Raw genomic sequence first — 72,089 nt, 5'->3', positions numbered from 1 at the left:
CAGAGCATCTTGAGAACAGCAGAAAGAAAGGTAATCTGTTCATAAGACAGAGGTTCTCACCAGTGTTTGACAGAGAGACATCATCTTAATCTGTCTGGTATGAAATTTGTCAAGTGACAGCAGTGCAGTGTAAGTGGTAATGAAGCCATCTGTCCTTGAGAAACACTTCTAGGTTTACCAAAATCTGGAGGTAATAGCAAATGCAAAGTTTTCCCAACTTAGACATTCTGATTTATTGTCATTCTATGTACAGAAACATAGAAAACCCAGTGAAACTCAAATGGTTTCCAACTATATATCTTCAGTTCATGATTATCCCTATTTTCCTTGACAGTTTCAGCTCAGTATTGCTCCACTTACTGGTTTAAAACTGGTGCAGCAAAGCAGTAAATCAGAGCCAAAGGTTTAATTAAAAATTCTGTGATGATCCAACTTTAAGAGCCCTCATGATCAATCAGAGCACAGGTTAGAACACAGAAGTCCATTCACCTATTCACCTTCCTACGCCTTGAGTTATTTTCAGTAGCCTACAATGACTAAAGAACACAACAACACATTGATACACACAGATGAGGTTTCAGCTAGCTTTGACATGTTCATATGGGATGCAGTCACACATTTGGATAGCTAATCTTTATGTCTAGGAAGGAAAGCGTTAAATCTGAAATTCTCTTGGCATAAAAGGGATATTGAGATGAAAGAATAATCAATCTTTCATAAATAATATACATGGGTGGATACATTATATATTCAAAGCTACAGTCAAATGGTTGGGGAGAATGATAATTTATTCTGTTGAATTTCTTCAGAATGAGTCCTAGAACAGATCAAACAAAAAAGTTATAAAATAGGAATTACAGGTAATGAAGGGCTCCTTGTTGCACAGGAGATCTGCTAGCTCTTATACATAATTAAAATATATGAGGTCAGGGGTAAGCTTAAAGGTGATTATGTCAGGAATCATTATTATTCTTTTATTAAACAATACTAGACCTATATTTATTTTAACAATAAATACACAATAAGCAATGATTAGGATTTAAAAGCATACTTTAAATTAATGTGTTTTGATTAAGCATAGAAGCAGCAGGGTGCTTTAATATTTGTACCTTGTGTCTGTAGCAGGCTTGTTCTAGATATCTAAATTATCTGCCTTATTGCAATTTGATTCCAGGAAGCAGCATTTCCAGTAGTAATCTTTTGGGGAATGTTGTGACAGATACTATCAAGTTTTCTTCCACCTCCCCATCCCTCTCCAAAGTTTTTTAGACATTCTACCTTGGTCTGCTGAGAATGTGATTAAGCAGAAGCTGTTCAGCTGAATAGTACTCACTATACAGCTGTATCACCACAACTACATAAACCAACATATATGTATAAATGTATGTAATATATAGTTCTGAGCCACCAGCATGCTCACAGTCTTGCAATTATGCACATGTTACTTTACCAAGATGAAAGCATAAACTTCTGTTTTTACAAAACCCGTTGATATCCTTTGGTTCTAGTAATTGGCTCAGAAGTTCTGATGAGGAAACCTGGTAGATAGAGACAGGTAGCTGGACAGTTGCTACTAACAGCATAAGCTTAATTTCCTTGTGAAAGGTAAATGAAAAGACCATAAAAACAGAGATAATTTTTGAAGAAACTTTTAAAAATATCTAGATGTGGGAGAATTCCACTTTTGTTGCTACCAAAGCAGTGAAAACAAAAAGCCTTGCAAAAGCTAGGATCTACACAGGCAGAAGTAGGAAAAAAGCTAGGAAGGCTGCATCATGGTAGCTGGACAACAGAGAAAGATAGGAACCTGTGGTAAGATGAGAACCTGAAGTATTATCCTCTTACAAATAGTAGCTGTCAGAGAAAAGTAGAGATTACTGTGTTGAAGTTCTACCAACACAGGTAAAAAGCCTGACAATCCTTATACTGTGGCAGATGTCTGATTGCATTTAAGAGAACAGTACTGTGGGGGTTTGTCCCATTCAATTTCTAAGAGAAAACAAAAGGAAGAAAAGTTTTAATATGCCTCCTCTTATGCTTTTGACCTCAATTATAGTCTCTTTGAAGACATACACTCAGTTTTCCAAATAGGTTTAAATATATAAACTGAATTTTTAGGATTTGATTTGTTCTATATGACAGACTGTCAGAAAATTCAAGTAGCAAATTTAAGAAAGATTTTATCTTTGTTTTCTGGTTCTTTTCTTCTTGGTATTCAGTGAGAAAAGTATAAACAATTCTCTTTGTACTGGCCACATAAGGGGTTGGGGGAGAAAAAAAGCAACATCCAGGGTGATGAGGAGCTCTTGGATGTCTTTCCAGCATGAAAAAAATACAATTTTGAGAAAGGGCTTCTGTGAGACAATCACCACCTTCTCAATGTTTACCTCTGCATAGAATTAAATTTCATATACAAATATTTTACACTGAAATGCCAACTGGGGGAAGGACCTGTCTGCATTTCAGACCTTGGTTATGTTCTTTTGAGAGTTAACTGTTTCTGTGTGAACAAAGAGAAGGAAAAGGAACACAAGTGGCTGCACCTTTGGAAGCTTTAAATTATTCCTGAAGTTTTTGGTGTTTCTTGAGTTCTGATGGGAAAGTATTGACTTCCAGCATATTGCTGACTGTCAGCATCAGTTCAGAGAAACAGACCAGGAGCAGAGTAACGGACATGTATAGTAACTAGGTGAGCAAAAGTGTAAGGTAAGGAAATGAATTTAAATGAAATAAATATTACCATTTATTTGTAACTACAAAAATGCTGTGGAGAATAGATTCTACAGTATTCAATGAGTTTTTATATTAAAAATTACAAAGCAATGGCAAGTTTTTGATGGTGTGTTCACACATCTCAGAGATCTATTTTCTTTCTGTTTTTCCATGTCTTAAACACACAGAAAAAAACTCATGGATGATCTAGTAAAATGAACAAATTAATTTACTGTTCAGGGGAGAAATAGATTTATTTTATTTCACAGATGAAAGTCAACAAAAAAAATTCAAAGAAAATTCTTACTTGGAGTAGAACAGGTTTTATGACACGTTTTTGAATTCAGATAAACCATGTTAGAAGTATTAGAAAATACTTCTGCTTTATATTATATTATTATATTCATGGATTCCCTTTCCAATCCTTTGGAATACAAGAATTAAAATGGGATCTTCAGCTTTCTTTTTAAAGCCTGTATTCAAGAACTGTGGTTCAACAATTCTGTACAGATAATTAATAATATCTTTGTTAATAAAACAATCCAATTAGGGAAAGAGGTGATATGAGAAGTTTTCAAGAATTCTGGATCTCATTCTAGCATTTGCATGACATTCACACATGAGATCACTATGAAAGTGTTTCATGGATCAAATTAAAAACCATACAAAACGTTGCATATTTCATTATGTAAATAATCACACTAATAAAGTTTTCTTTCAAGGAAATCAAATTACCACAATTTCCCATATAAGGGTTTGGTTGGTAAGATTATAATTGACATTTGATTCTGTTTTGGCACATAGTCTATGTATCTTGGGAGTCACAGAGAGTTCACAGTACAAAGCCCACCTTTGTATTCCTCCTTGTCTTTGATTCTGCTCTCACATGATACAGAGTTTTGTGAGAATTTTTCCACATGCTCTTTCAAAATAGTCTCCAGAAATGAGATATTATACACTAATCTTGCTTCACCATACTGGCTGGTTCAATTCATGTCATTTGGATTTTTATGATTTATGCCGATTCAGGGCTTGACCCAGTTCAGTAACAAATGCATTTGACCACTGAACTCAGAGAGAAAAAAATGTCAGTTTGATGCAACGATGCAGCCATTAGCTTACTGGATTTGTGGCTACCATGCTGTTACTCTCAATTCATTCCTAATTAAATTACAAGAGGAGAATCAGATGCCAAAAAGCTTGAAACTCAAATAAAAACCCCATGAGTTTGTCACTAAATAGCCAGGACCTAAAATCAGATAAGAGTAGAACACTTACATTCCAGAACTTCCTTAGGCTCTGCTGCTACTTTACCCCATTGCTTTCTACCACTTCTCCATATATTTATCAAATTGTTACCACTCACCAGCTGTCAGATAAAACTACAGAACTTAACAGAAAGCATAGCAATGAAGACTTCATGCTTTTTTTTCCCCTCCCCTAGACTCACTTGCAAAGGCATTGAAATGATCCCAGGATGCTACAAGATTTCACATGCAAAACTGACAATAGTCATGCTTCCAATGAATGCTCAGCTATAAATGCTACCCAAGAGGAACTTAAAGTTGATGTTGCATCACTGACAGCTGTAATAACTATTTTAATTAAAGAAATGTATCTTTTAAGAAAAATGATGACATTGGAGAATAAATTAAATGTATGAACTGTTGCAAGTTTGAAAGGGGACATTAAAAAGTAGGGATTAATGAAAACATTTTTGAATTTTTAGAACATCTGTTCAATGCTAAATTCGTGCATCTTCAGAAAATCTTTAAAAGAAAAAAATCAGTTTCTCAGTGATATCTTTACCAACTCTTAAACTGTTACTGGTCTCAGAAGCAAAGGAACTATACTGATCATCTGGTTTGATCTGAAGCAGTGGGAGAAAATGCTTCTGTGCAGAAATACAAGAAATGTGATGCCTATGTACACAATAGCTGAGAAAGCATCTGGTAATCATTAAATGAAATACTCATTTTCCCAGTAGTATTTTCCTGATACCATTTAAGAATTATTTGGAAGAATCAATACTTTTTTTTAATAGAATGGTAATGCAATGAGTCTTCAAGTAGTAAAATAATTTATTCAGAATTATTAATGAAAAGAAGGCTTCCCTTAGGGCTCCATTGGCCTACAGTTTTTGAAGTTGGTTATTGAAGTATATAAGCTTATTTTTTCCATTTTATATCCCTTGTTCTTAATAGAAATGCACACAATCAATACTTCATATACAAGAAGCCTGGAACTATTAACTGGCAGAGAGTTTGAAGAGAGAGATTTTCCTTAATTGTGCTGATCTCCTGATTTTGAAATGTTCCCTGAGTTTCAGTTACTGTAACTCCATGTTCAGATACTCAAATTTCCCCAAAATGTCTGAAGTGTATTTCCTTAGGGAAGAAAACAAGACATTTTTAATGGTTGTGTATTTTTTCCTTTGAGACATTTTCCTAATTACAATGGTTGTCCAGTATTTTTTGATACATATCATAATAAGTGTTTCATTTTAAGCATCATAATCCAAATAATCTAGGTAGAACAAAAATATATTGTAGAGCTATTGCCTTCCTTAAATAGCATTTGTGTTCACAATTGAAATGCAAAAAGATGTAACAGAATAGCATAAATCTGAAGTTATCTATAGACACAGGACCTGAATTTCTTACGTTTTTAAAACACGAGGCCAAAAAAGAATGCAAGGTGCATCTCATATAACAGCTGCAAGTCCTATTGAAAGTTTCTGTATCCTATATATTTAAGGTAAGTATTTCGGCATTCTTAAAATATCCTATAACCAGACAACATTATTGTTATTTAGACTCAATGGAAATAATAGATATGCTTTGCACTCTTTGAGCAGTCAAACTTCTTGGAAGATTAAGTTCAACAGTATTCCCAGTTCAGGATCAACATGAATTTATCTAGCACCTTGGCACAAGTTTCTCCTGTCACTCCTCACATGACTCTAGTCTGTACAATTTACATAAGTTTTAAATAAACTACCTGGACCACATGTGAGTCTAACCATGCAGTCAGATAGTTTCTTTCTTCAAGCTACAAGATCCTCAATCCCCTCCTCAAAAAACCTCATTCGCAAAGATTAAAAAAAGGTCACAATTTCATCATCTTCCGCAACAAGTATAAAGCTGTTTTTCTGAGAGCAAGTCACCCAAAAGTGTTCCCATGCTACTTGAACTCAATGCAGACTAGTCAGAATAAGTCCAATATATAACTTTAACAGATCAGTTGCCAGAACTACTACAGTTACATGGCTTGTGACATTAACAGAGATATTAGACTTGAGACATCTTTCCTTCTGTGACTCCAATCTAAATATTGTATAATACAAGAGTTTTTTTCATCTCCTTAAGTCTGCTGAAGTATTGAACAGCCTTTGAAAATTCTCAGCTCCAATCTACTGCCCTTTATAAAATCCCTACTACCATGAACTTAGTCCTACATTTTAAGTTTCTCTGAATAAAATCTGTACTCACACGTGCACATTTTGGTCCAAACAGTGTTCAAAAGTAGCATTTACAGGACTTTATGGCAATTAATAACAGGCTAATGAATTCAGCCATATTTGGGAAGGAAGCACTGCCAGACACAAAGTTTTTATGTGACTATCTTTGCTGCTTCAAGATAACTAGAAGGCATTTTTTAGCTAAATGATTCTGTGGCGCTCTCATTGATGATGTATAACTCCATTTACAGTTGTAATCTGGGTAACAAAATGAATAATCCATCATTGTACTATGAATAGTAAATTAACCCAGATAAAAGTGTTGAACAACCAATCAGAATCATTAAGTAACCAGAAGACTAAGATTGGTGAGGACACATTGGAAGCAATTATAACTAATGAATACATTAACTTCAGGCTTGAGAGCAGTGTGGCTGATATTCTAGTCCATCAAAATAAAATTAGATTGGGGCTGAGCAGAAAATATGGAATAGTCTCTGAAAACAAACAATTACCCATGAATATAATTATTTTGAAGAGAACACTTCCTAGCAGTGATATATATTACATCACAGTGGATTCACCGAAGGTGGTGCTGTGTAAACAACAGAATAAAGACATGTTAAAGAACATGCTGCAACAAGCAAACAAATCAACATCACAAGGGGGAGGGGAGAAGAAGACAGAACAAGTTACAAATACTTTTCCATATGTTCCCAAAATTGTTAATTAGTTGCATTGACAATCATAGCCTCTGCATTATGATAATTACATTAGTTAAACAATGTACCTAATGCATTGAAAAAGAGCATGACTGAGTTTATACTAAAAAAGTTACTCAAGCATAACCTTTTTATACATACATTATTGCTTTGCTGTCCTATGATAAATGCCTCTATTCATACCTACATCTACCTATTCACTGAGTCTCCTACTATAGTCTTGAGTCCACCAGCATAACTATTTCTACGAGAAATAAAGTAAAATCATCTTGCAAATGTACTTATTCAAACAAGTTGAGAAATCTGCATATCAGAGCTTTTCTTTGTATCGATGATAGTGCAATACTCATTGACAACCTTAAGTTAGCTCCAAATTTGATTCATCTGTTGTACCATATCTCCCTGCAGACCTCTCCTTCTTACTGCACAGTGCAAGCTGTGTAGGATAGAAAAAGTTACTTAACCATTGCATTAAATAAATCATCTCTCTATCCAGTTAAATGTCTGTCCCTTCCACACAAGTGTAAGCAACAGTTTGCTTACATAAAAACCACCAGATTAAGTTTTAAGCCATTTTGCGATCATAGTCCATTTTCCAGTGTTTAAGAAATGAGTTTGTTATTATTCTAGACACTATAAAAGACAACTCAAAGAACTCAGCAAGAATTAAAGCATAAGCTTCCAGTGCAAGAGACACACACTGGATCTTCATGCTTACAACAATTTAGCTATAAACTAATTTAGCTCCGTTTTTTAACAGCTTACAATTTAATAAGAGCTAAAAGTGAGACCTTAAGGCCTTCACAGTAAGTTCTATAGTCACATTATCTTCATCAAAAGTAGATGTCCAGCAGTATGAAGGCTGGAAATGTAATGAGTGACTACTGCAAATTTGAACTAAAGTCACTGATGTGTTTGTTGCACATCAGTGGTAGCTCGTTTACAGTCTCTATTTCTTTCAGAACCAAAGAAACCCACTCACACTCAACAGATTTTGGAAAGTTTTAGAATTTAGCAGCTCTCAGTCAGAAATCTACTCATGCAGCCAGATTTTCTAAAGGTTCTCTAAAAATGAGGCTCATACCTAGTTCCTAAACAAAATGGGAAGATTTTCAGAAATATTTGTCATCTGATGCCTCACATCTTATTATGAATGGCCTTAAACTATTAACTATTCAGTTGCAATATACTGTATACTACAGTAATATTGTTTCTTTTCCAAGGCTTAATTTTTATGAATTCTGAATGAGCTTTGCATAAGAGCCAAACTGGAATTACTTTCATTAAGAATAGCAGTGAAAGATTGATTTTACTTTGCTGAAACAACTTGACATCGTCTTCCTTGTAACTAGTTACCTGTCAGGTTTTAATGGGCTGGTAATTACTCATTTTATCTTAAGGCAAACAGCTCTAATGAAGTTTCAAAAACATTGTTACTGCAGAGCTATTATTTTTGTTGTAGGCCTAATCCACAAGTAATTATGTCATAAAACTGGAAAAACTCTCAACTTGATACATTAGCTTATTCTGGTTTTGACAATATGATTAAAATTGCTATGAATGTTTCTCCCCCAACAATTTACTCCAAAGTAAAAGTGCTGAGTATTGCTATTTATCTAAGGTTTCTGTGAACAAAAATGAACAGTTTATAATATGCAAGGTGGTAAAAATGTCTAGAACAAGACAGGGGAAGGAAGTATTACTGATTTGAAGATGATTACAATGAAGCTAGAGACCTTCAGGCTTCAGATCTCGTGAAAAAGCAAGACATCAAAATCCATAGGAATTGAGACTCTTAGTCTAACACTTGAAACTTCTGGGAGATTTTGCTTTGTTTTGGGGTTTTTTTGGTTGGATTTTTTGTGTCATGTATTCTCTTTTTGATAGATAATCTCCGAAAAAGTCAGACCTTTACCAGATATAGGTGTGAATCTGGTTATATCAATTGGACATATAGTTATTGTGGTGCTCCTGTGGGTCAGCTAAAGTCAGTGTTCTGGTCTCTTCTACCTGGTTGTTAGACTATGACCTGAATTCTAGTTTTAGAGATTACAAAAACGTTCTAGGTTTTTACAGGGTTTTTTTCCAACCTCTTGGTGACAAAAAGAAATAAAATCCATTCTTTCTACCACATCAAACTGGAAAACTGACACAAAGTACTTCTCACTTCGTCTCATCAATCCAAATACAAGCAGGAAAACACACATTAATTTTTGAGTTCATATTTCAGCTTGTACAACTGTCACAAAGACCTTCACTTGCAAATGCTATAGATCCAATATGGAGATCACTGTCAGAGAATGAATACAAGAGAGCAAGCTTTTCTAGTCACCTTTCTCTTTATTATCCTCCTTTAAAATTGACAATCCATTAATTCTCTAGCTACCACTGGAGATTTTTTTAATGCACAGTCTATGAATCTTTCCATTGGTCTTGGACAAGACTTTTCTTCCTCTCATCGACTAATAATTTGTAATTCCCTAGTTTTAGCAAGCTACTCTCAGTATTCTGGCTTTCTTAAAGTATGAGCTCACTATGACAGATCCACTGCTGAAGTCTAACTACTTGTATCTTTTCCTTTCAAAAGCCTTTCCCACATAAAGTGAGAAAATCAAACATTTTACAGCAGAGATCACATCAAATGAAAAGAAGCATGTTATCTCAAAAAGGTAAGAAAGCTCAGCAGCTGAGCCCATACATCACTCATGAACAACTGTCCCATAGTTACTAAGAAACACATTTGCTTTTGAACTAATCAGAACTAATGTTCTGATTATGTGCAAGAAAGAAGTCTTACATCATGAAGGGAACAAAACAATGTGAATCTCAACATTACCATTACTGTGAGTCATCTTCCTGATGCTAACATCATTTAACCAGGGCACTTTCCTTCCATTGTCTGCCTTCACAGCAGCTAATATTCTAGCCTTTAAATATGATTACTTCAAGTATACCAGGCATTCACTGCTTACTGAAGAAAAGTGTCACTCAGGTGAAGGTCTTTGTACACCAAGGTATGTTTACATTTCCATAGTGAGAGAAAACACATCCACTTCAGTTCAACACTCATATAAGCCTTACTGATGGGTAACAAACTGTTCAAGGCTGTTTGACTATTAAAGTGAGGGATGTAATAGACACGAACAATCCAAAGAGACATTATTATGGCATCAAATTTGTGAAAAGAAGCTCAAAAAAGCTTTTCTCTTGGAGTGGAAATGAGGAGGAGCAAGCAATGAATTTCTGTCTTGCTTGTAAAATATAGGAATCAGATACCTTTATTTTCAGCAGTGGTTGAGCCGCAGATGCTAGATTTATACAGGGAAAGTAAATTCAATGAAGGAAACAAGTACTCATCCAAATGATCATTAAGGAGAATTTTTTTTCTTGTTTAAAATGAGCTATTTTTTATTTTTCCTCCTTGAAATCACCTAAGTACTAAAATTAGTAAATTACAGATGAAACTGCTCCTTTTCTTACTTATTTTCAAAACACAGATGAAACATTAATGTGGCTAAAATACAGCTCCCAGTAGAAAAGAGACATACTAAAGACTGAGTCCAGGGGATATCACTTATTATTTACTGATGTAACGCCTAAGTTCAGGCAACAAGAATGGTCCCACTGTGAGTGGTATATCTATATCTATATATTAAATATATTTACCACCATCTGCTACCACTAGTTGAACAAGACACTCTCTCAGAATAGAAGAATAAGAAACATTTAAATACACCCTTTCTTGCCTTCCATAGGTCTTTCTATAAAGAATTGGTCACCTGTAGGTCTCTCTTCCTAACACTGCTCATTATGTTCATGTGTACAGGCAACAATTGCCAGTAGCTGACCTGTTAAGCCCGTTCTAAAAGATGGAGAAAGGTATCATTTCACAGCTTAAAGGACAAACACAGCTTATTTTTCATTCCTTTCAGTGCTGGAGTGGCTTGTTGGTTTTGGTTTGGTTTTTTTTTAGAGTTTTCAGACCTGAAATTTTTATATTCTTATACAGAATCCATAATCTAGTAAAGCACACGAGTCTCCCCTAGGGATTATGGGATGGACTGTCATTATCCTTTAAGTAAGAAACAGTCTCAAGCTTCTCACTATGTAGAGAAGACAGTTAAAATTTGAAAGAAAAGTTACTGTTTATCACTTGAGAGGAAATTGTAACCTCAAGATAATGTAAACAGAGTAAGTTTTACATCTGGAATTTGCTTCTCTCTTCCTATTTTAGAGAAAAATATTTTATGGCAAACTTATGTAGAGCTTAGGAAAATCTGAGATAATTGATTTTAAAAGTGTCCAAACATCTAAGTGTTAAACTCACACCTCTTCCTCTTAAATATGTAATCTTGATGTGGTTTTGCTATGCTTTTTCAGTAGAAGACACAATTTAACTCAAGCTTATTTCTTATTTAAAAGGAAATTCAACTTTGCAATTGCAGTTCCCAAACAAATAAAAATAGGTCTTCTCAGAGGTCCTCTCACATATGAATTAAGTACTGAAAACGTTCACAGCAGACACCTCAGTACAGGCTGCTTACATAAAAGTCTGTGTAAAGTCATTCCTTTACTTCAGCTTGTTTGAGATACATGATCATGTGCTTCACTACATGACAATCATCCCTAATTCTTTTGGTATCAATTGTAAGACTTTTATAGCTTTTAGTGAAAGCCAGTTTATCAAGACCTAAATATCATGTTCACACTATTTGGACTGTACAGGACCAGGAATACTGAAGGCTCAATCTATTTTGAATTCCAATTTGAATTTTTGATTGAGAGGCAATGACTTAGACAACTCATTACATGAACTGTGCAGCCCTATTCAGGTATCATTTTGAAATATTTCCATGACCTACCACAATTAAAATGTTACTACTTGCCAAACATCACAAAGATGTTCTACTCAGGAGGGCAATTTGAAACACATTTAAATTTCACTGTAGAAAGATCAAATGAAAATGTCTACATAGAAATAGCACTGTGTCTAGATTTTACTGCAGTCAGAAATGGACAAGAAAAAAAACATTCATCTTGTCTATACTCCTAATCATAAAAACAGTCTTGATATGAAGCATATACTTAACCTTTTTGTATTATTGCAATTTGCTGAAAATCAGAAACATTGAAACATGAAACTGAGCTTAAATACGTTCTTGCTTATCTAAAAGGAAATGGATCATGCAGCATCAGACATTTCATTATAGTAATAATTCCCTTTTTTTTCCTTTTTGGATCTTTGCCCTTCTGTAATTATATAACATTAATTTCTCTTCAAACAAAAAGCCAGATGTTTGCAAGGTCTGATCTCAGACTGATTTTCAGCTAAAAGCATCGAGTCCAGCATTAGCTGCTAATGGGTGTCTTTCTTCATTAACCTGAACACAGGTAGCATCCCTTCTGGAGGCTGTCAGTACTCAATTTCAAACTGGATTTTCCAGAAAGATCTGAAACTTGAGACCATGCTCAGGGTCTAGACACACAGATAAATATCAAATACATTCAAATAAGATTTGGGTAGGGTTTTATTTGTTACAAACCAATTCTGGAACAGATAAAAGGCTGCTTCTGTGAACTGGTTTATTTAATTATTCTACAGCAGATAATTTGTAAAAATTGTTTCTTCATCACTGCAGTGGTGTGGAAGGTTCAATTAAAACCATTTAGATTTTGGAATAATTATCTTCTGCAATTTTTTGTAGTCTACACTTCTGTATGTGTAGACCATACACAAAATCTGTACAATGCAAGTGAATCCAAGAGTGTTTTACATCCAAGACAAAGTCTGTTGTCGTTAGCACTAAACCAACTGATGACAAAAGAGTGCAGCCAACTAATTTTAGTGATCATGAAGTTCCTGACTGAATTATCAGAACGTGGAAAACCTGAAGAGATAAAGGATTTGTATACCATGATTTAAAGGAAACATCAGCAGTCTGCTTTAATAATTACATGAATCTGACAAGATTGTAGGAATCTGAATAGAAAATATCAAGACTTACTGCCTAAAAAATGTTGATCTTTTTGAAGCAATCACACACTGATAGAAAAATTCTTATTATGTTAACTAAGTTCATGTTGTTCCTCTATTCTGTGTCTTGTTTTATACTTAGCCTTTGGGTTTACATTTTATGCTTGGCAAGCAGACAATATCTTGCAATATTTCCTGAAAGAAGTTATCTGGAACTTCTTTCTGGGAATCTTACCCAGGAAGTTCAGTAAGGATTTTACTGGTTAATTTAGTTACTCCAAAAGCATGAAATCAGTGTCCTGAGGGCAACACTGGAATGAGATTATATCTAGCTGTAGCATACCACAGAGTGTTAGACCACAGAGTCTGTCAGACAATCAGTAGCCTACATTACACACGTATAGGACCACTTTCATTTGAAAAGGGAAAGTTACATTTCTGCTACCTGTTTTCTAGTGCTTTTTGATTTAGATAGAAAAAAAAATCAGGGTTTAGGAATAAAAAAATCCAAACACATTTAAAATAATCTACTGATCTATTTCTGGAAATTGTGATGTGCAAAACACTAGACAGACTGTTAATGGAAGCTTTTAAATGATATTCTAAGAGGCCATTTCTGAGGTACTAAGCTTGCATAAATACAAAGGAATTCTTCAGCAATAGATACATAAGGAAACGCTTAAATTTAAATTGTGGTGGATCAAGAAGAGTAGACTAGTGCTTCTATTCCCTTTGGATACATTTGTAACATTTAATCTAATCATCATTCAGCAGTAGATACAATTCGAGCCTACATCAAAGCAACTAAAATACTGCTTTGATGGTTTAATAGTAGCTGGCAGTGTAATGACAGGTGGCCACAACCGCAACTTAATTTGAAACAAGCTGCAATGTTGGCTGAAGACACAACTTTGAATTCTGTGAAGCATATTTCTCTGAACTAAGTCAGAAAGTCAATTGAGACCAGACTACAGTAAATTTTGAGTACTGTGCTTTATACACCTTCCCCATTGACACTGCCTGTAGCCGATGCTTCAGTGAGTTTATTATTCAACGATAGCACTAAAATTGTTTGTTTAGCAATTCATTTTGTGTTCATTCAAGAAGATGAAAAAAAATATTGTAAAAATTCTACAAGACTTCACAAAATCACATTAACAACTGGACATAGGCTCTTGTAAAGTGGAATTAGATTAGGCACAGAGCCGTTAGCTGCAAGGTCAGGACTTTCATTGCCATATCCTCATCACTGGGTACAGTGGATTGTCCTTGATGGATAGGAAAAAAAACACAAGCATCCACTGTGATGACAAATTCTGAAAACATTTTTTTCTGCCCTTCTCCTTTTTTTAAGTTGTCAATTTCGGAAATTCTTTATCAAAATCTTCTACTATAACTATAAGATTGCCAAAGCAGGCAATTAATTACACGAGCTAGAAGATAAAATTAAAAGGTGAAACAAAAATTGTTCTACTTCAAAGTTTTACAGTAGATGAGGCTTTCAAAATATTATGTCTTCATTATGTAAGGAAACACCTTTTTTCATGCAGTTTTACACTTCAGAAATAGCATACACTGTTTATAAGCTTAATCACAATGAAGACCAAAAGAATCACTCTGACAGCCAGAAGTTAAAACTCTGCTATGCAAAAGAGGCTCTGAACTCATGACAGGTCTTTCATGTTTCTCTGCTTCAGCTTTGTGATATGGAGACAATCCTTCTCTACATCGTAGATTTCAAAACAGCAGCAGCCACAGAAGCACTATCACATTCAGAGCAAAGGCAATGAAAAAAGGTATAATGTACAGGGCTGTTTAAGCTAACAGTCTGTACTGTGTAATTCAATAGGATATGCAAAATGTATCTCTTGAATATGGCTGGAATAAGGAGGTGAGTGAAGACATGTTCCTCTGCAGTCCAGCCTTTCTGATTGTACTTGCACAGGACCAGAGTTTTACTTAACTTCTCACAACCTGTTTGTAAAACCTTATTGCAACACTAAGAGCAGCATTTTGAATAGGAAGAAATATTCCCCCATCACTAATAGTAGCAAAATCTATTTACCTTTCAAAATATTATCTCTATGGCATTAAAACAGAGGTGCTTTGAAATTCAGTAGGTTTCTTCAGGGAAATAGTGTAAAACATAACAGATTAAAAGATCCTTTCATGAAGCAATGAATTAGAGCTACTTGTTATCAAAATTCTGTGAGCATTCATGTAGCAGAGAAAAAATATCAAAGATTAATTGATAGAGAGAAAAAAACCCTGTAAACTGAAGTGAATCAGGGAATCAATATCCTACATGTTTTATCCAAACAACAGGAGTATATTTGTAGAAATAAGTTGTAAGGAATATATTATCTTGGAGTGCTATGCTACATAGTTGGGCAATTTTTATGGATATAATCATCAACTTTGAGGGATATTTAAGAAAAATAACTGCCTAGCAATACACTGATAATTACTATAGCAGAAAATTTAGTAAGTCTTGACACTAGAATTAAGATAAGATTCAGTTGTCTCTGTAGCTGTTTAATGCATGGATATTCTCTGCCCTTTTGAAGCTTTTATCTTCCTAAAATTTTGTGAAAACCATGACAAAACAGACAACTTACAAGATAAGAATCTTCACTTTTTCTATATACCATACTTTATAAAGCCATCCTCTTAATCAGATGTTTTTGCATTGTTAACAGTTAAGAGTTTTGTCATGTAGGTAAAAAAACCCACCATTATGTATTTTACCTTTAGTTTGATTAAGCAATAGTGTGTTTTGACATTTCAGAGAAACTTATATTGACCAGTCCAGACTTTTATATACACTGAAATCAGTTCAATATGTTTCCTAGTAAAACATGCTCTGTTTTGGAACCCATAGTGTCCTTTGCATTGCTACAAAGCAGAGACCACCTTGTAAGTAACATTTTAAAGTTTATTGCACTGTTCTATACAATACTAAAACAGAGTAATAATGGATTTGGATTTATTTAAAACTTTTTAAAATCCAAATAAATTACAAAAGTGCACAGAACACAAGACATTGTTATGCTATGAGTTACATTGCTTCAAAGATCAGGATTTTGTGACAAATTAAGAACACTTTAGAAATTTAGGAAGGCCCTTAACATTGCACAAGATAAAGAGATCAATTTTGCTTCTTTTCTACATAGTTTCAAGTTGTGGGCAATTAACAATCTCATTCTTCCAAGAAGCCTTCTAAATCACTTGGAAATGGTGCTATTCAACTGCTTTTTTGAAGAAGATAGCATGTGCCTTTCTAATACACAACTGGAAGACTGCACAATATTTTGGACAATCCTTACCTAGAAATTCTTCCCACTGGCTCCAAATGGCCATTCCTCATTTTAGTTCCAAAGAATTGGAGGACAGTAACAAAACTGACTCATCCAGACAAAGAACCACTCTAATCTAAACCAAAAAATTCTCTAACTATTAGAACCTAGTTAGGTTGGTACCATATTTTGGAAAGTTTTGAAACTAACAAGAAGTTATGATCTATACAGTCTTCAGGATCAAGAAGATAATGTACTATAAACCCATACAATATTTTAAAGGAAGTTTCAGGGTTTCTCCTTCAATTATTTTAAACATCTACTATACTTACCAGCAACAGAAACACTGAAGTATCTGCTTGGAGAATTTCTAGCATCACTGCTTTCTTGTAGATGGCAGAAATCATCATGTCATGTAATTTAAAGGAGTTAAGCTCTATCACAAATTGGGGTGTGTGGAAAAATGTTCAGACATTTTTGTTGTATTTTTTGGTTAAATACTAAAGCAGAAGACAACAAAGGCTTTGATAACCATCTATAATCTGGCCCCAGCAGAACACGAATGGTAATGTCTTCCCATAGCTGGTAACATAGTAGTCATCCCAACATATAAGAAGCTCTCAGACAATGAGAATGAAAGATGTGCAGACAAATCAACAATTTGTCCATCCTAGTCATCAAAACAAGTTAATCACACACAACAGAAATCTTTAAACCACAAACTCTCATGCCATTTTAAGTAGCTTTATGATACATAAGTCAAAAGACTACAACAGATCTTTGGAAGCCTCTGGCTTCAGTTAACTCTAGAGTATAGGATGAGTATTCAAGTTAAATTTTTGTACCTTATAAAACTGCTTTACTGAAGAACACTCTCAACTGAAGTTGAATCACAGAGGTTACAAAAAATTGGAAAAGTTTAATTGTTACTTAAAATGACTAATTAAAATAAAGCAGTTTCCTAAAGCCTTTTTCTTCTACTATATAGACATAATTAACTTTAATACTGTCACCTGTTTTCATTTTCAACCTGGGAACTGTAACCCAGATGTCAACCTATTATCTTCTTAGAGAGCTTATAACAGAAAACTTGTTCTTAAGTGATGCTATAAACTCAATTCTTAACATACATGTCAGGAAATTATGGTGTAAAATTTAGACATTCATGTTATTGTCAGGTTCTTAATACAAATCTTACACTCCAGAGAAACACCTCCAAACAAAACCCGGGAACCTTGAACACTTCGCGAGTTACCCTTTGTTTTGATTTTTCCCCTCCCTCCCCCAGTCTAATTATTCTATATATCTTTAATATTTTGTCTGATTTGCAACTGTATTTCTCATTATCATTTTGTGAGGATAAGCTGCTATTTCCTCTGGTTTCTTTCTCTTTTATGTTTCACTTGTACAAAATTAATTACATTGTACCTTCAAGCATAATTTTAACAGTGTCTCCATTGCACTGTGTCTGCCTTTAATTAATGCTCTTCTAATGTAGGTTTTAGAGCCAAATGGTGCAATATTCTGAGCATCAAAGAAACAAAAGATCTAACAAAGCTGAAATGAAAGAACCAGACAAAGCAGCAGACAATGTATTCTCATTTGAAAAATGTCACTTCAATTTTATTTTAGATAGTAGAACCAGAGAAGATTGTTTCTACTTTTTCCTCATTCATCAAACTTTGATTTGAGGCTCACTCCAATCTGGGAATAAATCTGTAATTTAAGAAATGAGATTAATTTCACAATTGTCTGCCTATCTGCTACAACCCTTTGGCAGATTTTATATGTTCTGGGTTTTATTGGGTTTTTTTAAGACCTGAAAAGTCATGGAGCTCTCTCATGGAACATAATGCACTTTCACAAAATAACCTCAAACACTGAGGCAAATAGCACCTCCTTGTCCATTCCAAGAGGCAACAGGAAAGGAATATTCCATGTGTTGACCCATTTACACATTTTTTGAAATGCAGTGTTCTCAAACCATTGATCCAATATATATTCAGCCAGGAATTTAAGCCTACCACAGACACTGAGGTATATAACTGAAGTTATATAGGACTCCAGATATTTTAGATTCATTCAGATCTTTGGGTTTCAGGGACTTCAAAGTGAAGCCTTGGGTGTTTCACGTTTCAATTAGGCCAAAAATATTGGGTTTTCTTCTTTTTACTGAGGTCAGAAATTTTCATATCACAAAGTTTCCAAAATTCATTTTCAACATACAGCATGCATGAACAAAACTCAGCTTTTACAACATTTTGTTCAGTAAAAAAGTGTCAGCTGTATAAAGGTATTTACTTAAACTAAGTACCACAATCTAAAATACACTTTCAGGTGACAATGAGATTGATTAAAAATAAGTGTCTTTCATAGTTGCAGAACCTTCTGAACAGTGCTTAGATATATAATACTGACTTTATTATGCACAAAGGTGGCACATGGCTTTCAATACATCCATTTTCTAGGCCATAACATACAGAGTACTTGTAAAAGAGATCATTATAGGTAATTAAAACATTAGGGATTTAGTTTTGTTGGATGGAGGCATTAGGGTTTGAAACAAAAGTATGTGTTTCAATTTTTATTTTTTTATTTGCATTTGTGATTTAAAGAGGTCAAATTAAAATTATTTTCACTAAAAAAGGAGGGAGGTTGCCTGAGAATTACTGTAATGGAATATATGTTTAATGGGGACAAAGCCTGTCCTGGGATTCACATGAATGGCTGTCATTGACTTTGATCAGCACTATATTCACACATCAAAAGACATAACTCGTTCCAAATCACTTCCACTCATTGCTTGATGAGCACCAGCCAGTTGAAATGAAGTTTGCACACTGCAATCACCTGCTTACATTGATCTGAATTATGTAGAAGCCACTTAGGTTTCAAAAAGTCTAGAAACCTAAGTTTCTAGACTTTTGTGTAATTTTATGAGGAAAATCAAGCTTTGAAACAAACATATGTAGAAAAGAATCAAATAAGTTTTGTAATAGAATAAGAGGTAAAGGAAATAAAATTAGGTGGGTCATATTTAGAGCTGAGTAAATTTGACAATGTCTCTTTAAGGTGAAGGAATAATACCCTTAGTCAAAGTTCTAACTTCCACGGCCTTGCAATGTCAAGAGAACAGTATTTCAAAGCATGACATTACAGACTCAGTCTTTTAAAGAACACAGAAAACTTTGATTTCAGAAACAAATGAAAGAAAAAAATATGACAGAAACAGCACTCCACACGTGTATTTTTAGTGCCATGTGTTCAGACTGAAGGGCCACATGCCCTCACTTTATTTAATGCAGGAAAAAAGGCACTTCCAAATCACCTTTGATATTTCAGTTCTTCTACAGTAAATTTGAAGCTGGCCAGTAGGCAGGGGCCAGAACTGCATTTTGAATCATTAAATATCTTAAAACACCTTTTGTATCTCAATTGTGCTTTCATCCTTGATTTTTTTTCTTTGAACATTTAACAATGGACTGTCCTTTTTTCCTCCTGCAGCTTCCTTCTCAACCCTAAAGACTAACTTTCCATATCGTGAAGGATATCATAGTTCCTTTTCATATGCCAAAAGATCAAACTGTTCAGAGAAGATTCCATTTAAATACCTAGCATACATTGTAGATGTGGTAGAACTATACTCTTCTCCCTTTAACCTCTGCTAATATTTGTTCTTCTAACAGGGAATAGTCACAGTAGTGTTACATCATTGTGAATCCAGAATATATTCTATTTGCCTCAATAGCAATGGGTATTTCCACACAAAATTATTTCTGCCTCAGTGACTTATTGTTTACAGGACAAATGTTAATAAATGCAACATTCCATAGATACAACAATGTTCTTTTAGTAGTACTAGAAAATCAAGTACTGTTTTTTTTACAAATATTTTACATGTTTCACAGCCTTATAGATATGCCTTTCAGTTACTACTCTGTGAAAAGAAAATGTTTTAACTAGTGTCCAGTTCTTAAATCCGTTTGTCTATTGCAGAAACACTTCAATTTTACTGCCTTTTTAGAATCAAGTATTACATGAAAAGATCTTTTTGACTATACCATTAGTGATATGAACTCTTCTATACACCAAAGCTTCAAAATGAGTGAACTAGCAAACTGAATATTTACTGCTGGATGACTTCAGCACAACCAAAAAAAGCTGTGGAATGTATACCAGTCTTTCCTGATGCAGTTAATGGTACAGTTGTGACTATGCTCTACATGCAACTAAGAGGACATCTTAAAATAACCTCTCAGCATGAATAACTCTCAGTTCAGAAAACTTACAGCACTTGGAAGTTAATGTCTAACTTTCTCACTTAGCATACACACATAAGTTCTGGAACGCTTTGATCTTATCCTTTACAAGTCAGTCTGATATTATACTGCACAATTTCTAAAAGAAAAATTAAAGGAAATTAAAGGCACCACTAAAACATGGATTTTTGGGTACTAAAAGCTCAAATAGGGATAAAACACTTCCTTGACTCAAAATGGTGCTGATCAATTGTTCAACATTTGGAATTCATGCAGTCTTATTTAATGATGTGCTCTAACAGCAGCCTTTTTATGCTTCATTTCCCAATGGCAATATATGATGACACAGAGGAAAAGATATGTAATGTACTGTAACAATATCATGGATTGATGCTAAGATTTAAGGCAAAGAAAATAGTTCTGAACTGTTCACATTTCTAAGGAAGCAGAGTGATGGATGGGTAGTCTGTGCAAACTAACCTCAAGTGGATACAGAATGCATTCTTCTGTAGCTGTGCAAACACATACACTTGCACTTGAAAGCAAATTAGCTTCAGCCATTGGGGGCTTGTTTTTCAAGAATGATACTGAAGTTTTACAGACATGGCTATTTACACATGATCATCATGTTCATAACTGTACACATCAAAGAAATTATGTTTCCACATTTGGATGTTCATCTAGAGTTACCTGACTTGCTAATTACTACAAAAATTTCAATATAACAGAAAACAAGTTTATTGCAAAAAGACAAGCTTCTGATACTTGTGAGGCATTCCTAGAAAGGTGAATTAACCAACAGGACAAAAAAAATTTTTAAATATGAGACACCTTAACTATTTTAGGAAGGATATAGAGAAAGATCCAAGTACTTCCAAATAAGGATGTGTATTTACTTTCCAAACCTACCCATAAAATCTAACACAAAGCTGTTGATAAGTTAAGCTAAGCTAAGTTAAAAAACTTGAGCATCAAAAGGAAAGATCCAAAGTATGATTCTTTTAAGTAGTAAAATGTATACTCAAGAATACTAGTTAACATAGTACTCAGATACAAAAAGACTTACTCGTACTCCTGTAGGTTCATACTCAACAGTTTGTAGGTTTGTATACTGAGAACTAGCAAAGACCCTGAAGTTGTATTACAATGACTAATAGCAATATCACATGGACAGTCTTAATTCACTTCTTTTTCATAAATCTGATGCTGTTATTCAAATGCTTTTCCCCTTGGAAATAGCATGCATCAATCACTACTGCATGTTGTATGGCATTTTGATCCCTTGAGAGTAGTCTGGCTCATACAGCCCTTTGCTCAGGACAATTATTTTGACTATGCAAAAAATTTGCTTTCTGACATTAGTTAAGTACATTTGCTTTCCTCTGAGGAAGTACATAAGGTCTTATAGTCCTTTTAGCATCTGTTTCTCCTTCAAGTCCACTGTTTTTTGTCCCTGACAGCTGAAGCCTTTTCATATCCTTGAATAAAGTAAAAATTCAACTTAACTGACTGTGTCTCTCTATAGAAATGAAATGTGGACACCTTCCTGAGCCCTTGAATTATACCTGTATGTTACATGTACTGTCTCTAAAGCACATCAATCTGTTGTAATGTATGTAAGTGAATAGTCCACACCAGCAATGAGTTTTCACTATGAAATTGCAAGATTAATTATCCCTTTGATAAAAAGTCATACTACCAAACTGTCTTACATTTTGTAAAGAAATGGGCTTTTTACTTTAATTTTTTTAAAATGTGACTCAATTTAATTGGCCATTAAGAGAAAGATGTATTCTCCTTTGTCAGTCTTAGATTTATATAACATGCCCCCATTTTAAATCTCTCTAAAGTTGTCTTCACTCAAAGTCACAGTACATTTAACTAACAGTTTCATTTCAGCCTAAGATCTAAGGAAACTAACATATTTATTAAAGCATTTTGATCCTTCAGAGACAGATTAATAAGAAGCTTGTGACAGTTCAGCATGATAAAATGAGTCAATAAACAGAGATGTGTGCTGATATTAGACATACTGATCCAGAAATAATACAATACATATTTGGTTTGTTTTGTCACAAAGAAAAATAACTTGAAAAATCCATGGCCATAATTAAACACTTTCTGCTATCTCACATTTCTGTACTCTATAGAAGTTTTCCTTACAAATTCCCTTGACAAACAAACCCAGCAAGTCTTTTCTATACATAAGGAAATCACAGCTTTGTACGATATCAATATGGAATAATGAGTCATCAAAATGTAGCATGAAAAGGCTTTAAATTTTGTATGGATTTCTGGGGTAAAAATAGAGAACTAGATACCAGAAATGTTCAGTGCTCATTTACTATAAAGCAGACATTCAGGCTAGCTGTCATACCTCTGTTATTTGTATTATCCATTTGTTTTACAGTGACACTTCAAAAATCCTAATTATTTAATATACTTTTTTTGTAACCATAGAGGCTCTAGATTTAGACTTGGAACATCTTTTCCTGTCCAACAACTTTATAAGAATTAGATTCTAAAAATATATCATTTTTACTTCTCAAATAATCTACAAGCAATAGTTGTCATGATCTAGAAGCAACTTCGTAACACAATTCAGTAATTTCTGTATCAATCAATACAGACATTATTTGAGCTATGAATACACTGTATAGACAAAACCAAAATACATGTGTACATAGGTGATTAGTGTCATTGTGACTAATTTTTACTCAAAGGACAAAGGCAAGAACCAGAATATAAATGTTTAAGGGTCACACAGGTGTAAATGCTGACCACTTCTTGTGAAGAGAATCACTCTTCCTTTGTCCCTGTTCTTGTCCATTGCTTCCTGTCATGTAAAGGTGAAGCTTGGAAAATACATACACATAAATGCTTCACACATTTCTGCTACTAAACATTGAATAATGGATTAAATTGTTTTCTCATTTTCACTGTTTTTATATGAGTGCTGCCAAATGACTTTCCTGATGTCCATTATGATTTATGATGTGAGAGAATACTAAAAGTAACTGTACCTAATAAATGTGAATGGCTCCATTAACATAGATACATATTTTAGTTTAAGCTAGCAAAGAATCCATACTGGCATACTTAGAGCAATTTCAGAGTATTGCCTAATGAAGATAAAAGGTCATTGTGGAAACTAGCACTGATGGAAAGTTTACAGTAGTCATCCCAGGTTCCAACTGCTGTACATAAAACTTAATGTAGTGTACTACTTTATACACTAATGCTTAAAATAATGGCTCCTGAGATTGTGGTTATAATGATCCTGTGAAAATAACTTAATGCATTTTTTCCTCCAGTCATTACTTCCTAATCTACTTTATCTCTCTCTATCCAACCCTTCAGACCGGTGGGACTTTATATATAGAAAAGATGAAATACCCTACAAGTTGCTCATCACTTCACACAATGATATTCATGCTTACTTTCTCTAGCATGTACCAGGATGTAACAGTATCAGTTAATCATATTACATGGAAATACCATGTTAAAAAAACAATATACAGCAAACAGTAAGAATTAAGAGAAGACTAAGTAGCAAGATAATAATATCATTTAAATCCCATAAAATAATTTTGGTTTTGTTCATTAATCACTGTTTTTGAACTCAGTATGAAACAAGTGACAAATTCATCATCTAAAACTTCACTGTTTTTTGTTTGTGGTTCATGTCTCACTCCAAGAATTCGGGAAAGAATAGACATCCTAGAAGGTGTTTACCTGCTGTTGATATACAAATCAAACCGCCTTAAGTGGCCACAAGTGCATCACTAGGAACAATTTTTGGCCCAAAGCAATGCCATTTAATTTGCAAAGCTCATTACTGTAATCTCTTTCTCAAGGTGATGGCAGGAAAAGGCAGAAAGCCCTTGCGACCTTACAAAAGATGCTTGCTCCATGCATATGCATTGCCAATTGTTACAAGTACCTTTGCTACCTATACGAAATTTCAGCTTAGATGCATCTCCTGTCTAGTCCATATCCTGTCTAGTCAGATGTAGAGCTTGAAGAAAGAAATAAAACTCTCACAATTTCAACAGAAATGTTACAGAATGAAAGTATTTTTTTTTCCTTTGGGTACAAAATGACAACAATAGTTTACAAAAGTAAAATTTAAGACTATTCTTCACTCAATCACTTCATCCCAGGAACCAGAGCTATGTCATGCAGTTAGCAATGTCAAAACCTTGTCAATAACAGTTAAGTGAATTTTACCTTTCAGAAGGTAGTAAAAGGTGAAATTTCTTGAAACCTACATTACCTGGGGACAAGTACAATTTACTGTTCACATTCTGCCCTCCTCCAAAAGTCATACAATGAGTTTCTTCAAATGTAAGTGTCCTAAGCATAGAAGGGAAAAGCTGCAAACCATGGAAACTCAAAAATGTCTTTTTGTATAGTAGAAACCAGATACTATCCTAAAGAACAAGAAGATGCACTGTAGAACTGTTTTCCTTGCTTGTTTTTTAAGTACTTGTTTTTTGCTAATGAAAAACTCTCTTCAAAACCTTCACTCCAATGACTAGAAATATGTGGATATATTTTGTTGTCTTCTCATAATGGCATGGAAAGTCAGGTATTTTAAAAATAAGAGATAGGATCTCATACTTTAGATACAACTTAAAGTGATGGAATTGTTACCCTAAAAACCTGAAATAAGAAAACAAGACAATAGTACCAATATTATGCTAATTTATTATAATAAATTTATTTAACTACTTACACAATTCCCTTCTGTATAGTATCTCAGCAATGCACCATGCTAATTAATACAGACTTCCAATATCCCAGTTGAGAGGCTGGTTTTCCATACACATAAATTTAGGAAAAAGACAGATAAAAGACTGATCCAAAACCTTCTCCAGGTAGTGCAAAAAGTCCTGCTAGTCCCATAAGCAATTCTTCAACTACCCTGTACTTATAATTAGCAGCAAATGGGTGCTGAAAAGTTAGCCTTGGTAACTAACACATAACCTAAGGTCACATAATGAACCTGGCTCAGACCTGAGGACAAACTCAAATCTACTGAATTTCTACCCAGGGATTTAATCACAAAACTACTATTCTTAATTTAAAATCAAGAGATTTTGAAAGAAATATTAGTAAGGTGCTAATTTTTCACTTCAGGGGAATATATGATTACTCAGCTAACCATCTTTTTTTATAATTTCAGACCAAATAAGAAACCAAAGTTCTTCACTATTGTGTTAATTAAGGATTTGTATTCATACCTCTAAGCAACACACTAATCTCTAAGTGAAATTCCATCTAGCCCAACTAGGAATAAAACTGAAGTACAATTTAGGCTTGCAGTTCTGCCTATACTTTCTAACTATAACCTTTCCACCTTGTTCTGTAATTAGTGAACCAGTTTGGAAGTTCTCCAGACATGGGCATTTGTGTAGAGTGCAAAGCTTCTTTGCAAATTCTCGAATGACCACTCCAAGAAAGTAAAGTAACTCTGAACCAAACAACAATACTACATACATCACTTGTCTACCTGTTTGCTATTTGTAGGATATCCGAGAAGGGTTTTTCCTCTCCTCTCCCTCATCAGGCCACAGCTTTTAAGAGGATAAAATACAGGGTTTCCTTATGTTACAAATTTCTCACAGACCAATTCTCATACATTTCTTTTTATTTTGTGTTCTAAACTCAATAGAATAAACTAGAGATGTGTTTCTTTTGAACATATGCAGACAAAAGCAGCTTCCCACACACCTCTACACCTTTAAAAAGCTAACTGAAACAAGGACCAATACTTTCCACAAGGATGTGAAGGTAGGACTTCCCTGAAAGTGTTACCAGCCACACATGGAACTGGACGTAGAACTGTTATCTATATTATTTCTCTGGATACCTATGAAACCAGGGCTTTTAAAGTCAAAATCCAAATTCCTTCAGATTCTGGAGAAATCAGAGGAACGGGAGACAGAGACTGATAAACTCCCACAGACCAGAGACTTACCAGAAGTTAGACAAGTACCTGATATAATGTTTGAAGCCTTTAACTGTCTACCTCTCCCTCAGCCACTAACAACTGATGACCCCTAGGACAACACGACCTCCCCATACATGCTGTAGCCATATTAACCAGGATTAGAGTACTTACAGTCTTCTAGGCTCAAAGTGATCCAAATCCAGGGCAATACCACTCAGAGACATAGCTGAAGGCTGAACAGAACCCAGTTGCATCAGCTTAGAAGCAGAAGGGACCTCTACTACTTCTTGGAAGCCCCACCCAATGACCACCTGAGCTTTATTACCTTCTCAGAGTCTGTGAAGTAATGGTGTAAGCAGCAACACCTGTTCAGACAAAAAACCCCACCCGTTTTCCCCCAAATTAGGGCCAGCTGGTGCAGAGCTAAGCTGAGGTTTGTGCCCTTAGCACTTCCTCAAAAGCCCCAGCTAACTCCCTTTCTCTAGCAGAGCAAGGCTAATGGAAGAGTCTTCTGTTGTGTCTCCAAATTTCTTTAAAATTTGAGTTCTCACATTACTAAGTCCTATTTCTTCATCATCAGCACCTCATCTCTCTACAAGTTCTACAACAAAAGAACAGACTGGTTCTTGTCTAGAAAATGAGAGCAACTGGTTGAGGTAAGTGAGAGGGGATTTTCCCCTCCGGGGAGAGAAAGGCTAGATATTATTTTGGTCAGTGTGTTGCTTAGAATGTAGTGATTAACCAAAAATTTATGTGATATTTTAGATATTATTGTAGAAATTAATTAGAAGCATTCTTTAGTAGAGCTGTGCTATTATAAAGCTAGCCCTGTCAAATAGGTTTACTATACCTAGAGTAAAGCAGTTGTTGTCCTGGCAATTAATTTTCTCTGATGGGAAATATGTGAGACAGCTTTGTCTGAAATAATATTTCTTGAAGAGTGTCTGTTAGTTTTATGAGGACAGTGGTATATGAAATCACCCCAAGGACAAAATGAAAATTCAAGGGTGATTTTGGTGGGGAACAGTATGTGAATAGTATTGCAAGATTCCAAAACTTGTGTGAGCCAGGAATCTATGTCTCTAGAACAAAATCTACCCTGTTTTGTCACCTTTTATATACTGTTGTTAAGAGAAAGTGATACAAGTGGGGTAACTTTATTGGATATTTAATATCAACCCTTGGCTCATCCTGACAGCCCCCCTCAGCAATACTTGGCCTGTTACTGCACCAGGTTTGTGACATTCATTAAAAGCATGTACTTATGATGAGGATATAGTACTTACACATAATTGCTTTATGAAACCCAGCAATTATAAAGCCTAGGTAATTCTTGGAATACTTAAAAAATGTATTCTCTGTTTTTTGTTTGGTTTAAAATAAACCTTTTCTTTGTCTTTCACATGGAGCTTTTAGAGTACACTTGAGTCATACTTTAATGCTGTTCTCCAGAACCTGAGAGCTGGTAATATAAGGATTTTTAAATTGAAGTTGGGATTCTCAAATAATCTTAAGAGCCTGAGAACAGGGATTGTAGAAGAAATAAACATCACAAATCTAAATATTGTGAGTGTTGAAAACATTGTACAGGGATAAACCAGAGATTTATAGGTGAATGGGATAAAAGAAGAAAGCTTAAGACGAATAAAAAATAAAATGTTCTGGTCCATTTAATTTTTCTTTTAAACTTATTGATTAGCTAAGAAGTTCATGTAGGAAGTTACTGATAAGACTGTGAAGGAGAAACTGAGGCAAACTTTTTATTTGGGGAGGTGTATGCTTACCTACTGAAAGTGGAACAGCTTATTACAGAATAGATGAGAAGTGGGTCACTTTTATAATCAAAAGACAGCTGGCTGTGCCAGACTTGCTGTTTACTTGCTACTGTAGTTTGACCACTTAAACTTTTGTCACCATGCTGGATATCTGCTTGTATAACAAGTTCCTTTAATACCTCTTTCTTTGCTGTCTTTAATTGGAAAGAGTATAATACAAATCAGATCAAAGTATGTCATGTTGACAATGTGCCTGCAATGTTAACAAAGGAATAAAAAGTCTGCTCAGATTTAGGAGAAAGTTGTTAAAAACACATATATTGTTACTTTTTTGGTATTATTTTGCTGGTTTTTTGGAAACAAAGATATGTTTGCTGAATGGGTGGCTTCATGCAAGCTGTTCTTTCAAACCTGTCAATATACCATGCAGATTTATGGTAACAACTGGAAAAGCAGGAGTACCCATTCCCCAAGTAGATGCAAAACAGATCTCTAGCAGGCTTCTGTATTCTGTGTGGCATCTACAACCAAGGTTTTATCATCAATCAGAGCTAGCAAAATAAGTTACAGATAAATGAGAAAACTTGTAAAATATTAATACAGCCATCATTGCATGAGGCTTTGATTTTACAAAACTGGCTCTTGATAATACTTCTTTCTGAGGAAACTGCTGTATATTCAGGCCAGTTATCTTAGTCTAACATAATAATTTTTATCTGACTTAAAGTACTGCTCGAATAGTGCTTAGACAAAACAATTGTATTGATCTTTGGATAGAAATTATCCACTTTTGTCCATCCATGAATTAACGTCAATGGTATAAAACGTAAGGGGTTTGCCACATAAAAAAGGTTCTATGTTCCTACCTTGGATTTTTTTTTTTAAATTGTCAAAACCCAAAAGTTTCATTCTTTGTGTTTTTAGATAAGCTATTGGAAAGGAACTTGAATCTTGATAGGTTGTCCTGAGGCAAAGATTTGTGTCGAAGTTGAGGGCAGTAGATGAGAACTGTCTGAGAAGCCTGGAGACAGGTTTTCCAAAACTCTCTTTGCAGGTCTTTGGTTTGCTAATTATAGCAAAAATGATACACTTTGTCAATTGACCTGTCTAAAAACTAGAATATTATGGATCTCCAAGTACTCAAGTATTGGGGGTTGGACTGGATGATCTTTCAAGGTCCCTTCCAACACTTAAGATTCTGTGATTGCTTGTGTGAATTTTAAAGTACTTTAAGAGTCACTGGTATCTTTATTTCAGTATTTTAAAAACTTAATGATTTTATTTGTACTAAATGGATAGCTGTTTATAGGAGTAATGAGTTGCCTAAGACAAACACTGAGGCATATATGATTTTACTTTATACAGATATCTTTCTTTTTCAATACCACTTTTGCTGTTAATTTGATCTTTTTCTGTACTTGGCCAACATGCTTCGCTATATGTCAAAGCAAGACTAAATCTCTTTGATAGGGGAATAAAAATGAAATTATAGCTTCAGGCAATGACCCTGGTGTTACACTAATTGCACTGTTTTACTGTGGGGGTGAGGAAGCCCTGGCCCAGGCTGCCCAGTGAGGGTTTGGAGGCTCCGTCTCTGGAGGTCCTGAAAACCTGCCTGGATGTGTTTCTGTGTGACCTGATCTAGGTGGACCTGCCATGGCAGGCAGGTTGGACTAGATGATCTGTAAAGGTCCCTTCCAACACCTACTGTTCTATGATTTTATATTATCTCATTATTGAAGTGATTTCAAGAAGAAAAATTTTCATCTTTTGTCCAGGTAACTTTTCTTTCCCATTTTTCTAATACCTTTTCAGAGTGTTTTCTAAGAAAAGAGGACTACACAATACAAGATGCTTCGCAGTTAAGAATCTGCACACATATTAATCCCAAAATGGCTGGCCTGAGTAAACTTCCATCTAATAAATATGAGTAACCCCCCTTCCAAACATGAACATGAGCCAAGAGTCAACTTAGTGATCTGATGAGATACTGACAAATTCACATCCTAACCTAAATGACATTTGTCACACTGAAGTAGAAACAATTATTAATAATTTTCATTTCATTAGGAGCACTACAATGAAATGTCAACAACTTTGGAAGTGTAGCAGAAGTGTACAAATTAATTTTGATTTTCTGAAGTGTAATTATTTTTGCAAGTACCACACTGTGTAATCACTTTTGGCGCTATTACTTGTGCAATCAATAATACTTACATGTACTTAGCTGTTTCCAAACATGGTTTCCGAAGGTCACCCCTTACTGGTGAGGATGCTTTGGTGGACAAATGTAAGGGCTCATTTTCCAGTTGGTCGAAAGTGTAGGGGAAATTTAAAAAATCCCTCTATGTAAATGTCTACTGTGTCTATTGATTACCTTAAGGGAGTGTTTGATAGGCAGGCTTGATAGGAAAGAAGACTGTAATGATTTTCCTTGCCAGTCCGTTGGTGTGCGCTGGGTGGCAGCATTGACTCTCGCTCATGTGCCCGCACCTCATGGGGCTCATCCTACTTTGCGGATGCAACCTGGCTGCAGAGTCAGTTATGTTCCCTTGAGCCAGGCAGTCAGACCAGGTTTGTCCTCATATTAGCCAAATGAATGGCTGGTAATCATCTAGAGAAGTACATCATTTGCAAAGGCTTAGTCAATGCTCACGTGCCAGCATTTGTGAAGAGTCACAATCTCGTAATACTTGAATACACGAAGACCACAAGAAGGTATATCTTGATGGAAAGAGACTTTTCTACCTTTGGCTTAAGACCTATTCAATTTTAGATTCCTTTCTGATAGGTGTACAACCATGTTTGGTCAATAGAATTAGTAGCATTTTGTTCATGTATTTATTATTTGATCAGTTTTCTGCAGATATTCAATTGCTTTGGGAGTCTCTGCCAACAGTATTGTAGCAGAGTGGGAGGAGAGATTGTTGCCAGTTGAACCCATTAGTAGCTCCTACCTGTACTGACAATATTTAAGTTGTTTCCTGGAATCAACAGCAGGCCCTTAAAAGGATCCATTTGATAATGTAGCTTAAATGGGTCCTGGAGTATCTTGCTATAGGCCAGCTTTCAATCCTAGTTTATCTTCAGCTGGAGAGTTGTATCAATGACTTATCTGTATTGGGAGATATCACTTAAAAGCAAAACAGATGTAACCACAGCTAGGAATAGAAGGACATGCTTAAACTATTTAAATTGCAGATACTGCTATTAAAAATGAAAAACCAATAAAAATGGATTGTAATTTCCTTTCTGATAACTAGCCATTAATATTAAGGTGTAAAACCAGGGAAAGTTACTTTATGCCATGAGGAAAACAAAAGCAGAAAATGTACCAAAAGTGTCAAAGTAGTAACATGTCTAAATGTCATAAAAAAAGCAGCTTAGCCATTTATACTAACATTTTATGAATGCAGCAGATAAAGCATTTTAGGCACCAAGAGGCTGATTATGCTAGAATAGAACAATATTAACATAAAAGAAACAGTACACAGTTTTTGTCATCATTGTGAGTTTTCTCTAAGAAGTTATCTACATTTATAATCGATTTGAAATAATAACTTTCTCAGTATGTCATGGGCTATATTTTGTGCTATTCAGAAGTGCACTTTCCAGATATGTATAGGGAAATGTAGTTGGAAATTAAGGAACTATGTGTAGGAATGCAACTACTCAGTAACTGTGCCTGAAAACTCCTGTTTGAATAATTCCCCTTGGCTAACCTTGTGTATAATATACATTCCTGTCTCAGATGTCAGTATTCTGAAATATCTTTTGATTCTTGGGACAATTAAAACATTAAATTCTGTGTAAATACTCAAGAGTCCACAACTTTTAAGCATTTGTAATGGAACTGTGTAACTGGGCCAACTGCCAGGAAGCCGGGTAGGTTTTTTTCTGCTTGAAACTGAGCTACTTGGCAAAAATGTTTGAATTTTGATAACATAGCAAGTGCTGTTGCAAAGTATTTTGTTGGACTTTTCAACTAAATGCAAAGTCTATATATTAGTCTGTTTGCAAGAGAATTTGACACCATTATCAAAAAAAGCTGCTGATACTAATAGATAAGTACATTTGAAACTCTCAATATCGGTATGCTATCTTATCAAGCTCTGAATACCTGTGTATGTGACTGTCTTTCAAGTGATCATCAGCACTATATACCAATGACTCCAGTGAAAGAGACTGCAATTGAAAAATCCCTACCAGACTTAATCAGCTGTACTCCTTAGTTCCTCACCAGCTTCACTGGAGCCTCTTTAAAATACACAGCAGTTGTCTCCATGCCCCTTCTCCTAGCTTCTTGTGAAGCAAATCTTCTTTAAAACAGGGCATCACAGGTTTAACTGTTTTGAAATATACATGTAGCTATAAAGTCTTTAGCTAAACTTCCAGTGTGAGGCAACCACAGAATTTGCTTTAAGTAGCCAGTTTCTGTTAAATAAAACCAAAGTCAAAACCCAAAATATCTTACTGTTTTTTAATTTCTGACTAGTAATTGCATCCAATTGTGTGCATCTCTAGTTCAGTTTCTGCAAATGCATTCAAACTACTGTATCAAGTAACAATATTGTGGTGTTTTCATTTTTCCAGAAGTACCATTCTAATGATTCACATCTTCATAGTTCATCAGATTCGGTTAGGTACTATGAATATTCAGAATATTGGGTAATTATTTCAGTCTAACTAAGTAGCATTTGGAAGTTTCTCTTGGATTTGGATTGGATTTTTAATTTTATTTGGGTTTAGGTTGTATTACATGAACTGAAACATTCAAGATGAAACAAAAGAAATATGGTAGGTAACATACTCATTCTTCTAGGAAGCAGCAAGCTAATTCTGTCTGCTCTTACATGGATTGTATCTGTTAATTTTCTGTACTTGCCAGCAGGTGACTGTGCTAAACAAAGAATATTTCATGCACTGAAATGTAGTTTCAGGATAATAGGCCTTATTAGTAAGTAAAATAAGGAACAGTTAATGCTGTTTTGTCTCCAGTCTACCAGACCACTTTGGAGAACATGTCTGGACCATATTCAGTAAATGAAACAGAAGCATTGCTTGTGTGCCTACTGGCATGCATCCCAAAAGAATTATGAAGTGGTTTGTTTGTTTGTTGGTTGGTTTGTTTGTTTGTTTTTTGCCACAGAATATTGCATATAAAAAGGCAGGATCAGTGAGTCAAAATTTGAAATAAAGATAAAATGAAGCAGACCTTGTCAGCTGCAATTATATCTTCTAGTCACTGAAATGTAATAAAATTCAGTATCTGTGTTAGCATTCAGCATTGTTAATTCATGGGCGAGTAATTTAGTTGAATTCTCAATGAGAAATTGAATTTGAGGTGACTCAGCAGGAAAATCAGTGTGCTCTGTAATTGAATGGAAAGTAGTTTGAGTTATCTCTGGCAGAGAGCTTGATGTAACAAGCCTTTGTATTACATGTGCCATGAAGAGACTTAACAGTTCAATGAGAGTTACATTTATTTCAGATAATGAAGCACAACAAAACGGGGAGTAATTAAATACTAAAGAAAACTTCATGACCTAAATCCAATGTAAAATGTCCCAATTTAGGCAGAAGCTAGGAAGCATGGATATAAACAATCTTTCAGATATAGAGTTTCAATTTCGACATAGCTGATTCTGCATTGGGATGTGTTTCTAGGTCTTCATCAATTTCTATTACACTATGTCGTTGTTAGATTACAACATTCACGTGAACATCCAGCATGAATTTGAGTGCAAGATGCAAAGAGATAAATGTCCTCTTACAGATCTCACCTGATAAAATGGCTAGTAAATGCACTTCCCTGCTTTAGGAGCTGTATCACAGCACCTTGCTTTTTTTACTCTGGCCTAGCATACAGTTTGAATGCAAATAGCAGAAAATTACCTTCTGCATGATATTACCACAGTGCTTTACAATAGGCACTTCATTTCTGGTTGAAACACTCTGCTGAGGAAAAGATGAGGTTCAGCTTTGTTTCATCCAAGCACAAGACAAGAGAATAGGCTTTTGGGGCACTTGATTAATAAATAAGGCTCTATAGTCAGTCTCAAAGCTTCAATCTGAAGACTTTCGAAAAGAATTTCATTCTAGACTTGGCTTTTTTTGGTTGAGGCAAAAGATAACCATTAAAATAAATGGTATCGGAATACTTCAATTACTTAAATCCACAAAAGGTTTGCATGAATGGGAAGTGTGGTGTGGGTGTGGGTGTGTGTTTAAGTTTATAGCTTTTTCCTCTTGAAATAGGTTTGAAGGATAGTGGACATAAACCTTTTTAGGAAAGTCTTGACTGTTCATCTAAGCAGACTTATCCAAGATTTGCCTTGTCAAGCACTTTTTTTTACTCAATGCAACTTTCATAGACTGGCTGATTAGGTGAATTTCTAAATATAATGATTATACTTGTATATGTTCCTATAGATTTATTTTTTCTCTAATATCTAAGTTTTTAGCATAATATCAAAGATGTGTTAGTGCCTGGAATGCTAATCTCTCTCCTATGAAATGCATGACTGTAAACCTTAGTGGAAAATATCTTAACTCCAAGTCAAATATCACAGAAAACAGATAATGTGGGAGAACTCATCATAGCTTTCGCAAAGGCGTGCTAAGTAGCAGATGATTATCAATAGTGTTACAAGAATTCTTCTGAATGTACAGGTGTTGGCATTTTTAATTTGTCAAATCCTTTAAAAAGGATGCTAAAAACTGATTTAAACATAAAAGCAGATCCATTCTTTTGAACAGGGATTAGAAAGCAAATAATTAATCGTACATACCTGAGGATTTATGTAAGCAGCTACTTAAACAAGAATCATAAATCTACAAATGCAGTTTCTCCATCTATTTTGCATTCTCTTGAATTAAGGTGTGGATTTGTTTGGTAGATAGCACTTGACATCAAAAGAAAACCTCTAAAATATTCTCCTGGTACCTTACATTCTCAACGAACATAATATACTGTTTTTAATTAGGTGGCAAATGCTTTATAAATGCTGGAGCTTGTATGCTGTAGTACTGATGAGGTTAATTAGACTTGGAGTAACTGAAGGCTGTGTGGGCTTTCTACATCAACGAGGTTTGTTTCTGATTCAATAAGTTGGAAATTTGCATGAGGGTCACGAAGAAAAGATTAGCTGGCCTGAACAGGCTTCTAAGTGTTACGGGAAGTGTATAAAAGTGACTGGTTTTTACTTCAAGCCAGGTGAAACCAAGATGATTTCACAGTTATGTTTTTGAATCCACACATCAAACCAAAATCAAAAGGTCTGGATCTGAGGGAAGTGAAAGAGAAAAACAATTTTTTGCATGAACAGCTACAGGATGAGATCACCAAGAGTCACTTATCTTAGTGTTTAGTGCTGGTCTCTACCAGATACTGTGAGAAAGGTCTATACTCTTTGTTCAGCTGGGTGAGTTTCGAGAATTTCATGACTTGAAATGAATTCCATGGGATAACAGGGTCTTTGTGAATAAGGTTATATAATTCTGGCAAGACTTCTGTGATCTGAGGGGACCAATACTTTACATACCAATTTATTGAATTCAAACTGAGGCCCTGGAATGGTAATAATAAGTTTGAGCTCATGGCACTAAAGCTACCTGCAGTAATATATCCAAGCATGAGGGCCCAAATTCTTGCCATGAAAAACAGAGTGACTCACTTTTGTTCAAAATCTAGTTTGTCTTGCACTTGTGTCCCTATTACTTCTGTCATACACATCATAAAGCTTTTACTTGCTTTGCGCTTCACTGCCAGTTAAACACTCAAGATGTAGAATTAAGCTTTGATGTAAAGAAAGGAATAAACAAACAGGAAGAAGATGGAGTGCCTTGCCTGCTGCTCTGAGGGTTCCTACACACACATGCTCTCTTGTGCTCTCTGTTCTGTCAGAAGCTTAAAATTACCATTTTTGTTTTCTGTGCAACATTTTAATCTTGTTGCTACCTTGTCACTGTGCTCATGTATTGCAGTCTTGCATTTATTGTGCTGGGCATGTTTTCCTGGGTTCTTTTTTCAACAACTCTACTGATGAAATTGAATGCTTTGAGTTTTAAATTCAACAGCTGGAAGAGAAGAGAGGGTATCTCAGATCCCAGTTTCCACAGAATTCCCACAGTGCCCCCTACATTGAAAGGCTTTAAATGTATCTCTCCTTTGAACATCTCATGCTGCTGACGGTAGTGCTTTTGTAGTTTCTACAACTCACTTATCTTGTTCGAAGAACAAACAGTGTCTGTAGAATAGTTCTTGGATAAATTCTTCCACTCTTTGGTGTTTTTTTTTTTTTTCTACAGTCTGCATCTTGTGAATATTTTCTTTAAACACCTTATTTCTGCAAATGTTACCTTATACTTTTAACATTGTGCCTTGATAAAATAGCCTCTTTCAGGTACACAGGAACATAAGATAGACACTGTGCAATAATTAAAGATAAAACTGGTAGGACAATGTATGACAGGTCTGGTTTTTAAGGTATGTCTATGTATCTTTGATTACAAAATCCATGCCATCAAAGTGCAACAAGAGCCATGTGGTGTAGGATTCACATAGATTTTTGTGGGGTTTTTTTTGGTGACTTATGTTTTGATCTCCTCCAAAGTTCAGAATTTTTGTGTCTTATCATCAGATGCTAAGCAAGTTAAGGGTTCATCCTACCACTGGAGATGAAAGATTCAGTGGAAAAAGGTTTGGTTGAAACCTTTATAGTGATTGCTTGTGACTCACTGCAGTCTATTGAGCCACTCCTTTAAACTTCACAGTTGTAGAACCATTTTTAAGCTTGTCATATGGAAACAACTCGATGTGAGAAGGAGAAAGGAGCATTTTCCACAGCAGTGTGGTATATAACAGCTATTCAGAGGAGCAGAATGCTACAACTGCTGTGTAAGCTTTGCTAAGTAGCTTTTTTCAAGTAGTCATTATGTCTTGCATTTCAAGAGCTGCCATATTAAATTGTAACTACCACTATTGCTCTGAACTTCATTGAACAGTAGTTTGCCTTGCTGCCCTTTAAGTGTTTACACACACTGCTGTGTGTGTCTGAGCCACTCTGATCCATATTGCTTTCTCTACTTGGAAAACACTTTTGGAATTGTGGTGCTTCCCTATCAGGTATGTGAAGATCAAAAAAATAGGGCAGATATTGACCCTCTCAGCACTGGAGGATATTCATGAACCAAATGCATATTGAAAGGATGGAATGAAATATGTAAGAATTAAGTACTTCACTGAAACAGAAGTTATGGCTCTTAAATTGACTCAAAAATATGCTGCTTAATTATGCATTCTTGGAAAGATTTTTGGTTTGGTTTCAAATATGAATTTGAATCCTGCTATAGATATTTTCCCACAGCAGTTTTAATATGTAATATAGTAAGGAATTCAGGTTATAAACAATATTCAAAGTAACTTTGCTCTAATCTAGCTGTAGTTGTCTATATAATGTCATTGTCATATTTTCCAACAATGAAAAATTAAATGAACTTTTTTTTTTCTTTAAAAAAGCTATGAAAGAATGGTCTTATGTAAAGGAAATAAAAATAGAGCAGTTCATTACAGGAGTCAGTCTTTGCTTGAAGTAGAAAAAAGGAAGACAAATACACAGGTTGTCAGTGATCTTCAATGTAATTGAAAATAGATTCAGACAGATCTGTCCTTAAGAGAAAGGTCTTGTAGTGTAGAAATCTGAAGGACATCTGGAAAACTGGAGAAAAGGCTGAACTGAAACCTAAAATTTCCAACTTCTTCCTCAGCATATTTAAATTTTTAATTCCAGTTCAAATATGGAAACAGTGAAACATTACTGTTTTAAAGAAATGATTACTGAAGACGTCTCATGAAAGGTCATGAGTTGTTAGCATGAAGAACAGCAGCTAACCAGAAGCTTAATTTTTCTTCTTATATCTTGTTACATTTTTCTTGGCATATTCCCCTAAAGAAAGGCAGGCAAAAGCTCCCTTCTGTCAAGGTATTTTGGCAGGCAATGGAAAAATAAGATCCTATGTTCCATCTAGGGTATATGGTAGCTGGGTAGTAAAGGCTATTGTTTCAAAGAGAACACAGGCCACAAATAAGTAGAAACCCAGGGCTTCCTCCTATTTGCAGCTCTTGTGTTTTGTGAATTGTCAAAGTTTGATACTTTACTACTCATTATTACTATATATATTTTTCTAGTAATCATGCAAAGAGGAATACTTGTGGAGGAAAAAAACCTTTTGGGGAAATGAGACTGACCACAGCTTCCTTCTGTTGTTCTTTGAGAACAGCTAATAGCAAACAGTACCTAAACAATCTTGTTTCTGTAATATATTGTAGTGTACAGTGTGGAAGTTCAACTTTTAAAGCTCTAAAAAATTGTTTGAATATGCTGTTATTTGAGGCAGTATGAAATCATAACCTCCTAAATGAGCTTCCCATAAATCTGCTCTGTTTATTAGAGGTCAAATTGATAACTGCTAAGAACAAATATCAAGGCTGTATATTATTCTATAATGATACAATTATAACTAAAAAAAATCCCAACCCTCCTCTCTCCTGCTGCTCTAGGTATGTTAAGTATGGAATTCAAAACGCTCAAGTAATGGCTGTTTCTTAACAAGATGTCATGAGAGCAGAAGAAATGCTCTTATTCAATATGGCCATGAGAGTGAAGTCGAAACTTATTTAGAGTATTTTAAATCAGACTATTTCTTCTGTGTACATCATAAGGTTACCTAAATTTGAGGAGAGCTGCTGGAAAAAAAATCAAATTATGAGCTAAAAATGTAATATAAGCCAAGTCAGAAACTAAATCATATACTTCATATATACCATATTTTGGGAAAGTTATATTTATGACCTTTCAATATAAAGTAGAATACAGTGGAGCTTTTAGGAGCAATTTTAATTTATTATCACTTTCAATATGTTTTTGACATAAATGCTCAAGTTGGTTTTGGAAAAGTATTGGTTGAAACAGATTTAAATGTTTACTTCTGATTCTTTCTTCTAAGATTGTTTCCTTTAATATCTGTATATACATATTGCTTCAGATACAATATCCACAGTAGATTCATTTGAGTCTCCACTGCTGAGTCTTATGGAGGCCAGAGCTTATTATCTTACCAGTCACATTATCTTAATGTTGGGGGCATCAAAAGTAGCATTCGAATAATTAAAACTGACTTTTTTTGATAAAAGGCATACCATTTTTGGATACTTAATTCTCATGTGGTAAAACATTACCATACTTCTGCTGGACTTGAGTATCCTGACAAATATTATTAGAAGAATTTTTTCCTTTTGATGGCCCACAATGCTTTATTTCCCAATTGACATAGAGACAATTTTGCACCATGAGGAGTGTTTAGGAAGACCAGTGGGCAACTGCTATCCAGATGCTACATATTTAAGCATATTACATGGTGGTTTTGCTGCTACTATGAAGTCAAAGCCAAAATATAAATAAATATGAGGAATTTAATAACATTTGAAAATTATAAGACATTAGTCCTACATAGCAGGACAGATGATACACAACAGGAGAACTAGTTTCTCATGATCATAATTCACTGCTCTTTACAAATATTGAATTTCCATGCATCTTGAGTCCTAATAGCTTGGTTCTTCAGACTTACAAGTCTAAAGAGAAAACTACAAGTTTTTCTGAGACTCATATCTGAGACTCTCAGTGTAGTTCTTAAGTTCTTTTCCACTGTCATGTTTAAATATTATTTAGATGTTTGGGACTGTAAGTTTTCTTCTTTAAAAACTAAAGAGAAAATATTGACCAGAACAAAAAGTGTACTAATTTAAGAGTAACTGAAGATAAAATGTACTTTCTTCCAATGTTTTTATTTGTTTAAAGTGTGAACAGGTATAGCAGTTGAAGTAGTGAGAACCATGTTTATACGTAGCTGCAGATACAGCACTTGCCTGTTTTTATGATTCAGGTGCTTCTGGAGATTTTGGAGTTAATGTGCATGGTACAAGGACTTCTTTACTGTCCACGATTCTCTTGATGTTTTTTGATAGCATGGTGTTTTCATTTAGAGTCTTAAACTTCTGAGATAAATTTCCTGTAAGATAATAAAGTTCAAGATCAAGCATACTCTAGTTCTGGTGAAAGTAAAATAGTTGAAAGGCTAGAGGAAAGATTGTTCTAAAGTGATTTTACTGACAGTAGAAGGAGGCAAAGTTAAGGTAGACAAGTATGGTTGCCAGTCATAGTGATCATATGTTCACATGAAGTATCAAGATTTAGAGTGCTGGTTATGTTATCAAGACAGAAATAGAATGCTCAGACTGAGTGATGAAAGGGACATACCATTTTACTTAACTACAGCCCTTCTTTACTCAGCTCAATTCAAGTACTTCATGTCAAGTGATCCCCAGATCACCTTGTTTTCATTTCACGGAAGAAGCAATGCATATTGGGTGAAACTTTGAAAGAGATATTGACAGAGAAGTTTCTCTCTTACATTAGGATTGCAGGATAAGATGGATGCAATGGAACAAAACCAAGGAACTCTGGGATGAAGAAAGGTCTGATAAATAAAGTCTACAAATAATATATGTGTTCATAGTTGTTTTAATGGTTCTAATTAAATATCATTGACTTATTTTGATCAGCAAAAATTGTTATTTTTAATTAACATAAAATCAGTACAGCACTTGCATCAAAACCTAATGTTAACATTTTTCTAATATAGAGCATCTTAGAGTCTACAGTAGTCTTCATTTGTACAAGATTGTCTATGTTTAGATTATTTTAAGATTATTTCCTATAACAGGGCTGATTCAGTTTGAGTCACAAATTCGTTAGTCTTATTTTACTGACAGGTGTGACAGTAACTGTATAAAATGTTTATTATATCATATGTTCATATGTTCTACTACTCCTAAAATTCATCAAATTAACTGGAAAGTCATCAGTTGACTTCCCACAGATAAATGGACATACTTTGTATCCTAAGTCATCTTAGTTTTGAATTTTAATCTTTTAGTAGTGTCATGGGCTGAATGTGCAGTTCTGAAATTTCAGAGCTTCTTCACTAGACACTTCTCTTGAGGATTTTAGATGAATTTAATCCTCCAACAACAAAGAGTCAGACAGTTTCTCTCAAATTTGAAGTGTTCTCTTTGGGAGAGAGAAATAATGACTCATATTTTTATATTCTTGGATACAGTGGGGGCAGAACTAGGTGTTTTGAGGCTCTCTCTCCTTCTCATTAAAGAAGACGAAAGAGATTAAATGAAGAGTATGAAACTTGATTGTTAACCTTAATGGGGTAACTGTTACAGAGACGAATTATAGATTTTCTTAACCACTGTACAATCCATTGTTATTTAAGTATAACTGCACCTCACCAATATATACCTTGTAAATAAGAATGAGACAAAAATACAAGTTCTTACCCTTGCTGTTGTTCTTTGTAATTGTTCGCCCATACAGAAAGCTAAGGGAATTTTAAGAGACCACTAGCTCAAGAAAATTTATGGTCCTTAGAGTGTAGATTTGACTGAGGCACTTATTTAATTTTCTGAAGGTAAGCAATAGCTTGTAACATCTTTAACAGCTTCACGTTCTTCTCTTTACAAAGATGAGTTCCTTGGAACTAAAACTTTCAAGTATTGCATTTTAAATGCTTACCCCATAGCCACAGTGCTTCTGATCTCCAAACTTTATTTGTTAAGAAGCCAAAGAAATCATGAATGCTTTTTTTTGGAAGTGTGCTTAGTGCCACTGATTCTGAACTACAGCAATAGATTCACCAGATCTGTAAATAGGCCTGCTAATAAACTCAATAGAGTGCTCAGCTCAACTTTACAAGCTTCAGATATGTACATACAGAAATGAAGACTGGACACCAATGACTCGCTGCATAAAAGCCAACTATTTCCAGATCTCTGGTCAGAGCACTAGAATATGGAGAAACGTGAAGGAAAGAATAAGGAAGCTGAGTAATGGCAGAACACTTGTGAAGCTAATGTGGCACTAAATAGGAAGGATGTAGGTAGAACAAGACCAAGACATTGCAAAGAGATGAATTTGAACTGCATGTTGTGAAGAGGATAAGATATAACCAGTGTCAATCAGTGCAGGTGAAGGTAAGGTTCCCTTCTTGCAGAAGTAAGTAAAAGCTGAAACCCAAATCAGACCCATCAAACTCTGCAGTAGATGGCAAATAAACTGTGCAGTGGGAAAAGTTAATATTGTTGGTACTTCAGGAATTCTTGGTAGAGCTATTTTAATTTGTAGGAGGGTGTGCATACAAGTGAAACTCATACCTGTTTATCCTCTGGGGAAAGACCCGATCACATAAGTTTCTAGTAACATTGGCAACCTCTTAAAATGTAGGAGTATTTGTTTGACAATTAAGATATTCCCAAAATGTACATAACAAATGTAACTTCAGTAACATGTAAATTCAGTTGCATGTTTGTATATTTGTTTGCAGATTTTTAAACCAGCAATTCAAATAAGTATATAAATTTGGTAGTCAAAATAAACAATAACATTTATGTTAATTAATTGTACAATTAAACAGTACTAAGTAACTGTAGAATTATAGCTAAATGCACTAGAGTAATTAATTTTACTACTTTTATTGTGAACATAATTTTTAGATAGTATTGCTTTCTAGAATTAGAGGTATTTGGGGTTTATTCATTCATTAATGATTCCAGAGTAGAGATTTAATCCTGCAAATCATATTGTTGTATCATACTGCTTTTGCTACAAAGAACACACGTTAAAAGAGGACATGCTGCAGTTGCATGTTTTGATGCTTTGTGAATATGCAGATTTCAATAAACAGACTGCACTGGTACACACCTCTGGCTAAATCTCAAATGTGTCACCCATCACTCAGGTGTCAGCAGGAGTCTGTATCTTTGTTCTTCATGTTAGATCTGTGATACTGACAGAAAAGGTGATTGCCTGCAGCAGAGGAACATGTAATAACTGTCTCCTTGTCTAGGAGAGTGCCTCATAAAGAGGATATTACTAGATTTGCTTACGCTAGCTCTGTCTCTTTTTCTTTGCAGTTCTAGCAAACTGTTACTGGTATATTCCTGTCATTTAAAAAAACTTTCAAAACTCCAAAATAGAGGTTGCACTGTCTTACTCTGAAAAAGTTGCACTCACATGAATTAACTGAATTCTGTGTGTAAACAATGGTCAAAAATAAAGTCTGCTATCTAAGATTTGACAAAGCAAATCCATGAGCAGATTTGAAGAGAGCGAGTAAAGCATGCATGGTATGTTTTTATGCCACTGAAAAATGTTGCTGCTTTACATTATGATTTTTTGAAATGAATGTTAACAAAACTCTGAACACTCACGTCAGATTTTTCTAACACTCTAAGTTGCAAATGTGTGTGAAATCTTTTGATGGTACACTGGACCATAACTGCTTTCATAACCTCCTTAATAAGCAAATATTTTCTGACAGACACCTCTTTATACAGTAATGTCACAAGGAATTACATCTGATAGTATGTTGAAGTGTATACCACACATTCTGCCCATATGTGCGTTCAGGTGCAAATACAAATGTTACTTGTAATACTCAGGTTAGTCAGACTTTTAGCAATATGTTAAGGCTTTGATTCATCTGGCACATAGATATGGGAAAGAGGTGGTTTACACTATGAACATTTTGAAGTGTCTGAAGAACAGCTCTCAAGTTGATGAGATTGTAGCTAGCACAGTGGTATTCGTACAACGAAGACACTTAAAAACCCCAAGTCAATAAAATAGCCCCTTTCTGTAGGCTGGAAAGGAAAATAAAAAGATGAGTGTGTTTCTGAGATGCTGGTTTATAGAATATCACACTCTGCTGTTAACTGCATTTAGTTGATTCTGATTAAGTCGTCAGAATAAAAAGATATTAAAAATAGTTTTTAATCTAAGATTTACATACATAATTTTTAATTTGCATGTTAGCTTGAATACTGAGAGGCGAATTATTTCAGCCTAGGAATGTTACTGTAGTACCTCCAGGGATGAGAAAATCATGGTAAAAAACCCCACTGAATTCTCTGGAAGGACGGTAAAGCTGATAAAACCTTGAAAAAAAAAATCACTTGTCTTCAGGGGTTTTTTTTTCTGTCAGACTTAAGGAAAATCCAGAAGCAGATATGAAAGGATGCAGCTCTGCTAATACTACTTATAAACTTGGGCATCTTTCCACATATTTATGTCTTATTGTTTCCAAGGTACCAAAAGTTGTGATCTAGTCTACCCTATTCATTTATATCTGTAGTTTCATTAGACGTATAAGTGAGCAGCTTTTTCCATCTTTTCTTTCAATAGCTTCCCAATAGCTACTTGATCTTGCTTCTTTGTTACTAAAACCTTGAAATTCTGATAGAGTTGTGGGTGTTTGGGGCAGGAAAGGTGTTTACAGTATTGCAGAAGTGCTATAAATACATTTCAGTATACTGAAGTGTGAGTTGTGAAAATGCCTTCAGATACTAAAACTTGAATATTTTGTATCAAAACTATCTCTGGACATTTCTGTTTAAGAAGATGCTATAGTGATATTGAAAGATGCCAGTATCTCATACAATGAAATCTTTGACAAATACATAGTGGCTTTTAATATGTCTTCCCTGCTCCCTTAAAGGACTGTTGCATCATGGAGGATATTAATTTATCACTGAAACAATAAGGAATGACTTTCAGCACTAAAATGAAGAGTTACCTCTAAGGTAGAGAGATGCTCAAAGATGGGAAAAACCCAAACCAATTTCCCTGCTGATAGAGAGCTCTATTAGTGTTTTGAATTATTTAGAACATACAAAAGCTAAACTGCCATCAAAGTTAATTGTCGGAACAGGAGTATTGGAGGACAAAAGATAGTTGCAAAACTTGACAGACTATTTTTTATTACCTTTAAGGTTATAGTATCTGAAAGATGCTAAGTCATCCTGCACTAAGAACAGGTTAGGGATTTGATTGTGATAACAGTGAAATCACATGTATAGTCACCAGTGTGTACACATGTCTTAAAGGCTTGATACCTAGGAATGTTGCTACAAATTTGTCAATGAATTTAGCTGTTCTTAAATGCATTAACCTTTTTCCAGCCTCTTTAAAATTTAACTATAGTAATTTCTCTAACTGACACAGTAAGGAAAAACTACACAGAGATTTAGTGTAGCAATTCAAAACAGAAACCTAAAAGCCTACCTTTAGCCCGTGCCTTTAGACTTGTAGCACTGTTGGATGAGAAAGTCACATATCCTAGGAATTATTTTCAGTTTACTGTCCTCACTTTTTGGGATCAATATGGTCTAAGCTTTAGTGATGTGGTCATCTGTCCAGTAAAAGTAGGATAAGAAACCCTAAGTCTTTCACTAGGTAACTTCATTGTATGTTTTAAGTACTCTGTAGGAGAAAGGTTCGATGTGCAAAGGCTTTGGATAACTCAAGGTTTATTTTGAAACTTTTCTAAAGAATTGGTAGGAGCATAGTATGAAAACCTCTTGTAAGTATTCCAAGGAACATACTTTGCAATATTTTTTTCATGAGTTTTCTATGCATCAGGTTGCTCTGTTCAGAATTGTTATTGGACTATTTTTATCATGGTTCTGAAACACTTCTCTCCTTGTCAAACCGTTAGTTGAGCCAGTTTTAACACAGAAAGAGTCTGTTGCTTTCATAAACTTGGTACTTCTTTCACTTAGGGTAGGGGGTTAGGGGAGAAGTATGCCATTAAGCATTGTTATATCAAAATGGCTGTAATTCTTAACCTGCAGAAGGGAGTGTTGCTTCTCAGATTTTACAATGACTAGGGTAAAATCCAAATTTTATGTGAAGTTATTACTTATTCAATGTGATCAATTAATTATTGAATATTATACTTTTGCTTTTTTACTCCTAAGCTATACTGCTGTGCATAATATTTTAAGTATTTCACTATAGGATATGAAGGGTTTCAGAATAGTGGTATTCCAAACATTCTCATGCTACAGTGCATCATGCTGCGTGCTCTCTTCAGAAGGTTAGAGACCTAACATTTCTATACACACTATTCAGCAGCCACTTTTCAGGACTTGAAAAAGTTATTGCCAACTTTTTTTCTTTACTCCCATGGAGATGCAGAGAGCTGAGACACACTTGAAGTACAAGATTTTCTATTCCCTATAGCACTGGTTACAAGGATTGTAACATCTTGAACTGGTTTTAGTTGGTTGAAATGGACATACTCTATATCCCAATTTTAAAGAGAGATATGTGACTTTACAGAAAAATGGTTTGATTTTTCTCTTGATGGTTAGAATATTTAGTAGTTTTGTTTGAAGGACAGGAAGCATATGCCAAATTGATCATGAAGTTACAAAAATTGAGAGCTCAATGTGAATATTCTGGTCAGTCTGAGGTGTTTAGTATTAAATCAGAAAGGCATAATTCCAAACCTTAAGATGGAGATATATAGATTATTATTACAAACACCCAGCCTAATATCTTGCAGGACAGGTCAAAATAGAAAACTATACAAATTCTTCACTAGACCGCTGGCTTGCAGTTGATTATACATTCTTGATTTAAATACTGTTTAATAAAACACTGAAATGAGTGAATTGAGCACTAGCAGATAGTACAGTCAAGTATTTTTTTTAGCCTGTTGAAAAGTCTGGTTATTAAATTTGTTTCCATCTCAATATTGGGAGATGCTATACAGTTAAGTCTGTTTTATCCATATCATGTGCCACAGTGAGCTGAGTGATTCTGTCAAACAAAGGGAGTGAAGATGATGGTTGTAAATATTTCAGATGACTCACGGTAAAGCCTTCCATCTGTCTTGGAGCTGTCAATGTGGTGGTTTTTTTCCCTATGGTTGACTATATGGATTTCCTTTGTTTTAGGCAGATCCAGAATCTCTTTCCAGCTTGTAAAGTACCATCAAACTGTAAAAATATTTGAGATACTGAAGTTGGGCAAGTGCAAGTAGATGGTTGACAAACCCACTAGACCGAGATATACAGGCTGAGTCAAGCAATGTGATAATGTGACTTCCATACCTTCTGGGTCAGACCTGACACCTTATCCAGGCAGTCTGAGGCATGTACTTGGTCTGCAAAATACACCTTAAAGACATACCCTAAAAGTAACTGAATACAAATACCTTGCATAACTGGGGAAAAAAAACAAACCAAAACAAAGTGGAGTGTATTGTGCCATTGTATGTGATGGCTATGTATGAAAATGCAAGATTTGACAGTGAAGTGCTGACTTTTACCTGCATTTATTTTCTGGGCCCAGTCAATCATTTGCATGGATTTTTGTTTATATTGATTAACAAATAGTGACTTTAACCAACCAAGAATATCTAGATTGAAGTAAAAGAACGTAAAGAGCTTGTACTTTCCATCACAGTAGAAATGTAGGTTCACATGACCTTGAACAGATAAAGAAATGTTCATTCATATTCATTCTATTTTATATTAAAAGATGAAGCTTCGTGGCTTATTTTCAAAACAGCATATCTGAAAAAAATTAAGAACTGCAAGGATCCAATTAGCTCAATGAAACATTAATTTATGTGCCATGAAGTAGTCACAGAAAGGAAGGTAAAGGTATGTTTAGAAAGGCTGAATTGGTAAAGTCTTGCTGAGTCACAGCTTGAAAGCTATCTGAATGATGTAGATCTCATTAAACATTATCAACTTCAAACCATTCATGATGATGAATAAAACTGATATGAACTTCAGACCAACAGGATATCCTAACCTTTTTCCCCAAGTGGAGCAAACAAGGTATGTTTTTGGTACTACATAAGGTGGATTTTCTATGTATTGAATACTGCTGTAAACAAGTATTATATAGCAGGAAACCTTTATCCAATGTTTGTGAGGATTTCCCTGGTGGAATGGCTGATAAAGTGAAAGTCATTGCACTTACACGCTCTTCCCAGCATGCTGAGAGTTTGAACTGCACATTTGCATTGATTTTTATGATTTCTTTTTTAAAGGAAGGAGAGAAATCAATAGCTGTCAGCTCTTGAAAACTTAGAAATGTGTTGAACTGGGTAGTCCTGTTTGTGTTGGGGACATTGTTCAGAACTCAAAATTGCCAGACTAAATAACATCTAGTTGTTATTGATAGCTAACATGTCAATGTGAAAAGTTATCTCCTATGATTAATCTAAAGAGGAGTAACCCATAATGACTTGCTCTTTTTCCACACACTTAAATGGCAAATTATTTTCTCTTACAATTGGAGGAATATTTCCTTATCCCTCTTGAGCTCCTCAGACTTCTTCAATATGAGGAGTGTTTTGCAGTTCTCCTTTCCTCCTGTTCTCCAAGCCCAAATATACTCTACATATTTCTGAAAGGAAAATAATGTAGTGCAGGAAAATACTAAACCCTACCTGCTCTAACAGAATATCTGAAATATCAAAGGATATGATCTTAAAACACATCAGTTGTGATGATATAGGCAAAATGCAAGAGTTACAAAAAATCCCAAAACAAAACAGCAATAAATTAATGGTTAAGCCACAAGAGTTGTCATTTGGATTTTGGTTGGCTTGAAGGAATCTTTAAAAGTAAAAATTAAACAAAAAAAAAAAAAGAAAATCATAACCCACCAGCTATTGCTGCTTGAGGAACTCTCTTGCTTTGCCATAGTGTTAGCTGCATTCAGGAGGGGTCTCAAAAAAAACAATTTTAAGAGGAAGGTCTGAGTAATCTTTTCCACATTAATGGCTCCTGGCAGTGTTCTACATAGCCCCAAAATCCAGTCATTCTTATAAGCCTAAAGATGCCTCATCAGTGACTATTTTGGACAAAGGAATTTTTTTGATTTTTCTCTTGTGGCTCAGTTGCCTTTGTGCAGCATTGTAAGCCTTGTGTTCAGAAGCAAAAATTTGGATTTTCAAAATTTAATTAAAGTTTACATTTTCCTTCTGGTTTCTCACACTTCAGGTATATCACTTAATATTGACAGATTTTCTTAACTAGGATTACATTGGTTATAGGGGCTTTTTTTAAGTAGTAGCCTTATTTCTTTCTTTGTTACCTTCAAAGTGATCTTGATTTGTTTGTGGAGGGGGAAGCAAATTACAAATTACAAGTAGTAGGTGAACAGTGTTGCAACCTTCTGGATGTGGGGTTTTTTTCCCATATTTTATACTTTACAGCTTGTCAATACCAGTAAAACCTGCAGTATATGTGTAGAACACAAATATTATGGCAGTAATACATTTAGGCACGGAATTTACAGTTACCTAATTTGTGTGCATAAGTCATCATGCTAACTGCAAGCAACAGTGAGCAGCTACATAAAAATTTTGCTCATGCAATTCCATGTCAAGTAGTTTGAAAAGAAGTGTCTTTTTCAGAATGTTGAATACATTTTAATTGCTTACTGTATGAGAAAACAGGCTTCAAGTAAAAGGAAATAAATGACCAGAGAGGAAGAGTGAAAAGATTCTAAAGAGATAAAGCAGCAGAAGCAAGACATCTGTCCCTATACTGACAAGCTGTGTTTGGTTGTTAGTACTAAAGTAAGAATGTAATTTCAGGAGCTCATTACATCTGAATGAGTAACAAAGAGTCATTGAGGTCAGAAGCCATGCATAAAAGTGGTCTCATCTGACCTATCATTGACTCTGTTATCTAGGTAACAGAGATTTGGGAAGAACAGGAAAAAGGAGAATTGTAGTTTTTAAGACAAGAAGTAATTACAACAGAGAAACAAAGAGAAAACCCAACTCTACAAACACATGGAAAAGCAAAAGATAAATTGTAGCAATTTTCCAGAAGTGATAGGCAGATTTGTAAATAGGAAGAGTGCGGGAGCAAGGGGCAACAGATTAAACAAAAGATTATTCTTCAGCGAGAGACATGTTTTTGCTGTGGGATAAAAGAATATAACTCGAAAAGTGTCTATCTGTTTTATGGAATTTTATTCCTCCATGTAAGAAAAAGCAGATTCATTGAGAATTCACCAGGAATAAACTTAGACTTTACTTATCATAATATGAGACCATTTACAAATTTGGTTTACAGGAGTTCTTTATCTTTTTTAAGTAATTATGGTAGATGTAAGTCTTCTTTTTTTTAAAAATGTTTTGACTGTTACACCATTCAAAATGCCTGAAGTTTGCATCTCTGTTCTGATTTGGGAAGTGGCATTTGCCCATAGCTATTCTATGGCCAGTTTAATTTTAAAAGCACTAATCCACGGAAGTGGTGTAGGTGGCTTTTTTTGAATATCATTTTATTAAGAATGACTAAGGAAAATGATACACTTCAGAGAATTAACATTATCCTTGGATTTCAAATCAATTTGGCTCATTAACCAGATTTTATGGAGGAAAAAATATGTTCATCTGTTTTCCAAATGGATATTTAATCCTCTTTCTGCTTTGCCACTGTTCAGTGGAATTAAAAAAGTGTTACACAATTCACATATCCTGTTGTGTGGTTTTAAAGTGACTGGTTAATGTTATCTTTCTCCATTATACTGTAGATAAAATAGAACATGTATGATTTGAAATGTCAGATTTGCTTCCTCTCCTATAGAGTGAATCATGCACATGAAGAATTATAGGGGCAGTGATATTTGCAGATATTTCAGTTTTTAAATATTTAATTCTATCTGTGCACTTTCTTAATTTCAGAAACATGGTGTAATTTACCAAGAATTTAATCAGGATAGTACTGTTTTGATTTACACTGGAATTTTGTCACATTGTTTGCTCTTTCTCACGTCACTAATAAAGGACAGGTATCAATAATTTAGACTCTTACATTGCTTCAGATACGAGTCTGCTTTCACCTGTCATTTGTGGTGTTAAAAACACCAGATGGTCAAAGTGGAGCTTTAGTGTCCACAGATATGAAGAAATAGAAAAATACAAAATACAAAAAAGCAGACAGAAATAAGGACAGAATTCGTACTGCTTTACAGTTATGACTTATCTTAAAATGCTGATATAGAATAAGTGTTAAAACCTCTTAATTTGCTGTTGTCCACGATATTTCACTAACCTTTTTGAGTAGTGTTCCCTGGTGAGATCAGTAAAAAGTTCAGCCTAGAATGTGAATGCACAATCTGATCCATTGCAACACTTTTGATCATTACAAGGCAGCTATATCACTGTTAAAACCTTTTTATCTTTCTGGTCCTCAGCTGTTTGAGTTACATAGGTTCCCTAAGCTGCCACATCCTTAAAAAACAATAAGCCAAGCTATGTTTCAGTTAATACCATCTAAGACTCCAGCTACAATGACTACTATGTTTAGAAAGCTTGAGATAATAAAGTCAAAGCTTCTTGACCGGCAATATCACACCTTAGAATATTTTCTCTAAGGACAGTTAAATACATAATTGGGATGTTATGTTGAAGTCCTTGTTGTGAAAGATCTGTCACTAGTCCATGAAAAAAGCTTATAGGAGTGAATGTGAAAATGAGTCTGTCTTGTTAAGATGTTAGTCTGAAATTCAAAATCCCCAGGTAGCAGCACTTGGCCAACTTTAACACCAGTTTATATGCTGAGCATGGTATCATATGATCTGGGATATCCCTGTAGCCACTTAGGGTCAGTTGTCCAGGCTGTGTCTACCAACTTCTTGTCTACCTACAGCCTCCTCGCTGTATGGTGACTACATGCTGTGCTGTCAGAAGGTTTAGAGAACTTTAAAGCAAAGTTTTTTGAGTTTTTTTGTGATTTAAGAAAGTTATAATTTAAAATTAAGGCAGTTCACTAAGGCTATACAGAAGCAGTTTCACTTGTAATCCTGCCAGGGTTAGTGTGTACTCCAGAAGGAGCATGAGAATTGTTAGCAGCTTGGAACTATGGCAGATGAAGCAATTAACCCAAGGAAATAGTCATGGCCTGGATTAGAAGGAAGGGCTGATTAGAAGGTAAAATTCCTAAATACCCTACTATCTGCTTGTGCTTTGCATTTTGGCATGCCCTCTATGGTCAGCTTTTAGTTGTTATAATTTACCTTTATTTCATGAGGGGAACAAGATTTCCTCTTAATAAAATATTATGAATATATATGCTGTGGACAACTTGCCATCAGGTTGCTACAGTTATCTTGATCTCTTTAATCTCCTGTCCTTTCCCTTGAGTCTTTGTGTCCCTAAGTCATCTTGCACTGTTCATCACATTATAATCCCTTTGTGATAAGGCAAAGATAGAGCTTGGTGAAATGAAGGCCTAGTAATATTGTAACAGTTTATATATTCTATTTCTACTCACCTACAATTCAAAGTCAGATGTGTCTTATTTAGTATATTTGATCTATTCTCTGAATTTGAAATGACATTAACTGATGATTCTGTGATTTCCAAAGGCAAAATATACTTTTATAGAGTGAAAACTCCCAAGTTAATTACCTTTTATTCTCTTGTCAAGTGCTATCATTGTCCTCCCTACAAAGTGAGAGAGAAGCAGCACTGAACTAGCATTCTATTATTAAATAATAACTAAAATAATGATTAATACAGAGGAGGATGTATTCTTGAGCTGGGTCTGGGGATCCAGGGACTTCAAACCTTTAATCGTTTTGAAAAGTTAGTTTATGCTTAATTATCAGGAAATTAGTCATGAAAAACAGAGTTTTCTTCTATTTAAACTTTCTAATTTAAAGGATGCACTAAGCAAAAGAGAGATCATACATAATTTAATGTAATTGAGGAAAGGAATTAAAATATAACTTTCACTCTTCCATCTAATCGCTGCTCTTTCAAGCTCTGGGGATGTTGTTTAAGCCAAAGGTGGTGGTTTCCTTGACAATTCTAGGTAAGAATAGATACCCTTAAAAGAAATGAATATAATAAGAGGGCATATGAATAAGCAGCATTTACTAAATTGAGGGTTAAGGAAATTATAAGAGATCCCTGAAGAAGACTTAACATTGAAGGTGTAATATTAGAATGAAGAATAAAATGAAGGTTAATCTTGATAATGAAGGACATGAACCCAGAGAAAATGTCATTATCAACATGTTAACATGTGTAGAGTTGGGATGAGAATTAGATGGCTTGAGACAGCCAATGATAGCTGGTAGCTTCTCATCTGCTGTTCATTAGGACTAACGTAAAACTATAGAGAGAGGCTGCTTTAGAGCAAGCACCTATGTGAAGGTGGCAGTGTGTTTCAAGCAAGCTGGGGGAAAAAAAACTTTAATGGAACAATCAATGACTCCCTTATAGTACCTTGGTGGATAAGTCTACTTTTGGATGAAGTTATCTATTTTCCTCATATGAAAAGCCCTGACCACAACTTTGATTTAATATAAGCAACAGCCCATTACTCTGCAGTAGAGACTATGCCTGAGAAGAAAAATACTGACAATTTTAAGAACAGTGAACCACAGGCCCTAACAGATACCCAACTAAAAAGCCCTAGATAAAGCTTTACCAGCAGTTCATTGCGCCTGTGGCATGTAACTATGAGGCAGTATGGAACTGTGTTTATTCTAATAAACAACAACATTGGTCTTAACCATTATCATGTTACCTTTGAGCTGGAGTTTAAAGATCTATTGAAACAGCAGATGTTATCTATTTAAAATTTGTTGTTGTTCTCCTGGAAATATCCAAGTGAAATCCTCATTTTGTATCCAATGGCTTGCATCCCATTTCTTATTATTTTCTATTATATTGTCCATTTACTTCTGAGTTCACAACTTTCTTGGTGAAGCATCTTATAGGCCTACATGAAAGAAATATGTAGGAAGGAAAGATGAGGCAAGGAAAAAGATGTTTAGAATAATTGCATCATCTGTGTTTCAGTTTAGGGTTTGAATTGTAGAACTTTGGATCTTTATTTAAAAAGCTGAGGTTTTGTAAAAGAATGGCTGAGAACTTTAAAGGTTCATTTTGTGCAGGAAGATACAGAACAACCTCCCTGCTGTCATAACTGTGGAGAGCTCTGATGGTGGGTCAAAGATTCATAGTGAAAGGGTGAAGGGAATGAGAGGGCTCCAAAAAGACTAAAATGATGTATTAAGTAAAATTTAAGATCTAAAAAATGTCTGATCCAACAAATCCTGAACCTGAATGATTAGGCAACAGAGGAACACTAGAACAATATTAGATTTTCAAGACTGGCCAAATCAAATAGGTGTATGCAGTAAGATCTTGGATAAGACAAAATGAACAACCAAGGAGGAAAATTGCCTATTGATTGCTTGTTTGCTGTTCTGTGAACCAGAATTATAAATGATTTGGTTTATTTATCTTCCTTTTTCTTTTATTATTTTCCTTCTCATCACAATATATTGTTTCTATTTTCTTTCAGTTATTAAACTGCTCTTACCTCAAGGTTTTCTCACCTTTAGCTTCCAATTCTCTTCACCATCCCACTTGGAGGCTGTGTGATGCTTAGCTGCCAGCTGTGGTTAAATCATGACAATTTGCTTTCAGAAATATTTTAGAAAGTGTCTGGGTTAGTCTGCAAAAAAATGTTGAAGAATTCAGCTTTGAAGTTTGTAGCTACTACTCCTTTTACTGCCCTTCCAGGGTACCAGCAACAAGGGTCAGAACCTTCACAGGTGCAATTGTCCCTTGCAGAGACTCTAACAGAAAGTGCTCTGATTTTCTTATATTAAACACTCTCTAGAAGCTGGAAGGGTGAGACACAGTGGGAGCTGATAGAAGACAGATCAAAAGGCATGAGAGAAAAATATATTGTCAATTTGTACTGGGGATGAAGGAACCAGATGATTTCTTTTTTTTTAATTTTGTCTCTATCAAGTGAGTTTTTAATGAGAAATACAGGTCTGAAATGCATATTTACAGCTGAAACTCCATTGACTTCACTAGAAAGAAGCTTAAATCTTAATCCTGAATAAATGAAATCAAAGTACCTGGGTCGTATTCATCAGCCTAAAAAGGCTTCTAATCAAATACTTCAGTCTGGTTTTAGCACAACCACCTGATTCTATAAATTCCTCAAACATGGTAGGAGAAATCTGTCAGGAATTAAACCCTGATCTGGTAAAGAATTGTGTTAAGTACTTCAGTAATTATTACAACTGAGCTTATGAAGTCCTGAAGTTCACAGGTGTCCTATTAAAGTTAAATGGTGAGTGCTCTTCATTTTGCTCTGGTTACATCAGCAGTTGGATTGGGAAGGTTGCTGTGGGTACGAAGCATTTAACTGGCTGCATTGTGACTAGAATGGTGTTTATCTTGGTACAAACAAACCACAAGCTAATGAAATTTTACCTGATTTTGTAGTGCTTTTCCTAAATGTTATGACACTGATAGAGCCAAGCAATTACATGTATTTTGCTCTCTTGTGTATTGTCTTAGAATCTCTTTTTCCCTCCTTTCACATCTGCTTTGTCTGTCACTCAAAGATACTAATGGTGACCCTCATAGCACAGATGTAGGCATTATTGTTTCAGTGTTGGGTTCTCAAAAGCTCTTTCAATTTTTATATGTATATTGGGAGAGATTAGTGTTTTATGTATGACCCTCAGTTTTCAGGTTAACCTGTTACATAGTCTTCTAAATATAACAAATACTTGACATATATCTCAACTTGGTCTTAAATCAGATATTCTCAAAAGCAATATCCCATCCTTTCAGGTCACAGTTCTGCCTTTATACCTCCATTTCCCTTATCAGTGCTATCTTTAGGATCTTTTTTTGTACCACTTGAATTTTTTTTCTGTTCTTTTTTTTTTAAATCAGATTCCCACCTTCTCTCAAGAAGGGGATTTTTTTTTCCCCAGTTTTTTACTTGATGGATTTTACTTCTGCTTTTCATACTTTCTTAATTTTAAAGATGATTAATTCAAGTAACAGAAGCCTTCCTAGGTCAATTTCATTCCGTGGCATACGTAATGTGGTGGCATTTCTGTGTTAATCTGAAGCTTGCAGTAATTTTGGAAAACTAGCTCTTTTTGTTGCTTTAATATTGCCTTTTACAGTGTGGCATGTCTTGAAAATTGTTGAACTTTTCACAACTGGAGATATTTCTTTAAAGCTTTTAGGAGTAACTTTTTTTTATGAAGGGATTTTTATGAAGGGTGTTAGTGTGGATGGGTTTTTGTTTTTTAAGAAAAACCAATAATATAAAGTGAAAGTTAGCAAGGACTTTTGTATAATGAATGTAGTATTTATTGTTCAAGGGCAAAATGTGTAGCTGGGATATTTTTCTTTAGTGAAGTCAGACAGAGAATCAACTATCTGAGCCAGTGGGTGGAGGTCAGAACAACATCTGCTTATCCATGGGAGTAGAGCCTTTTACAGCTTGCTGTTGTTCAGTGAATCAATTGAGCATGTAATAAGAAGAGCTCCAGTATAGACAAGATGCATGGAACATATTGATTAGAACCTAAGTAAATTTGACCATGGAGCATGCGCAGAGTCTGACTGTACCTCAGGCAATTCAAAGCCTGTGGAACAGGTATTAGCAGCAGCTTTTCTACAATGTTCAGGTACAAAGAAAAACCCAAGATTGCTGAGACTTTATTTCAAAAATTATATTATTTATGCTTAGAAAAAATGTTGCCATGTAGACTTTATAGCTGAAGTCTTAAATACGGCAGTCCAAATAATAAAAAGTTTACTCAGAGCTGTGGGCCAGCCTTCTTTAAAGATAATTGGTTGCCTAAACACATGGATACCTTTGCTATTTTAGAAGTCCAGCTCCAGCTGTCAGTCTTCCTACAGTGCCTGATACCTTAATCTGCATTATATTGGCTAATTCTCTAAGTGTTCTTTTTAAAATTCAAGTGTGGTTTTTAGTGTGTTCCTACTCTTCTTTACTCTGTAACTATCTTCTTTCTAAGTCCCAAGCAAAATGTTTAAAACCATCTTGCATTATATTTATTGCATTTTATGTTCTGTTGCAACCACAGGAATTTTGCAGTGGGTCAAGGAAGATGTGTTATACCCAAGGACACCTTGAGAAGAGGAAAGGTGTAGCTTCTGATTTTTTATCAGATTAGATGGACAGCTATCTGAAATAGTTTTTAAGGCAAATAGTTTCCTATCTCTTGAAGTTTCAGAAAACTAGTTTTAGTAAGAATCCTATTAACTTTAATTACCGAAATGTAAGGAAACACACAGGCTGTCTTGCATAAATTGTTAGAATAGCAATATATAGAAGATTGCATGGTGCAGAAGCACAGGAAAATAGAAAATTGAAATGGAAGTGTTTTTTAAAGAAGTAGGATTTTGAAAGGTTACTTACAGGGAAAAAGAAACCTTCTAAATTGAACAATTAAGAGCTGAGTATGAAATAACAACCCCTTTAAAACCAGGTTAGTTCAGGTAGAACTGTCTGGATCTTAAAAGTGACTTCCTAGCGTGATTTTTGGGTTTTTAACGTTCTTAAACTTCAAATGAATACTGATTATTCATCAAGAACATTGCTTTTGGCATAAATTCTCTGAAATAACTTCAAACAGGATGTTATGCTGTTCGTGGTTTAAAATAAATTTCCCTGGTTGTGTTTTGGGTTTTTTGGGTACTGTCTTGCACCCTGTATAAGAACTTGTCCACCTTAAGGGACAGGGGCATTATGAGCACAATCTTAAAGCATTAGGTGTGTTTTGCAAAGCAGCAGAGAAGTGTTTGTTTGTAACTGTCAGCAGAATTGGAAATAGTTGTCAGTTTGAGAAACTTTTACTCTGTGAGAGGTAGATACTGACTCTGACATCATGCACTGGGTGCTCGTCAGCTTCTCGCTGCCAAAGTGGCAAAGCATGTTAGCTTTGACTGTAAAGATTAATTTATAGGAAATAAATTATGAAGCAGTTGTTCTGGGCATGCAGTGTCTAATTCAAAGCCCATTTAATTAGCAGCAGTTTTTCTTTCATCTTGGAACCTGAGGACTAGAGATGAAAATAGGAGAAGGTAAATGCATTGCTGATCCTTGCTTTTGTTTTCCTCTAGAGAGACAAATGAAAGCAACTGGTGGAGCCTGTGCACAGCCAATTTGAACAATATGAGGTTGCACTGGACATGGGAAGTGTAGAATTTAGTCAGTCACACGTCAGGTCTCAGAATCGTCTCTGCAGCACCACAACTTACAGTAAATCTGCCTTCCTGTAGTCTCCTAGGTGACAATTCTAGAATGATTCTTTTATCTTGTTATTGGGACTGAGAGATTCCTTTTAACTAGAATCAAAAGATCATGTTGCCAAATGCACGTAACTCTCATACCAAGAGCCAAGCACTGTATACTGAAAAATGTTTTCCATAATGACCACAGTAAGTGCTATGTGTTTTGCTCTTAATGTATCTCTCCATTTGAAATGGCATAACACTCTTCCTGAATAGACACTCCTATGAATTTATTTCTCAGAATTGCTTGCTCTCTATCGTATAAAAAGTGTTCTTGCAAATAGGAAACAAGATTAACTGTATTTATCTACCGAATTTGGATTATTGAAACATGATTTAGTCCATTCTAGAGGCTGTTATTTAATTTTGGAATGACTTTTTTTTTCCCTCTGTAGTGGTGATTAATTTGGGTGAAGATTTTTGAATACATTTTGAAAGCAATAGCAGATATTTTATTGGAACTCTAAAAACTTCACCAGTGTCTAATGTACGTTGCAGGTTTTCATTTTTGAATGGATGTTGTGTTTGTCTTAGGACTGACCCTGAATGCTTCCTAAAAAACAAGAGACAAGATATGGGAGGAACTAGTTTCTGTCTTCATTCCAGAAACGATGTCACAAGCTGAGGTCTCTCACAAGTGAATATATTCAAAGGCTATCACCCTTGCATATTTCAGGTCTTTGTGTGTATAAGAGCATTTATCTCTGCACTTGCTGTGTTCCTCATTATCCTCTTTTTGATGTATAATTTCCACATAATCTCAAGTTGATAACAGTAATGGTGAACAGTGCTGTTAGAGGTAATGTAATTGTTCTATAAGGGCCCCTCCAAGACGAAATGAAAAAGGATTTCTACAGTTTGAAATGACTATAATATTGTGTTTAATACAGAAGTTGCAAACTAAAACTCTGAGGGCACTGGAACATAACCAGATGTGATATATCTGTATATCTATACAGAAGTAGAAAAACAAAAAATTAAGCTATAGCATATAATCAAGTTGTCAGGCTGTTCCCTTCTGCTTCACGTTGTTGGGATATGATGCAAATGGGCTTTTAAAATCGATTTGAATTTGTCAACACTGTTAATGAAAATGTTAATGCCTTGTTAGCTGTCGACTAATGATAGTGGAGGTTTTCGTTCCTTACTTAATGGTGGTACTGAATGTAAGAAATCATGATTTATAGCCTGCAAATGGAATAACAGAGTAAGCTTTTCTGATCAGAGAGCTCCCTGAGCTTACCTCATAACTGTGCTATGCTGCACAAGGTGTGATATTGATGAATAGTTTTATGACTCATTTGGTAAGATCTATGAAGGCAGTTACTTCATAAGGTGGCATTTTATCACAGTTGCTTTCGACCTGCTGCAGTTGACTCATTGATTGGATTTAGTCAGGGGAAGCAAAGGCTTAGTGAATACTACTGAAAGTGCTGATATTTGTATCTTTTTTTAATTTTTTCTAAAGACTCTATTTCTGACAATGTGCCAATGATTGCTTTATGTATGCCTAATTATTCTGTCATTAGATGAGGTTTTGTAATTCTGTTTGGAGTGGCAAAGTCTGAGTTTAATATTAGCAGATGCTGTTTTTCCTCCTCCCAGCCCCCACCCCCGTCCTACTTTGGCAGTGCCTTCTGGATTTTTGATTGAAGAAATTGAACTTTGAATCTATACACGTTCATGCATCATTTAGTTAGGCTGCAGAACTTCACTCAATTAAAATTCAGAGGTGAGGTAGAAATCTGTGTGAGGACCCCTTTTTCTGAAGAAATAATACAGTTTTTAAGTGCTGTGGATGTGGTTTAGGACTATTGTCAAGATGAGCAATTAAGTGCTTTGTTTGCTTTCAGAACTGTGCCTTATTAAAAAAATACATAAATGAGAAATTTTAAGTTTTAATACATCAAAAAATAATTTGTTCAGTGTTAGGCTTTGTTTTTAAAACTGTCACTAACTGGTATCTGTTACTGTGAGTAGTTAAGACTCACTTCTCAGATCTGCATAGATCCTGAGTCTATTTTTGCCTTTGAGGTGGAAGACTCCTTTTTTCTTTTTGAAATAAAGCTTTGGAATGAGAGTTTAGTGTATGTACAGTTTGGGAGTTTTGTTTGTTTTGCTGATGGCTTATATTTGTGGGGTTTGTTGTTTTGGTTTTGTTTGGATTTTTAAAAATATAGTAGTGTATTGCTGTTCTAGACTCTCTGAGATATTGTAGACACAACGCGTAATCACACGAAAATTCATGAGCTCTTATGTTTCAAAAGAGCAGCTACCTCTTCATTCAAAGAATGCATGAACATTTGATGGATATTTACTTACTAACTCCTGATTTAATGTGCCTCTCATTCCTTGTATAAATAGAAGATGTCTGAACTAAATCTGTAGCTTATTTCTCAGTTCTCTTTGTATTTATATTACTCAAATAATAAATATAAGAATGTATTACTAAAGATCTGAATTCTAGTCTTTGTCCTTCTAAACTTTCGATGTACTGGAGCATTGAAAAACAAAGCAAAGAACATGCCTGTTCATAGTAAATTGATACTGAAACCACTTGATAAGAGAACTGATTTGTCCTTTTCCCTGATGGATTTAGAGTTCGATTAACAGAAAGCTGAGCAGAAGTAGCTGGTCATATATCAAAGAGTTTAGATCTAATGAGTCTTTGAACAGATAGTGTAAACATATGGGAATAGAGGTTGAAAGCAGAGATGTTCTTTTATAACAAGAACCACCTTTTTTATCCTGGTCAGTGTTGCAAAATAGCAGTTGATAAGCAAAAACTTGCTGTAGCTTTACATTATTGGATGTCAAATGAGCTCTCTAATTAGAAGTTACTCAAAACATATGATTTAAGAATTAAGTTCTAAATAAGTATTTGGATGTTCTATAATATCAGCCTCATATTCCTTTGTAATGGTTTGGGGTTAAACCTGTGAGTTTTCTGGTATTAGAGTTTTACTAATTAATTTCTAGTTAAGATGAAGGTTTTGTTTCTGAACTTGCAGATAGGGTTCAACTTGTCTTTTCCAGCACAATGCCTGGAGACAAATGTAGGAAGTTTCTGAAAGCAAACAGCTTATAGATTGGGGATGTGTTTGTGTGTTTTGTGATGTTTTCTTTGGTCTTGATATTCAAATTAGCAGATTTTGTAACTCCAGTGGACCCTATAATAGTCATGGCTGGTTATCTTGATAGTTTTAGAGAAAATCAGGGCAACAATCTCTGTGTCTATCTTTCTTTGCCTATTACTCAGATAAGGCTAAAGTCTTTTCAAATTGAAAGATGATGATTTTGTAAGGAAAACTTATGGATGTTTATTACTTAGAGAAGAGTTTTATTGACCTTGAGATTCTAAAGAGAAAACTTAATTCATAAAGAGAACTAAAAGCATCAGATTAGTGTAATATAAAATTATCTTTCTTAAAAGGATAAGCACATGAATTTACTGATTCCTAGCATTACCTCAAATACATTCTCTGAAGTTTCGTTTATCATAGAATCATTTCTATCAGTACTGTGGTGAAATATCTTTATTCTTTTAAAGAATCCAATTTAACCTGACCACAGGTTTAATATAATATTTCGATCAAGAACATAAACACTTTATTAAACTAAATGCCTTGCAATTTTATTCACTTCCAGCAGTAAACTATTTTTTGCTTATCTGATGAGACTTGTTTAAAAGTAATGCTACAGGTAACTTGAGACTGCTGAGTTATTTGTGTGTTTTAGTGCACATTCTGTTTTGTTCATGACGTAGTTTGAGTTATACTTGGCGTTTGCTTGAGGAATGCTGTTCAGATCCTCAGCTACCTCAGAAAATTGGTTCTGGATAAAAGTAGTTTGGGTTTTTTTGAAGTAAAGGAAATATATTTTAAAATAAGCTCAGGTTTAGAGAAGTTTGCCATTGTCTGTTCTTACTATGTTGACTTGTAGCCAGAACCAATCTTTATATGACAGCATGGAATGTACTCTGTATTTGCCTTAAAGCGTTGTATGTGAAAGTATCATTAGAATTAAGGTCAACTCCTTGTCTGAGTATTTTTAGAATTGCTGCTGAAAAGCATCTAGGAAGGAGTGGAACTGTATGCTGCTGACTGTTGCCTGCATTGGAAGTAGTATAGGGAGGGGAAGGAGCAGTGGAAAGAAAAAGATGATTTACTTGCCCTGAACTGTTTCTACTATGATTCCCAGCTATTCTGGAGCTGCTTTTGCCTCTTGCTTTCTGTACTGGTGGCTTTCTGTTTCCTTTGTGTTTCAACTTCTTACAGATTTGCTCCTATTTGTTTCCCAGGCTCTGTTACTCTGTGTATTTTTAAGCCTAGGAAAGATGAAAAGAGAGGCAGATAATTTGCTTTAGATACATCATACACCACCCTTTGCTCAAGAGACACTATTTGAGCATGAAAATAATCTCAAGAGAGGGCAGCTGAGCCATTTGTAAAAAGAACCTAATTTTGATGCAATCCAAGTGATAATTGGACTACTCAGGAATGGCAAAGCACCAGGTGTTTGACAGTGTTCCTGCTGAATCAGTGAAAGCATCAGGGGCTAAGGAAGTCAAAGACTTAGCAAATTAGTTCTGTTGGTTTAGAAGAGAGATGTGTTGGTAGGAAAAAACAACAAAAAAATCCCACCTCAACTCCTCCACCAAAAAAAAACCCAACTAAGAAATCAAGGCAGGCAGATGTATACCTAAATACTTTCCTCTTACCTTGCAGAGTACCTACCCTTTAAAGGCCTACATGTGTAACACAATCTGATTTTTTTTTTATTAGTTAGAGGAGATGAGGAGAAGGATTCCAACATACTGTATGCACATGGAACAAAGGTTCTCACTTAATCAACTACTCTAGACAGAATGGAGATTGTTTGAATATACACTTTTCTCTCAAATTCTAATAATATGTCACCTGGGTTTTTAAAAAAAGCTTAAGCATGAAGAAATAATTACATCTTAATTTGTAATGTGGTCTTAATTTTTAACTAACTTCCCCTTCCAAATTTTGAAGTACAGATATAGCTTTAATTTGATTATTTTAATTAAGAAAACAAATAATACTTTTACATTGTAGTCTGTGATCTATGAGTGGGACACTTTTCTGATTGGTGTGGACCGTTTAACATGTGAGGGGTAGTTATTCCCAGGTCCAAATGATTAATGTCAGGAAATGATTTGGTCTCAAGGTTATTTTGAGGTATCTGATACACGTTAACTATTTCAGTGAGAAGAACAAACCTCAGTGTTATTAGTTTTCTTGCCCATTCAAAAACAGGTCTCTATTGCTTACTTAATGTAATAACATGTTATCAGTCACAGGACACTGCGAACCAGTAAGAAATTTAGCAGTTGATATAATAATAGTCAATTATACAGAATTGATTACTCTGGTAGGTGAAGTAAAGTTATTTGAGCTATGATAGTGGAAAACTGAAAAGATACATATTAGTTATTTGCTGCAAAGCAATAGTGCAGTTAGGGCTCCTCAGCATCGTTTGTAATCACAGGATGTGCAAAAGTAGAGTTTAGTGGAATACTCTAGAGAAGTTCTTCTTGGCAGAACTGCTTAAGACTTAAGAAGATAATTACATACACACATAATCAGTTGTGAAGATTGATGGGCTTCTGCCATTTTGTCCTAGCTGAACATCTGACCCTCTGTGAGGCCATTGCCTTGTGAAGTTTTGCAGGAAGGAAACAAAGTCTGTACCTGTTGCAGCAGGGTATACAAAATAAACTCTTGCAAAGGTACAATGAGGTGTTTCCCCAGGCTGGAAAATGTAGAGCAATCTGTAATTCTATCTTCTTTGTCTCTCCTTTGTTTGATTGACTGTTATGTTGTGCATTAAAAAATACACATGCACATAGCTAATTTTTTTGAAAACAGGCTTTTATGAGATCAAAGACACTGTCAGCCGATAGCTTTTAAATACAGCGTGTTCTGAGCTGCCTGTGTTGGGTATTATCAGATTTAAAATGTATGGCAAGTAAATAAGAGCATAAAACCGATGAACCAGAAAATAAAAGGGGTCACATGCAGTATTTTGTTAGTCAGCACAGCAGTAAAATACTAGACGATGTTGAGATGTTTCCTGATATAAAGCTGAAAATGTATCACATGTAACAATACCACAGGAACACAGACAGATTAGTCCTTTGCACTGTATTTATATTTCACTACTGGCTTGACAGCATATGAGTATTGCAGTTTTGGTTGGGGAATGATATTAAGATCTTTCTCCAGAGATGTAGACACTTCACACTATCTATTCTCAGTATGCACCAGTTGCTTAAAAACACACTATACCTAAAGTCATGTGGCTCAACAGATCTTGCACATACAGTTTTGAATGCAAAGTTTTGATTAAGTGACATAGTATGGATGTTAACCAATGTTGAAAAAAGGTTTCAGAAGCTTTTTCTCTCCATAGATTTATGATTTTAGTTATCAATACTGACCTTAACTATGATTGGTATTGGAGTGTAAACTGGCAGTATAAAGTTTTAATTTGTCCTACTCTAAGATTTAATTGGCAATTTAGATGGGTCATCCATTTCAGATGAATAAATACATATATTGTTGAGTTTGACCACTAGAATTCTATCTGCACAAGCAGATTACAGCAGATGCCATAGAAAGGCATTTTTTAAATCTGCTATTTAAGGAGACTTTTAAGCCTGCAAGTACTTCTAGCCACTTAACAGTAAAGTTGTGCCAATCAATTAACTGTGGTGCTGAATTCACAGAATTCTACCACTCTGTCCTTGTGACCTGTGCTCAAGAGGAGCAAAAGCGGAATAGACAGATGTCAGACCAGCAACTTAGTGTCCATGGATATGTGATACACTGTTAGTGTTTGTGAACATGTATAAAGTCCATGTGGTGGATAGATCACTAAATGTGATCTACTTTGTATCATATCTGGACATAATTACTTGAAGGAGGAAAAGTTTTCCTTTCTGTTGTAAAGTACACTTTCTAGGCAGGAAAGATACATTTGAATGTTTATAAAGGGAGTGTTAGGAATGCTTCTGGTCTTAAATGCTGGCAAGTTATTGCTGTGTGCAAACATCCTAACTAGAGGCAATGTTTGCTTCAAAATAAAGCCTCCCACTCTGCCTTCTGAGCAGTACAAGACTGTCTTACAGAGTGGTGATCTGAGGAATCTATGTATAGACATAAGTCCTGTGTGGTATTTTTTTGGTATTTAAAGGGGTGTTGATACAAAACCTATAATTATTTTCTGATAGAAACATCCATTTGAGTGGTGTTATCCTGATTCAGTAAATTAATAAGAAGAATCTATATCCTTCACGTGTCTAGTAAGTACCAAATTTTTTACAGGTTTTGAGGTAACAAAAAATAAGGGAAGTGTAGTATGTTAAAATAAACCTTTAAGAGTTTTTCAACAGACCTCCTTCATTAAGCAGAAAAGCAAGAGGAAAAACAATTAAGAATGAAATTTAAGAATGAGTATTCTCCCTGAAAATCAAAGCCTACTCGAAACAATGATGGCATTGAAGTATGGGGAGAAGAGGTGGTGTGAATATTTGAGAAGTTCTTATTCTCAGAAAAAGTAAAATCTGCACTGTCTTTTACTAGGAATAAAGGGTAGTTCAGACTTGTTAAAAAAAATCATACTGTAAGTTTGGGGGAAGTTTTGAAAAAAGAATATTAGAATCCATCCTAGGGCTGTGTTGCTGTTTGCACTGATAGGTCCCAGTCCATGTCAAATGAGGCCAAACACTTTTTTTTTTAGAGGTTAAAGCAGTGGCATGAAGGGAAACTGCCCTCTAAGCTGCTGCTTCACTTTCTTCTCTGTTTAGCCTTGCTCTCTGCTGACTCTTATCAGTGTCCTGCACTCAGTTTTTTCTTTCATTGTTGCTATGTTTCTTTCTACTTTCTTCTCCATTTTCCTCTTCTGTGTTTATTCTCCTTTTCCACTTCCTTTTTTTTCTTTTTTTTCCTTTTCCCCTGGCTGTAAGCTATTGAGGAAATCACTGACATTTTATATATTGCACATTCCTGCACACTTCCCTTCAATTGAGCCAGATTTGGTCCTTTTTTCTCTCTCCCTCCTTTCATGTTTTCAGTCACCTATTTTGGATTTACATTTCTTGGTATTGAGTGCTTTCTAGATCTTGCTTAAATGCTTTCTGCTACCATGTTCTTCTCTGAACATTCTTCAGTGAAGAAGAATAGCACCAACTGGGACTGGTGTTTGTTTTCTTCACATAACAATTAACAGGAATTTAAATCACCAGGTGGATCAGTGCAGAAATTATGGCAATTTGCCCAATTGCAGGAGTAGTTTTAGATTTGTCCCCAAGTTTGTTCTGGCATAATTCCTAATTCATTTGCCAGCTGGTCAGCCATACCCTTGATTGCTGTTTCTGCGGGTGCCAATTCCGTCCCTGCTGCCGGTATCTCTATTTACCTATTTAAAGGTTCAGTTGCTGTAAGCCTTTTTCTCTGAGGATGTGTTACTCATTTTGCAAGAGTGGTTTCTTGTGATTATAGAGAGTAACAGAGTCTGATACAAAGCCCTTGGAGTCCATAGGAAAGATTGTGTTATTTCCAAATAACAGTTGGATCAGGCCCATGGAGAGATCAGGTGGATGTTTTTGCTCCAAATATAGATCTGTTATGATTCTTCTGATCTTCCTGGTTAGACTAATGTGAATCTCTCAGGAAGGATTATAGGATTTTTTGTTTGATTTGCTTCTGCTTCTGCCTTTAAAGGGAGAAGAAAAAATACATCCAAATTATTTTATCAACTTTATTCAAACTTTAACAATTTTATACAGTGAAACTCCAGAGTATCTCAAGCTGCTCTTATTTGAAATGAAAACCCTTGCAATTTGTAAACTGTCAAACTTAATACAGGATCTTAGTGTTAATAGGATTTTATTGACTTCTACCATCAGCAGAGGAAGAGGTTGATAAAGTGCCACAAAGGAAATGAAGATACAATACTCATTTTACTTGCATCTCCAGAGCTGTGTAAATTTGATTGCTGAATTTATGATAATCCAGCTCATTGGCCATTGCTCTTCTGGGGGAGTGGGGACAATGGAGGATTTCTGGAAATGAGAATGACTTTACAAAGCTGTAAAAATCAGACTTTGTAGAGATTGTGTGAAAATGGATTAAAATATTGGTGTCCACTTACTGTGAGAGAACACAAGAATGTACTGTATTATTTGTGTGTTTCTGCTGATATCATTCCAGTTTTTCTTTTCCCTTCTCCCATAGGCAGCTTCATTTGCACAGCTATTTTTGAGTGTTGTTGATATAATTAGCACAGCAGAATTAATAAGCACAAGACTACGAATATTAAAGTGAACAAAGTGACAATGTGTGCCTTACTCCCTCTCTATATGTGCAGCTCAGAATACCAAATATTATCCAGCTACAGATATGCAGGAAGTGCAGCATGATCTCTGGATATATGTGACTATATTAATGTGCTATTACAGATGTGTATTCTTCCCCTCAGTGTGATCTTTAGATCACAAGCAGTAGTGGATTTGCTGCATTATTTTTGTTTTCTGAGGTAGGTTTATTTAACAAGTATAATGAATTTCAAAACAGCTCAGCAAACCAAAAAACTGAAAAAGGCAGCAGGACAGGTACTTTACTAACCTGGCTTCCCCAAGTTCTTATGACAATAATTTCCTATATTTATAAAATTTCCACAAGTGATCTCGAGTCCTGGTGAAGGAAAACATATGTTACATAATTCATTGAGCCCCAAAGGCTTTTTACATATATTACCATTTGGAAAAAAGAAAAAAAATCTGTTAACACTCAGGGCAAAAGATTTTCAGTATAATTAAGGAAATGAATTGTGGCAGCAGAACTGCAAGACTTGAATAACTAAACCACAGTGATCCCTTCTCTTTTTAAAACTTGCTTCAGTGCAAATTGCCAATGACCTAGGCAATGACTCCAGCACTTCCCGACTGATCTTTTTTCAGTCTCTGTCACACATGCATTTTGTGACAGTTCTACCACTTGAACTAAAATTACTGTGTGGAAATATTGGTACAAGAAAACCCCTCATGCTCTTCTAGAGCAGATGGAAACTTCTAAGAGGTACCATGGCATGAGGAACTCTTAGATCTGTTTGTACAAAATGTTCCTTCAGACCTCTAAGAGAGAGTGAGCCAAGCACCTCAACAGAAATACATTCTAAGTGTATATGTCTCCACAAGGAGTTATTTAGGCCTACAAGAGGAACTCATTGTGTCATTATCTTCTGAACATTCAAACAATAAAACTCCTATGTTCTTAGTTTTTATATGGTTTTGGAGAGCTTTGAGTAAATCTTTTAAACCACTTTGGGTCAAACTTGTAGTTTTCCAGGTCAAGTATTTATACAAAATTGAACTATATTTTTGACAGCAGTAATTCAGAACACAGCTTAACAGGTGAATTAGCAAAGCATTTAACTTCTACTGGATATGTGCTTTTTACCTAAAAGAAATTCATCTAGCAACTACCTCACACTATGGGGAACAAATAGTAAATCAGTATTTCTTAAATATTGAGACATTATTTAGTCATGGCTTAATTCAAAGAAACATCTAGTAATCAATAAATGGAACGCTTTCATCTTCATTGATCCTTTCTTGACAATCATAGGTTTCATATCTCCACCTAATGTTTACTGTTTGATAAAAATGGAATGGAATTACTTATGTACTGTGAAAGACTGGTAGACTGAATTTATTAATATCCATGAGTATGTTATTTCTTATCTCTTTACAAATTGAGACCACTATCATATGCTCTCCTGTATTTGCTGCTGTCTGACAAAGACAAAGCAGTCTTCTTGTCAGCATTTATATAGAATAAGGAAGTGTGAACATTTGTGACAGTGGATGACAGGCTGCACTTAGGAAATTCTCTTGAACAGTAGTAGCTATAACTTGCTTACATACAATCAACAATTACTGTGTATGAATGTGTTAAATGGAACTGAAGAGACATTTTGCTGAGCTTACTGCAGTTTTAGAGACCTTGCTAATAAGGTGTTTGTATTTTTATTGCGTTGTGGTTTACATGTCTTTGAACACTAGAAGAGAGATTAATGGATTGTTGTTGAGAATCTTTCCCATTCATGTGTTGTTTTTTAAAAAAGAAAGAAATCTGTGATAGTTTAAAATAACAGGATTATTGACAATGAATATGTTCTTTTTAATTTGAAAATCCATCTTATTTTGAAGCCAACCAGAACTTCAGACCACTCATGTCTTAATATGGTGCATTATATCTGTTACCTAGTTATAAGAATGATTCATGATCCTGAACTTGCCTTTGACATTTGTTTTGAAAGATGGGATGGTACCTAAAGGTGATACATTGTCAGATCAAATGAAAGCACAGTAATGTTTCTGCTGGCATTTAGACAATATGAGCAATGACTGTTCAATGATTACTGTTGTTGAGAGTTCATGTCATGGTACCACTGCTGTCAGGTGGGCAGCAGTATACTCTGGTTTACTGCTAAGGTTAACGTTCTTCCATTTTTGTTATATATACTCTTTATAGATTCCAAACAGAACAAACTTACATAATCTGGATTTTATCATTTGAGGGATTTAGATGTCCTTTTTTCTTCCAAGAACAGTCCATAAGCACTTCACATTTTATATTTGTGTTTATAGTTAAAATACATATATATTTGCAAACAACCGCAGCATTTATCAGTCTCCAGAGAAGAAAGAAATGAAGGAAGAAGCTAATTGACTTGCCAAAATCTGTTGTCAATGCAAGTCATCCAAACTGCAATATAGTCTCATTCTGTTTGGAATATAGTATGTGTCTGTAATACTTGATGAGCCACGAATTAGACACCTTTTTTGGTCGAGAAGGTTGTTCTGAGGAGTTTCAGATTCTATATAGACGTAATTTCGAGCAAGAAAAGTATCTGCAGACTGAAAAACACGAGACTAGCAATCTTTTTAAACGAAGCAGTCACCCAGGCAAATAAATCTGTAATACACAGTGGGTTAAATAAATACTTGATCTTGGACTTATCTGTACATATATTCAGTTCTAAAAATGGTCAAATTACTTATTAAGATGCTGTAAGTAGAGTTTTCCTTTACAACTTCCTCTTCACTGAATGTGGCTGTTCATTTGCATCTAATCTTTGAAGTTAGGTGCCCGAAGAGAAAGGAAGCAAAACACAATAAGGAGATACAGCACATTGACTTGTTTGAACCAGCTTCTTCTAGGGGAGGAGAGCTTAATCAGAAAACAGTTAATTAAAAGATGTAAGTAAATTCAGAATAACTCATAAAATATTAATCTTCATTTCAGAACATGCAGTATCGTACTTTACCACGCTATTCTCTATTCCCACCCAACCCCAAATTGGGACTTAAAACTTCCCAAAGCTTCAAAAGATCCACTACAATTTTAAGGAAATTTCCTGGAAAAGATTTTGTCCTTACCAGCAAATAGCAGTGCTGGCTTAGAATGAGATGATAAAATAATGACTTATTTGTGTTCTCAGGCATCAATAACTGGCACTCTGTGGACAGTGCAAGATTAACCATGTGATCAAGTATGTCTTCTTACTGTGCAGGAAATTTTGCAGAGATAATTCAGGTGTATGTGTTTTAGGAGAACTTCGCTTGATTGGTAATTCTTCTCTTTTTAATTGCCTGGCTTTTAACATAAGATTTTCTTCTGGTGTTATTAATGGCAAGCAGTGTAAGCACCGTAGTCTCTTAGGAAAATTCCCCAATAATGTTATAGAACCTATTACAGCCCAATCCTATTATTGGCTGCAACTGTTTTATTTCTTGTGGTTCAAAAATGTCTTCTGTGGCTCATTCAAAATTTTCTGTCTTTTTATCTCAAAGAAATAGTCCACTTTAATCAGACAAAATATTCCCATATTTCATGAACAATAGGTTATTACTTGGCAGATGGGCTTTTATTCCTTTTGCTTCATAAGCAAAAATACTTAATGATATGTGGGGTAAGGTGTTCATATATGCTAGTTACAATCTTTTTTCACATATTTTATCTACTTATTGTTGAAGTATTTTACTGGAATGTCCTTTTTCTCTGTTCTTGGTTTGTAGCCTTCTTTTGCTGGAGCTGATGATCCCTGGAACAAACGAAACTTTCTATAATGGCCTAATAATGGCCTATAATTAGTCTGAAATGTTGCCATAATTAGTCTGTAAAAAAATTTTGGGGTAATGTTTATCAAGCAAAGTTTTTTTTTTCCAGATACTTGGTTTCAGTACCTTTTATCACAAAATGAAGCAACAAACCATAAAAGTAAAAAGAGTATCAATGCAGAACAAGAAAATATGTAAGCTGATTTTTCAATCCTTTATGTCCAATGGTGAATAGTGTGTTTCCCATTATTATGAATAAACATGCTGTCTCTAGGAAAGGAAAGAATGAGGCATAAGCCTGGTAAAATTGAACCATCTCTAAACCAGCAGACTTGATTTACTCATGGGAGTAAGGTGGAAGCTCTTGGAATCTGTATCACTTGTTACTGAAAAGAAACAAAAATCCCAAGGAAGAGAGGAACTAGGGCTGGGGGGTTAAGGAAGCCTTGAAGTCATTAAAGGATGATAATGAATGTCCTTAAATGGTAAGGGTCCAGAGATCCAAGGACTGGCATCAGTCCTAAATAAAATAGAGAAAATGTTAATTTAAGACTGCAAACAAATGACTAAAGCTCTTGTGGGTATCTTGACAGATTTTAGGTTGCTCAAGAGCTTTTCATCAAAGGATTTGATTCTTAGAATTGAAAAATTCTTGTTTCTCTCTACTGGGACATGAGTTGGAGATCTGGTATGATCTGAAGTGACCTATGTGCCATGTGGTAACTACC

The sequence above is a fragment of the Colius striatus genome, chromosome 16 (assembly GCF_028858725.1).
Source record: "Colius striatus isolate bColStr4 chromosome 16, bColStr4.1.hap1, whole genome shotgun sequence".
NCBI classification, from domain to species: domain Eukaryota; kingdom Metazoa; phylum Chordata; class Aves; order Coliiformes; family Coliidae; genus Colius; species Colius striatus.
The sequence above is the reverse complement of the archived record's forward strand: the minus strand, read 5'-3'. Positions refer to the sequence as shown.